Below are 72,089 nucleotides of genomic sequence, written 5' to 3'. Positions count from 1 at the left end.
AACCTGTTTGATCAAATTTATTTGATCAGTTGTAGGGTGTAACCCCTACCGACTAGGAGCCTTCTATATTTATAGAGCTGAAAGTAGCACATGTATGGCCACACGAGCAGATGCCCTTACTAGCATCTTTTTGTTTTAGAAGCCAAAATTCTTCTAGTTGTTGGGCCAGGAGGTCGGACCTCTAGAGTAACCCACACACATACGGTTCTTAGTAGAGATACAAAGTTCGCCACAGGGGGGTTTTTGTGGGGACTGATTCTTGGCTACCCTAAAGAAGTGAGTGTCGAGGGTGGAGCCAGTGGGGTCAAGCATCTAAGTATCCACTCTGAATAGTGTAGCCTTAGGGGAAACCCCATGTGGGATCAATAACTATTGTCCCAGCCAACCATAAGAATTGTGCTTGTCTTATTTTGAACTATCACACATTCAAGACCAAACATCAAAACATTGTGTCTTTTGTGTCTTCAAGTGTATGCAAAACATTTTTACATCAAACAATACACTTTTCTTTGAGTCATTTTGATTCTAAACACTTGCAAACATTGAGTCCTCATCAACATTGTGTCATCTTGTCACAAAAAAAAGTCAAAAAATTCAAATTTGGTCACAACAAACAACTTCACAAATTGGAAAACTTTATAGGCCAACAAACAAGAGCAATCAGTTTCATAATTCTTGAGCTTCCTAGGTTATTTCTCTAGGTTTTCATCTAGCATTCAACCTATCTTTGGGTCTCACAAAGTCTATCATTGCTTTACATCTTGCATTACATTCACATTTGTCTAAACTTGAGTCAAAAGGTCACTTGCTTGTCCTCATCTTGCTTTGTCAACATACTACATACAACAATATTTTGCTAAGTGGTCCCTCATCAAGGTCTATCACATTTGGGTCTCATTTGGTCTTACTTAGACTCAAGGTAAACTTACCTCATCAAGAGAATTTATCATCTCTTTGGAAGCCACAAATACTCTACTACATACATACTTAGTCTTACACTTTGGACATTGCAAGTACACCTCAAATTCATTTACATTCCATCCAACTCTTGGTCTTCCATACTCTTTCCATCTTCATATAATCTCACACATCTTGGTCAAGACCTAGTTCATGGTTGAAACCCGTTCCCAAAGATCTAGGAGAGAAGCTAAAGAGGCTCAAGAGTCCGCAAACATGAGTGCCTATGAGTATGACAATGTCTTTTTCAATTCTGATCATACTACATTACCTGACATGGATGCCTATAGAAACACTCCAAATGTTGAGAACATGGACATTACAAATAACAATGATACACACAATGACAATATGGACAACTTTTCCGTACATTCAAAAGAAGTGGAAGACTCCATTATGGATCCACGTTTTAATCGATTGGTTAAGGAAATAATGAGGAGAGATAGACAATATTTTCTACAAGTGATGGCACAAAGTGGAGCCAAGATCCCTCATGATTTTGACATGTCTCAAATAATGGAACATCGACCTTTGCAACAACCTCACCTCAACATGGATCAAAGGAGGCCTAATAGTGGAGGAAATAGAGGACCACATATGGTGCCTGAATCACCATCATCTTTGTTTGAAAAACCTAAGGTCTCACATACATATGGTCAGGCATATGATACTCACCTTTGCAGACCATTATGGAAGTCTTATGCAGAAAAATATACTCAATCACATACCACTGCTAAGGACCAACCACCAAAGCAATTGGATATCCAAAGGCATGTTCAAATTTTGGACACAAGGAAACCCCGCATCAAATTTGGGGGCAACACACTAGAACAAACTCATGACATGCCTGTAGAGTATGGTATACATGGACAAAATAGATATTCCATTCCTCATCATGACTCTATACCAAGTGGTCCATATATGCAGCATCATTATAGACCTCCTCCATATGAACATGTGTATGATCAATATCATCCATATATGCAACATGCTTCTCCTCCACCCGGTGCTTTAGGCATGGGGTATGGTCCAAGAAGTCGATCTCCACCTAACAACAATTTCTAACAGCAAATTAAGGACTTGCAAAAGAAAATGGAGGACATAAATACATTGAAGCGAACTTACACAATGAGAGACATATGTCCCTATCCATTTGACAAAATCATTCCAATGCCTCCATTTCCTACACACTTTATGACACCTATGTTTGATAAGTACAGAGGAAAAGGGGATCCTAAGACACATATAAGACAGTTTTTCACAACTTGCATTGAGGTAGCAGCAGAAGAGACATATTTGATGAGATTATTCCCAAAGAGCTTTGGTGATCAAGCTATGGAATGGTTCTCCCAACTTCCACTCGGAATTAAGTCACGGGTTGACTTAGCAGAGGCACTTATCCAACATTTCTCATAAAACATAGAGATAGATATATCAGTCACTACTTTGTGCAACACCAAGCAAAAGGATGGAGAGTCTTTTTGATCATTTTTACAAAGATGGAGGAATCTAGCTAGCAGATGCTCTTGTGAAATTCCACAAAAACAAATGGTAGAGATGTTCACCCAGAATGTCAACAAAGACATTGGTTATGACTTAAGAAAAGCTTGTTTGTCCACCTTCAAGGACGTCATTGAAAAAGGATTAGCAATAGAGAGGGTCCTAATTGAACAAGGAGTCATCAAAATATTCAAAGAAAATAAAGAGGACTATAAAGGAAAAGACATGCCAAGATTTTGGAATAAAAACAAGAACACAGTCAATGATGGTGTTGTGGATGCCAATACAGTGTGACCCAAAATCATTTTTTCTAGATCAAGCTCTACAAACAATCATGTGAATACTCAAACAACTTCCAAGTCACGAAGAAAGTACACTCCATTGGGAGAACCACTAGAATCAGTTTTCAAGAAGCTAGTGACAAACAAAATAATAACAATTCCAGATTCTCCTCCATATGAGCCAAAGGTTAAACTAAATTGGTGGAATGATGATGAGTATTGTGAATTTCATAAGAACAAGGGCCATAAAACAGGAAATTGTCATCGACTGAAGAACATCATACAAGATCTCATTGATAGAGGTGACATTGAGATTGAAGGGAATTCATCCAATCAATAACATGAGATGTTTAAAGAACCATTCCCAAAACATGAAAAGGGAAAAGCCAAATCCACAGATGAGCAGACCAACTATACCAAAGCATCCTATAACTATGATTCAACTGTTAATCACATTTCAATGGACAATTATGTCTCTACCATTATCATCAAGGACAAAACACCTAAGAATTCTACCCAAAGACCCAAGGTTGTCCTGAAAGGCATTGGATCTTCTTCTGAACCTACCTCTGAATGTAATGTTGCAACTTATCAAGGTAAATTCACCTTGCAAGGTGCTCCAGTTAAAAACACCGCTTCCTCATCAACTAAGCCTGAGTATGACCTTGTAGAATAGTTAGGGAAAACACCTACGCTTATCTCAATCCTTGAGCTCTTACACATATCCCCCACACATAAAGCCATTCTTGACAAAATCTTGAGAGACACTTATGTCCCTACTAATCTGAACATGGAATAGTTTCAAGCCATGGTGGGATACCTTTCTGTTCCACACTCCCTTACATTCACAGAAGTTTACAACGCCTACGTGAGCTAACCACATAATGCACCTTTACACATTGAAGCCTTCCTACACAAACATCAAATAAAATGAGTCCTAATAGATGGAGGAGTTGGTCTTAACATATGTACTTTGAACACAATAATACAATTGGGATATTTTGATAAAGTTGTGAATGCTACAAACAAAATTACCATCAAGGCATATGATGATGAAGAGCATTTATCCAAAGGCATAGTCACCTTACCTCTCAGAGTTGGGCCAGTTACAAAGGATGTGGTTTGTCAAATCCTAGACCTAGATCTCACATACAACATATTGCTAGGACGTCCTTGGATTCATGAAATGAGGGCAGTCCCATCTACATACCACCAATGCATTAAGTTTCCTCACAATGGAGTTGAAGTGAGCGTCAAAGATGACACAAATCCATTCATATATTGCAACAATATGCAACCTAGATCAGAAATAACAATTCCATTCAATCGAGAAGTTGTTCCTTCATCAGCCTATGTTGATCCTTAATCATTGAAAGTGTCTACATCAAAACAACTAGATATCAAAGAAAAATTCAAGGCTAAAGACATGGGATGTGGTGAGTATATCTTTTATGTTGATCAACTCCTACTATCTCTGAAGAAATTTAGTTGACAAGAACAACCTACAAACAATTTTCAATGCCAAGGAATTAGGTGTGAACCACCTAGTGTTATGGCTACTAAGTCTGAATGCAAATCTCCTCTAGTGGTGTAAGAAACTCTTGATATCAATAATCCTAAGAGTGGTTCGAACAAAGAATCTATTGAGCGTATCATGAGCCTTCTTGAGACCTCACATAGGTTTACCATTTCATCCACTCCTTCCATTTTCACTCCACTTCTAGACTTGGATCAATAAGAATTACAAAAGCCCTTACTCATTGGGGATCAAAAATCAAGCTTTGAAAAGAAAGATCTAAAAGTCAAAAATAAAGAAAAGTCCTTTAGTCCAAATCAAAATCAAAAGCTATTGGACTCTGAAAAAATCAAGGTCAAGGATAAAAATTCTATGAAAGAAAAAGAGAAAGAGTTAATCTCCCCTAATATCAAAATAACTAGGGGCAAAAGTTCTAAAATTTCAAGTCAAAAAGAATACTTGTTGATCCTAAGTCGCCATCATGCTATCCTACTTTCACTTCTTTTCCCAGTCATAAACCTTCATTCCTCATCCACTTGTTCCGCACATCCATTCCCTTTTGGAAATACATCATGGACCTTTAATGGAGCTTCCTTGAAGGACTTTGTTATCAGGGATGCCCAAACTTCTTTAGGTGACACACATATGGGCCTGTGTAGTCCACACACTAGTAATTCTATCTCAGTTCCTCTCTCAAGGAAGACAGTCACTCAAGCTACACATCATTCAGTCAAGGAATGTTGCAGTTATAGTCATAAGGTTAAGCCTCACACATTTGAGGTGGGTGACTTAGTTCTCAAGGGAAATCCTAAAAATCAACAAGACAGAGAGAAGAAGGGCAAGTTTGAACTAAATTGGCTTGGTCCTTACATCATTATAGTAGCCTATGGATCCGGTGCATATCAAATTTAACTTTGGTGGATCCTATCAATAGCATGCACCTTCGCAGGTTTTACACATAGCTCTTCAGAGTATCCTAATTCAAAAATACAAAAAAAATAAAAAATACAAAAAATACAAAAAAAATAAAAAAAAGTAACCAATAAAAAATTGAAAAATAAAAAAAGTAAAGAAAAACATTTCATCCAATGGTGAAAACCACTTCGGTGGCACTCTAGGCAAGTACCATGGTGAAACCTGGGTCACCAACATCATGCATAGAGACATTGCTCCTTGCTCCTTCAGGATTCACTTTCATCCTTCACTTTGCACACACTCACAACCTATCCATCCATAATAAACTTACCCATTCCCAGCATGGCTTGTTATTGATCTACCCAAGATTGGTTAGCCATTCATAATAACATTCCTTTTGACCCTTTCTATTCATAATAAATCAGCTCCTATCTATGGCTAAGGCAAATCCTACATCTAGTGATGGGTGTGGAACTGAGAACACCACATGTTTCGAGGAGTACAGTTTCTTCCAGTTTTCTTCAGTCTATCCATGCACAATCCACAATAAAGAAACACTTTCATCACCAATCCACAATAAGGTTTCGTCTTCTCTGCAATAAAGTATTAGTTTCATGGATTCAGTCAGTTTCAGATGAGACACAGTAGCAACAATGGGCTTCGACAAATCAAATCTTTCAACGGACTCATACAACATTATGGTTCAGTGCTATCTATCCTTTTGTGAAAGTAAACATTGTGACCACAATCAAATAAGACTTATACAAGTGACAAGAGACACTAAACTTGAGGACTACAATGGATGTTGGTATCGAGTCTTGGTTTTCTTTTGATTTTATCTTTCTGGTGACATGTCTTTTAGCTTTTCCAGGATGTCTCTGACTAGAGATTTTATCTCCAAGATGTCTTTGACTAGAAAGGCAAGGATGGGGTATCGTCACCTATTTTTCTTTGATGTCTACGGATGATCTCTTAGTAATGCTACGACTTGTCCAAGGATATGAGGACATTGTGAGTCTAGTATGAACTGGGTATTCCTTGTTTGCGACTATCTTATCTCCATGCAAACAGGTACAATGACTCTCTGGGTCGAACATATACCTCAATTGTCATAACCTATTTGCCATAATAAAGCTCAATGATGATAACGCACAAGAAGCTCTTTCACTTCCATATCTTCTATCTTCCATCCCCCTTTCTTGATTGACATCCATCATCCTTCCCAAGTCCGTGTAGCCTGTTATCACATGACTGAGTATAATGACACACCAAAAATGTTTGCATTTCATGTAGTTGCACATGCATTACCACATGTTAGCATATCATACATACATATAGATATCACAATTGCATCACATCCTGCACACAACATAGGTTAGCACATTTAATATTTTTATCATGTAAATAGTTATTTGCATTATCATATTCATTTGCATTTCATACATCCACAATTGCATTTGCATAAACATATAAAACATAAAAGAACAAAAATATGGCATTTCATCATGTACATATTTGCATCCATATCATAAGCATCACATAAAAGCATACATCATATAGGTACACATGCATATAGCTACCGCAAGGATGAATCATCTCATATATATCAAAATCATCAGTGTCATGATACAATGATGTCAACCTCATATGGCTACAATCATCCGAAGTTGTCATCATACAAAATGGTACAAAACTGATACATAGGGAGCCCTCTAGGCTATGACGAACTCCCTCCCTCAGACATGGCTGGCCTCGATGGAGTTTGAGCCCTAGAAGGACCCACCCTAGGATCATCTCTCCTATCCCCTCTCTTTGGTGGTGGTGAAGGACCCATGACCCCACCGCTCGATGCCTGTCTCCTGTCCCTCCCTCAGGTGGTCATCGTTGTCCGTGATGGTCTCCAGAAGCTCCTAGCCCACTACTCTGGTGGCAATGCTCCATAGTATAGGTCTCTCTAGTAGCTTATCTCCTCCCTGACTCGTAGAACATAGGCATAGCCAGCTCCTATGTCCTCTATTGCTTTTCTCCCTGCCCTTAGTGCTATCTCAGCCTCTATATAACACTGGATAGTCTGATCCCTCTCCTGCTCAGTATCCCTCAGCTGTCTCCTGAGCCTATCCCTCTCCTGCTCAATATCCTTGATCTCATCTGCCTGTCCCTATCAGATCTCCCTCAAAGCTAGTAACTTATCCTCCTCCTCTCCACCCTTACCGTGTCCCTATACTTGTGGCTTCTCTTGTGGCTGCCCCTATCCCTATCCATGTCCATGTCCCTATCCCTATCTGGGAACTTGTGCTACTGGCACCTGTAAAGGAAATCCACCTCTGCCCCTCACCATGTGAGCCTATCGAGCCCGCCTGTCCTCTCCACCCTCTATTCGCAGAGCCACTCTCCTCTCTCCTACTGCACCCTACCTCCTCCGTTGGCCTCTACCTCCGCCATCTCCATCTATCGACTCCCCTGGATTTGTTAGCCATGGACATGGATGATCTTCCCAATATGCAGTATACTTTGCATCCATCTTTGCATCCTCTATCTCTGGCCACATATCTTAAGGCAAGGGAATCATCTCTACTAGCTGCGTCACTACCAGATCATAAGACAATGGCTCGAAATGTGCCTGATCTCTCATTGTTCGAGCATACATCCTGGAACCCCGTGGTATCCACTATATCCTATTGAACTTCCTGCCCACCCTGTCCACCAACTACCTCTCAAGAACATATGGCATCCGCCCAATCAGATAGCTGCTCCTAAACACATATGGTAGCTCCACTGTGTCATCCTCCCACTCCTCACACTCTTAGTACAGCCTCCATACTACAGTGTCGATCTCATCAATGACCCTGCACCAGTGCTCTAATCTCCCAATTTGTGGCTGAGATGTAATCGTATCATACAGATGTACAAAATTGCGCCCATGGCCCCTACCTCTGAAATGAATTGGTCGTGTCACTGATAGATGCTCATATGCCCACATCTGCAACAATGTAACTCCACAGCCCAATCCTGCTAATCCATGGTATACAAACTAATGTAACTCATAATACAAGTGTGCCAGCAGACACGGTCCCCATGCAAACTTAGTGTGCTCTGTCACCAATGTCTCTAGTGTACTCCCCCATCCCACAGCCAATCCTCATGTCGCCCTATCCAAACAGAGGAACCCATTGATCACTCCTACCAATACTGCTGGTAGTGCTAATCCTATCCATGTCATGGTATCCCAAGCCACATGTCCAACCCTCATCTCCAGTCCTGGATCCTGGAACACTCGTCTTAGTGCATCCCTGTCTCTGTCTCGATCGTAAGGAACTAACTCCCCATCGATCGGTATCCTTAGAATCCTATAAACATTCTCTAAGGTGACTGTCATCTCACCCATCGACAAATGAAAACTGCAAGTCCCTGAGTGCCATCTCTCAGCTAGTGCAGTCAGCAACCCCATGTTCACCCAAAACTCAGGCACATACAAAATATGTCACAGGTCCATAGCCTAAACCGCTGCTCTCTCCTTAACTGTCAGCCTTTCTTGCAAACTCTAAGTCAACGGGAATCTCTCTCGTGACTCCAAGCAAATCAACTATGTCAATCATAGTGGCATTCCTTGTTCATCACAAAGTGTTGCTTTTTATCCTAGTGGTACTCCCTGTTCATCACAAAGTACTAAGTTTTTACACTCCCTATTCATCACAAAGTGCTGCTCTTTTTAGTACTCCCTATTCATCACAAAGTACTATGTTTTGGCATTCCCTGTTCATCACAAAGTGCCTCGATCTATCCTATCCTAGGGCCTCTGCTTGAGTATATCCTCTTGAGTAGTTTCCTGATTGGCAATGTATGTTCTATCACATAATTGTCAATCCTAGCCCTATCTTCTATCCTAGTCTTCCCTAGAGGACTTGCTTGAGTGTATCCTCTTAGCAACTTATCCAATCGATAGCGTATGTTCATCTCAGAGCTATCGATTCGACCTAGAAGACATAAACACAACTTTATGACATAAACGCACTTACATACTGCACATAGCGATTGAATCTATGAACCAATGCCATCGTTGTTGACTGTTGACTACTCTATTCTCTCTCTACACTCTAATCTCTTAGATGTGTGGATGACAATGAGGATGTTTTCCCCTCGTGGTCTATCTTATAGACTACCCTAGCCCTAGCCCTAGCCCTAGCTCGAGCCCTATTCTCTCGTGTCAGTCTTCTTTACCCCATGACTCTGTCACTTCATCGGGTTAGTCCTTTCTAGCCTTTCTTTCTTATCAAGAAATTGTCTGTGATCCAATCTCTCGAGGGGGCATATCATTCCCATCTTGGGGCAACTTTGTATCAGTTCATCTTATCTTCTTTGAAACAATGCAACAAGCTGCATTGTCTCAAAGAGGGGCAAAATTTAGACACCTAAAATTGTCCTGTCTAATTAAATAAATATCTTTTTTTATTTAATTACTTTAGCCTAATTCTTCTATTAATTGAATAAATCTTTATTTATTTAATTAATTCATTTATCCTCTTCAAGCCTTATTTCTCATTTAAATAAATACCTTTATTTATTTAAATTGTTATTCTCCTAAATTAAATAAATATCTTGCTTATTTAATTGATCCCGTTTCCTCTATTAATTAAATAAATCTTTATTTATTTAATTAATTCATTATCCTTTTCTACCCATGACACATGTCATTCATCTCTTAATTCCTACACTACCTACCCTCTCATTATTTTATTATTTCATCTACCTACCCTCTAATCATAGCTGACTATTTATCTTTTACACCTCTCAATCTTATCTCTCCATTTCTTATAGTGTCTTCTATATAAGGTGATGCTTCCTTCATTATCAAACCCAACACGATGACTCTAGCATTTGAACTTTCATATGCAATCAAGCCTACTTGCAACCACATTTCCATTCTTTGTTGAGCTCTTGTGCACACATAAAATCCGAGAGCAAATATATCAAGCAAGATCAATGGAGATAGGAAGAATGGAGATCCAAACCCTATTGGACATGTGATGGTATAATCTTTGCGATTTCATTTGATTTGCATTGTTTTAGGTAATCTTCATATGTTATGGTGGATCTTTGTTGTTGTTAGACTAGGGTTTTGTGGTTGAATTCATTTAGTCTTTCAGTATTGTTGTTATCCATTTTCACCATATACAGTAAACTTGTGATAAATTATAATCTTATAATGTTTTCATACAGGAAATGTCCATAGTTTCTTCATCAATGGCGAGCCCTCCTCCGTGCACTGGAAAAGCATCTCAGGATCCGATACACTTTTGCTTGATATATTACATTAATATTTTTAACCTACAATACTGAACATAGTGAAAATAGAGAAATGAAGCGTTTGCATTAACTACAATAGTGAACTTAAAGATTCTAAAACATTATTGCAATTCACAAAAGAAATCAAACACTGAATGGAAACCAGAAAATAGACTTCTCTTTTTATTCAAGAAAACAGATGCATTCTTCGTGGAAAGTTATTACATTCAACAACAACCACAACAACCCCTTTATATATGCTCATTGGGTCTTTTATATATTCCTCCCTCTGTAATGAACTCCTCCTATTAGACAAGATTGATTTTGTTACCAATGGTTTCCAGCGGAAACTGTCGGATAGGTTCTATCAGGTCATCAGACTAGCATCAAAACACTCACTCCAATGGCCGATGGTGCGCTCCCAATAGAATGCTTCTTATTAGGTTATGTTTTGTTGATGACCGATGATGCACTCCAAACCATATGATTTCTGATTGGGTTATCGAGCGGCCCAAAAACTAGATATGCTGATAACTGATGGCTCCACTTTGACTCGCTCTGCTCGTTGCCTTCTCGCTCGGTCCCACCATAGTCGCCAAGTCGCGGGAGATAAACCTCAGGCAACTTTCCATAGCGGTATAGTGACCAATGTTGATCCTCCCAAGACATTCTCACCCATTAGCTATCGGTCTCTGCTCACTGACTTCTTGTTGGGTCCCACCATGCTCACCAAGTCGCGTAAAATAAACATTGTGCAACTTGCCCCAATGGTATGGTGACAATCGTCCGATCATCCCGAACTTGCTCACTTGTTAACCGAATAGGAAGAAGGTTCCATCGGGAAGACTACAAACATGTTAACCTAATGGCCAGTGAAAACTTAGTGTGGGAGTTGGTCTCATTAGGTTATTGGTGTAGGGTGAAACCCCTCTTGCCGATCTCTGATACTCCATACATTGAACACGCTCCAATCCAATGCTTTCTCATCAGGACGTCGGGGTAGCTTGAACCAGTTCCTTCCAATAACCAATGACTCACCAACAATCAACCCATCAGAATAAGCTATCCCGATGCACTGATTAGATGCCATTTCAAATTGAGAAAACACACATTTAAACCTAATCACACCAAAATTCTTGAAAACTTTGAAAATGCAACCAAAATTGGGTGTTCCTGCACCATACTCCCACAATGAGAAATAAGTCAAGTGACTCCTTGAGGCAACACAGAGGAGGGAATTCTAAGTTTAAAAAAGTTTGCCTCAGAGACCCAAATGGCCTCAGAATCTGGAAGATGCTGCCATTTAACTAAATGCTCCATATAGGTGGTATGCCTGGTCTTCTTGAAGACTCATGAATCCAACACCTTTTCGGCTTGTGGCCTAGTTTTTGGCAGTAAGGGTAGGTCTAAAAGTGTCTCTGAGACCCCTGAAAATCTCTAAAAATCTTTTGGAAGTGTACCCTTATAGGGTACCAAGCCTGCAACATTGAAAATAGGAGATAAAGCCATGTCTCCAGGTAGGTCAAGTTTGTAGGCATTGTTTCCATACTTGGCCAAGATCTTACAAGGTCCAATTCTCCTCATTTGAAGTTTTCTAGGGACACCTTTTTGAAGCCTTTCTTTGTTCAAGTGAACCATTACCAAGTCTCCAACAAGAAATTGTACATCTCTTCTCTTTTCATCTACTTTGTCCTTGATTTTCTGGGAGGTATCTAGGAAAGCTTGCCTAGCTTGCTCATGAATCTCCTTCATAGAATGAGACATGTCAACAACATGTCTGCTCTATTGTCCCATCTTGTCAATATCTCTGAGCTCCAAAACACCTCTGAGATGAAGGCCATAAACTACTTCAAAAGGAATCTTGCTGGTTGATCTATTCACACTGTCATTGTAAGCAAATTTAGCTTGATGAATGTTCTGATCCCAAGCTTTCCCATAATCCTTTGTCAAACATTTGAGAAGGTTTCCCAATTTTCTATTGACCACCTCTGTTTGGCTATCCATTTGGGGATGGCATGTCAAGCTGAAAGACAAGTTAGTTCCCAATTTCTACCATAAAGTTATCTAGAAATGTCCAATGAATTTGGTATCTCTATCTGACACTATACTGATGGGTAAACCATGAATCCTAATGACCTCTTTAAAAAAAAAAAGAGCAATATGACTGGCATCATGAGTCACCTTACAAGGTATAAAATGGGCCATTTTACTGAATCTATCTATGACAACATAGATGCTATCAAACCTAGATTTGGTATTGGGTAAACCAACCATGAAATCCATACTTACACACTCCCATGGCCTATTTGGGATAGGTAAAGGCTAATATAGTCTAGCATTAGAAGATGTCCCTTTAGCTCTTTGACAAATTACACATTGCTCCAAATATCTCTTGATATCCCTTTGCATCTTTGGCCAATAGTAGAATATTTGAACAAGTTCCAAAGTCTTATTCAAACCAAAATGGCCACTCAAGCATCCATTGTTCTTTTCTTGCATCAAATTTTCTCTCATAGACCCTCTAGGTACACAAAGCTATCCTTTGAAAAAAAGTCCATCCTGCATAGTGAAATATGCATATTCACTATGAAAATGATTCCTAAACTCTTGGCAAACCTTGTAGGCAGCAAAAAAATCTTCATCTTCTTCATACAAATACTTGAAACTATCCACTCCAATGATTTTGAGATGCACTTCTTGCACTTTTAGTAACCTCCTACTCAATGCATCAACTACCTTGTTACATTGTCCTTTCTTGTGTTTGATGGTAAAAGTATATGACTGCAAATACTCTACCCATTTGATATGCCTATGGTTTAACTTTTCTTGAGAATTAAGAAAGCTAAGAGCTTGATTATTAGTGTAAACCACAAATTCCTTAGGTAGAAAATAATGCCTCCATTTCCTAAGGGTCTGGACAAGTGCATACAATTCCAAATCATAGGAAGAATATCTTTTATTTGCATCATTGAGTTTCTCATTGAAAAATGCAACTGGTATATTGTCTTGACTCAAAACTACTCCAACCGCTATGTTGCTGGCATCACATTCAATTGTGAAAAGTTTGTCAAATTTTATTAGGATTAGTATCGGTTGAGTAGCCACCTTTGTCTTCAAGAGATCAAAACCTTTATGTGCTTCCTTTTTCCATACAAACTTGGTTCTCACACCTCCCTTGATTGTCTCTAGCATAGGTGCACATATCTCACCGAACCCTCTGATGAACTTCCTGTAAAACTGAACTAAATCGTGAAAACTCCTTACTTCATTTTTGTTTAAGGAGTAGGGCAATTGATTATTGCTTCCACCTTTCAAGTGTCCATTTTCAAATCACCACTTGAGATTACAAACCCAAGATACACTAATTCCTATTTCATAAACTCACATTTTTCCAAATTGATGGTAGTTGTTCATCATATAGTTTTCTCAATACAATTTCTATATGCTTAAGATTCTCTTCTTTAAACTTACTAAAAATTAAGATGTCATCTAGGTAAACAACAACAAATTTACCAATGTGGTCCTTGAGTACTTCATTCATGAGTCTCATGAATATGCTAGGGGCATTTATGAGTCCAAATGGCATAACAAGCCATTCATAAAGTCCTTTTGTGGTCTTGAAGGTTGTCTTCCATTCATCTCCCTCCTTGATCTGGATTTGGTGGTAACCACTCTCGAGGTCTATCTTAGTAAAATACTTAGCACCCCCTAAACAATCCATCAAATATTCAATTCTCGGAATAGGAAATTTATACCTGATTGTAATCTGGTTGATGGCTCTTGAATCATTGCACAATCTCCAAGTACCTCCCTTCTTTGGTGCTAACACAGTGGGCATGCCACATGGGCTGATGCTTTTCCTTATCAGACCATTATCCAAAAGATCTTGTATTTGTTTAGCTATCTCCTCATTCTTCTCTGGTGTCATCTTATAGGCTGCCTTATTAGGAAAACAAGCTCTAGGTATGAAGTCAATTTGGTGACTGATGGTATGTTGAGGAGGCAACGTTTCAGGTGTGCCATCACTAATAATCTCCTTGAATTGTTTTAGTATCTGTTGCATTTCATTGGGAATGCATACTTTCTTTTCCTTGATTTCTTCTTTAGGTTTCACTACAAGTGCAAACCCCACTCCTTCTCCTTCCTTGAGGGTGTTAATGAACTCCTCCTCACCAACTAGCAGCACATTAGAACCCTTAGGTTTGCTTCCTTCTTCATCTTTTAAGGACTGAATTTTGTAAGTAACTCCATCTTTTTGGAAAGTATAAGAATTCTTTTCTCCATGGTGTACTACTTTCCTGTCAAATTGTTAGGGTCTACCTAAGAGTAGGTGGCATGCATCCATTGGCAAGATATCAAACAAAATCTTGTCTTTGTAACTTCCTATAGTGAACTCCACCCAAGTTTGTTCATTCACTAGAACATGTTAATCCTTATTGAGCCAAGTAACCCTATCAGGATCACTATGTGGAATTCTTTGCAGGTTAAGTTTACTTATTGCTTCTTCTGACACAATATTATCAATGGAACCTGAATCTACACCACTTTGAACACTTTACCCATAATCTTGCATTTTATCCTAAACAAGGATCTTCTTTGGCTAGGTTCCTCCTTAACCGATTCTTTGATCAAGACTCTTCTCATCAGGATATTCTCTCCACTCTCAAGATATAAACTCACTTCTGATGTGTTCCCATTTGCTTCATCTTCTTGAATATAATTTACTTCTTTCACCTCCTTGGGATGAAGAAGACTTCTTAGAACATCTATAAGTTGGGTGTCAAAGCTGATAGCAGTTGTAGCACTTCATTATGGCAAAATAGGACCCTCTTCCTAATCCACTAGACCTTCCTCTATTAGAGTTGCTAGATCCCCTTCCTCTATAGCTGCTCTTGCTATTGGAATCCCCACTTTTCTCTACCAACTTGGATTCCTCTTGGATATTTGGTCTACACCTCTACCACTATAGCTACCTCTACGACCTCTACCATCTCTTCCTCTACCTCTGCCTCTGTTGCTTTGTTCTTGTTTCTTCTTGATCTTTTCCTCCACCTTCAATGCCAATTGATAGAACTTTTTCATGATGTTAGGAGTTAACAGACTCAACTCCTCTTGAATATTCCATCTCATGCCATTCAAGTATCTCACTACCTTGATGCTCTCATCTTCTACCACCTTGGATCTTAGACACAACTTCTAAAATTCCTCAGTGTAGCTGCTCACATCCAAGTCTCTTTGCCTCAATTTTTGTCTCTTCTTATGCAATTGGATTTCATAGTCTTCAGGGATATAGGCTTCCCTCACCTTGGCTAACATGCCCTTCCTAGTAGCTATGGGGTTCTTACCCTCTTTTTTTCTCTCTTCTTGGATTAATTTCCACCACGTTAAGGCTGCTCCTCTCAATCTAGACTTAGCTACCTTCACCTTTTGGGCTTCACTGATTCCATCACACTCAAACTGATTCTCCATTCCTTAAATCCATTCCATAACTACTTCAGGCTCCATTTTCCCATGAAAAAGTGGTACTCCTTCTAAATATTTTCCACCTAAGGCTTTAATTTCTTTAAGGAAAGGTTCTTCCAGTAGAATAGGGTCTGGTTTAGGTATCCTATCCTCTTCTACTGATTCTTTCCCCTTCCCTTCATTGACCTTGATTGTCACTTTCTCAGTTTTGTCTTCCACTATGTCTAGTTTGTTTTGCAATTGTAGTAATATTTATTCTAGGAGTCTATTCTCTTTCTCCTGATCTTCTACCTTCTTGGCTAACTCTGTATTTGTCACCATTCCAAGACTATTTTTTCCTATGGATTCAATACCTGACATCAACAAGTTTCTTTCCAAGTCTTAACTTGCTCTGAAACCACTTTGATAGGGAGAGTCCTAATTTCCCACCAACTGGAGTTCTCAATGGTGTAATCCTATTCTCTATTAGGGCTCATAATCTTCTCCTATGTACTGCCCTACCAATAGTTTACATTCCTTGTTTCACCTTCCTTAAGCTCACAAGGTAAGCTTTCTCACAATATCCTTGCAAGGGTGCAGGACTGACAACACTTGCTCTCTCTCTTTGTAAAACCTCCCTTCATGTTTGGCTTGGAAAACTCTCTCCTTTTGGTTATAAAATGACTAAGTTCCAGGGCTCATAGCCTTCTGGATCTTCTTCCAATTCTCAATAGATTCCTCCCTTGCAAGTTATCTCCTTTACACTACTAACACCTACCCGGATTATCACCAATCTCGCCTAGGGCCAATTGACAGGAATAGCTAGTGCCATCTCCTGGACTTCCACAAATGAAAACCTAGTGTACATGATTGGCTCTGCCTGACAACCTCCAATGGTCATTTGGAGTTTCAAGCTAGAGCCTTGTTGGTATTTACAAACAAAGAACCAAAACTGAAAATGGAAAAATTATTTATAGATTTTGAGCTTATTCTCGAGTTCAACCCAGTAACTCACAAAATAGAGAAATGAAGCATTTGCATTAACTGCAATAGTGAACTTAAAGATTCTAAAACATTATTGCAATTCACAATAGAAATCAAACACAAAGGAAATCAAAAAATAGACTTCTCTTTTTATTTAGGAAAATAGATGCATTCTCCATGGAAAGTTATTACATTCAACAACAACCCCTTTATAGATGCCCATTGGGTCTTTTATACATTCCTCCCTCTGTCATGAACTCCTCCTATTGGAAAGGATTGATTTCGTTACCAATGGTTTCCAGCGGCAATTGTCGGACAGGTTCTATCGGGTCATCGGAGTAGCATCAAAACACTCACTCCGATGGCCGATGGTGTGCTCCCAATAGAATTCTTCTTATCCGGTTATGTTCTACTGATGGTCGATGATGCGCTCCAAACCGTATGATTTCCCATCAGGTTATCGAGCGGCCCAAAAACTAGTTATGCCGATACCCGATGGCTCCACTTTGACTCGCTTCACTCGCTACCTTCTCGCTGGGTCCCACCATGGTCGCCAAGTCACGGGAGATAAACCTTGGGCAACTTTCCATAGCAGTATAGCAACCGACGTTGATCCTCCCAAGACTTGCTCACCCGTTAGCTGGCAGTCTCCGCTCACTAACTTCTCGCTGGGTCCGACCATGGTCACCAAGTCGCATAAGATAAACATCATGCAACTTGCCCCAGTAGTATGGTGACAATTGTCTGATCGTCCCAGACTTGCTCGCTTGTAAACCGAACAAGAAGAAGGTTCCATCGGGAAGACTGCAAACATTTTAACCTGATGGCCAATGACAACTTAGCACAGGAGTCGGTCTCATCGGGTTATCAGTGTAGGGAGAAACCAATCTTGCCGATCTCCGATACTTCATTCATCAACGCACTCCAATCCAATGGTTTCTCATCGGGATGTCAGGGTAGCTTGAACCGGCTCCTTCCGATACTCGATGACTCACCAACAATCAACCCATCAGAATAAGTTATCCCGATGCACTGATGAGATGCCATTTCAAACTGAGAAAACACACATTTAAACCTAATCACACTAAAATTGTTGAAAACTTTGAAAATGCAACCAAAAATGGGTGCTACTGCACCATGAGGTAATCTAAATATCAATTGCAAAAAAATTATAGTTAAATGCATAGTTATGTTGTTACTTATGAACTATTTTCTACAAAAGAATTTTAACTTGGCTTTTGAATTATGGTTTTGCAGCCATCTACAGAGCCGCATACTACATTGAAGAAGCTTGATTTTGATGATCCACCAAAAGTTTATGATCATATAGTGTTAGTTGTGGTCATAAAATGATCACTACATGTAGATATATTCTACATTTTTATTGTATATCGATTTGGAAATGGCATATGCCAAATTTTGTAATACTTGTATTGACTTGGCAAACATGTTTATATATATATATATATATAAATGTTGATATTTGATCCAATAAATGTGTACTGAGTTCATTATTGTGTATTCGTTGTATTTCATGGCTGCCCTTTTATAAAGTCAATTGATCATTTTCCTATGTTATCAACAATATGAATATAAACAACAAAAATATCTGATATAAAACATTACAATCATCGAATATGATTTGATAAAAAATTTAAAATATTGAATTAACCCTACAAACTCTTTGTATTCTGGTCATTATTGTGTATTCGATGTATTTGGTGGATGCCCTTTTATAAATTTAAATGAATATTTGCCTATGTAATCAACAATATGAATATAAACAACAATACGTGTGTGGTGCGAGAGAACCCTCATGCTCAAAATGGTCAAATTTTTGTTCTCCTGTTTGGGGTCATTTGGACCGAAGATGTAAAAGGTTTTCAATTATTGTCAAAGATGTCAAAGTTTGGATTCATTTAGATAAAAGATGTAAAAGTTGCTTAGTTGTCAAAATTGTCAAAGTTGCAAGATAGGCTAGAATTGATTTCATTTGTCATGTGCACAAATTGACATTATGAGCACATCAAGGTAGGCAGGTTTACATTAGACATGATCCTCTCATGCATCACAAAGCACAAGAACATCGAGAGTGATACCCTACCAACACGATCTATCAAGTGCCCTGAGTCCAAAAAATTGTCAAAATTTGACAGACTATTTCTTCCAGTCTAGGACACATATGATTGATCCATTTGGAACTATGGTGTTGCGTGAGGCTCCTCTATAATGGTCTATCTTTGTTTCTAATGACTCAGAGCCATTTTCAATTGGTAGCATTTTTTTTCGCTTGCTGCAAAAACCATCAGTTGCATGCAATGCAAAGTTGCAAGATAGGATAGAATTGATTTGGTTTGTCTTGTGCACAAACCAACATCATAAATACATTTGGGTGGGTAGATTTATGCTAGGAATTCTCCTCTCATTCATCCCAAAGCACCGGATCGCCAAGAGTCATACCCTACGGGTGCGATCTCTCAAGTGCCCTGAGTCCAAAAAATTATCAAACTTTGACGGATTGTTTCTTCCAATCCAAGACACATATGATCAATCTATTTGAACTTGCAAGGTTGTATGAAGCTCCTCTACAATGGCCTATCTCGGTTTCTGACGACCCAGAGCCATTTTCAATTGGTAGCATTTTTTTGTGTGCAACAAAAACCATCAGTTGCATGATAGGCTAGAATTGATTTCGTTCATCCCATGCATAAATTGACATCATGAATGTGTCTTGGAGGGTATTTTTATGCTAGGAATGCTCCTCTCATGCATCCCAAAGTGTCAGAAGGTCGAGAGCCTTACCCTACCGGTGTGACCTCTCAACTGCCTTGAGTCTAAAAAATTATCAAACTTTGATGGACTATTTCTTCCTATCCAAGACACATATGATCAATCTATTTGAACTTGTGGGGTTGTGTGAGGCTCCTCTACAATTGCCTATCTTAGTTTCTCATGAATCTGAGCCATTGCCAATTGGTAGCATTTTTTGCTTGCTGCAAAAATCGTCAGTTGCATGCAATGCAAAGTTGCAAGATAGGATAGATTTGATTTGGTTCATCCTGTGCACAAACCGACATCATGAACACATTCAGGTGGGAAATTTTATGCTAGGCATTCTCCTCTCGTACATCCCAAAGTGTCATAATGTCGAGAGTCATACCATACTTGCATGATCTCTCAAGTGGCCTGAGTCCAAATAATTGTCAAACTTTGACAAACTATTTCTTCCAATCCATGACACATTTGATCGATTCATTTGAACTTGTAGGCTCACGTGAGGCTTCTCTACAATGGCCTATCTTATTTTCTAACGAATTGGAGCCATTTTCAATTGATAGCATTTTTTCGCTTGCTGCAAAAACCGTCAGTTGCATGCAATGCAAAGTTGCAAGATAGGCTAGAATTGATTCTATTCATCCTATGCATGAACCAACATCACAAATGCATATGGGTGGGTAGGTTTACACTAGGAATTTTACTCTCATGCATCCCAAAGCACGGGAACGTCAAGAGCCATACCCTATCAGCGCGATCTCTCAAGTGCCCTAAGTAAAAAAAAATGTTAAACTTTGACAAACTATTTCTTCCAATCCAGAACACATATGATCGATTCATTTGAACTAGTGGGGTTGTGTGAGGCTCCTCTAAAATTTTGTATCTCAGTTTTTGATGACTCGGAGCCATTTTCAATTGGTAGCATTTTTTCGCTTGCTGCAAAAACCGTCAGTTGCATGCAATGCAAAGTTGTAAGATAGGCTAGAATTGATTCGATTTGTCCTGTGCACAAACCAATGTCAAGAATGCATTAGAGTGGTTAGGTTTATGCTAGGCATTCTCCTCTTATGTATCCCAAAGCGTCAAAATGTTGAGAGCCATACCCTACTGACGAGATGTACAAGTTGCATGACAATTGTTTTGACAACTTTTTTAACAATAATGACAATATTTGCTCAAATTGTGTTGAGACTCAATATATGACTCCTATGACCTGATAATGAATCAAATAACTCTCCATGATTCTACAAGAATCAAGAATTTTCTTGATTGACCTTATCAATACTGGTCATGATTGACCTTATCACATCACATAAACTCAAAACATAGTCACAAAACATAGACACAAAAAATAGTCACAAAACATTGTCACATATTATTCAAAATTTTCCTCTAAATATGGTCATATCATCTCTTGGCTATTTGAATATAGGAAAAAATTTCTTACAAATCATCTCATGGGCTTTTATACAAAATTTGGCATTACGATATATGCGATTCGGCTCATCACCATTTTAATATACAAAATTTTGCATCTAAATATGTACAAATCAGCTCATTGCCATTTAAATATACAAAATTATGGCCCTAAAAATGTACAAATCAGCTCATGTGAAATTATATATACAAAAAATGAATATAGAACAATTCGTCGATGATATATACAAATTTCTCAAAATCATTCTACTCTGAACCATAGAATCAATCAAGTGAGCCTTCAGGATCGAGTCTTACCCGTATTGTGTCAAGTATTACCTTGCGGTTAGATTCACGAACTTTCCATAAAATCTTGTTATGAGGTCTACCACAATACTTCATCAAATGAATATTTTTTGCAACAACAAGGTTAGAGAAATGAAGAATATGTTTGTGTTTCGAAGTCCTCAAACAACCAAACATCAGAATTCTTGATAGGGTATCTCCTAAGCCATGTTCTTGTCATGACAACAAACCCTATTGGGTACTCAATACCCTCTCTATCAATGATAGTGGTTGTCAATTTTCTTTTAGGCTCAACACAACAACACAAATAGTAATTCGTTCCTTCTTCATTGTTCTCTTCTGCAACAACTGCATACACATGACTTGGATTTTATAAAGTGATAATTAATACAAAAAATAAAGTGTGATGTAAAACAAAATGAACCAAAAAGAATACTTGCAAAAAAATTAACTCAAAATATACCTGAATCCACTAGGTCGGATACATGGTCAAAATCCACTGATATCTCCATCTGGCTCAATTGTAGTGCTTTGAGAATTTGATATGTATCAATGGGAACCAATAGTCTACAAGACCATTGGTCAACCCACTCTTGTGATTCACATTCTTCCCACAAACAATACATTCATGAAGAGAAAAAACATACCATTTGTAACATACCATTTGTCTTGTATAAATTACTAGTGAACTTGCATTTGAACTTGTAAATGAGTGCATGCCACTTGATCCTGCAACTATACAACAATATAGATAGTTTTCAATGTTAGATTAAATGATCAACCAAAAATATATATGAACCATTGATGTACCTGGATTATCTGGACCCATTGTAGAGTTACACCATTGCACAATTGTTTCTGCATCTATCAACTCAATACCACCTTCGTACTTCAATTCTTCTCTAGTTAGGGCTCTTTTTACACATGCTCCTGCACCATCGTGCTCTCCCTTACCATGTACAGCCTCAATGAAATTTCAAAAATGTTGTACACCGCTTGTCATATGCATCCTTGTCAACCAATAAAACATCCTTGCATTCTGGAATTGTGCGGTGCAATTATCTGGCCTTATCAAGTGTCGGTTGTATTGTATGTTTCTTTCCTTTAAATTATCATAGAAAACTTTAAAGCATCCTTGTACAAACTCTGATTAATGAGTACGATCATCACTTATGTAGAAGTGATACTCTCTTACAACCTTTCTATCCTCCTATGTGCTATCATCTACATGCATGAATGCTATGTGTACAAAAATAGAAACTTGTGTAGAATGATAATACATAGATTGCACTTCATTTTGAGGTTGTAGTGTATAATTTTCAGAAAAATCAACAACAGAGACAATGGTGCCAAGAGGAAATGTATCGTTACATAACTTGAATTTCTCATCTAACCATCGAGCTCTATGTGTATGCATTATGTACTCATAAACTAGTTTCTCTTGAAACATTTTCATAAATTCAGCTACACATATTATTTTTCACTAACTCACATCTCTTCAAAACTTTTCCATCTTTAACTCCATATGTGACTATCTTGTATTTTCCAAAAGAAACTAGTTTCCTACCAATTTCATGTGTGCTCTCCAAATGTGCACATCTTGGTAAACATTGCAAACCACCACATATAGCACAAGAACCTTGCAAACAAGGCATCTTACAATAAATGCAACCATCATGTCTATTACATAGCACAATTGAAATAAATTCTCTTACTGACTTAGGAGCTGCTTGTACATATTGCATTCCTGCAAAACATCATTAGTGTGAAAAGTAGAAAAAATATGACAAAAATATCATAGTGCATGGAAAATTCAATATGCATCCTACAACAACACGTTGTGCGTACATGATTAATATCAATATAAAAAGGTTTTTCCATTTCAAAAAATATTTGAGAAATTCTTATTTGAGAAATTTTTTCAAAGAATCTTTCATAAAATTTTGTTTGAGTCATATCCAAATAGTGTTTGACATGTGTCTCACTATTTGTAGACCCAATTCACCTTCTAACAACATCTCTTTGGTTGGGCAAAACTCTTGTGTTGTCATGCCAAAAATTTTCATTTAATGTTCTTAGTGCATCAACAACAACCTTGTCTTTGTGTGGTTGTCTACCTAAGAATGCCCAACGAGAATTATTGTTACGTTACTCTATTTTTTCCCATCTCTGTAATGCTTTACTTAATGTTGTTCTACTAACGTTTAATGACTTACTTGTTTTGCTTATCAAATGATCTTTTTTTTATTTTCTTGCTAATTATGGTTGATGTAATGACATGTCAAGTAACATTAGAATCTTTAGTATACTATTTTGAACCAATAGCTTGATATGCATCAAATAGATTTCTCACAATAGTTTTTTTGTTGTTACTTTTAGATGATCTTAGGCCTAGAATTTTTATTCTCTCTCTAAAATTCAAATTTTTAATCATTTTGAAAAATTAATTGACATCTTGCAATTTGATTTAAGTTTCCAAAATAGTTTTTCCATATTCTTTTAACCATTCTCTTACAAGTTCATTCATTCATTTTATTAGACATTGACTTCAATATATTCTCATCAATGTCAATTAGATAATCCGGTTTCCTATGAATGATTCTAGGAGGTGTTAATATCGATGCATTGTGTACATTCAATTCATCAAATAGAGCAGGTGTATGTTCATCATATAATTTATTATTCACTGTGGTCTCTTCTTCACTTGCATTAGGTTCATACAATAAATCAAATGTCTCTTCTTCAATTGCATTAGGTGCATTATGTTCGTTTGGTAAATCAAATTGAGATGTTGAGGATGACATACCTTCTTGTCCCATTGTTCTTATGTCACGTAACTTCTTCATACAATACCTTTGTCTTTTCTTTTTAGCCTCTCATTGTTCCACCATTCCTCACTTGTTCTTTCCCATGGTTGATATCGGTTGTCCTAAATAGAATCATATTACGTATATATGTAAACAAAAGTTCATAAACAATCAAATAACCATAAATATGCATCTTAACATTATTTTTTTTAATCAGAACTATTAAACAATCACAATAATATCGACAAAACTAATAAGAACAACAATTCAAACATTTAAAATCATGCAAAAACAAAAAATTCACTTACATCTATGTATTAAACAGTGACAGGAGTGCAAGCACAGTTGCACTAGGACCTTCAACGACCTCAAAAACTTATTTTGAGGCCATTGAGGCTCTTGGGCAACTAAAAATATGTCTAAGTATCGTGTACGTGGTCTATTAATAACTGTGTACGTGTTGTTAGTGCCTAAAATGTTTGAAATCCCAACAATATGTTTTTTGCACCTTGTACGCGCTCCTAGGCCTTAAAAATGTTATGGTAGGGCAGAGAACTAATAGGCTCAATAGCCTGTACATGCTATTTGTAGTAATAAAAAAGTGAAGGAAAAGGGAGGGAGGGAGATGGAGAGGGAGATGGAGAGGGGGAAGGAGTGGGAGGGAGAGAGAGAGAGAGGGAGATAAATAGAGGGAGAGGGAGGGAGAGAGAGAGAGAGAGAGAGGGAGAGAGGGAGGGAGAGGGAGGGGGAGAGAGGGAGGGAGAGGGAGGGGGAGAGAGAGAAGAAGAGAGAGAGGGAGAGAGGCAGGGAGAGGGAGGGGGAGAGAGGGAGAGAGAAAGAGTGGGGAGGGAGAGAAGAAGAGAGAGAGGGATGGGGTATGGAGGAAGGGATAAGGGAGAAGGGAGAAGTGGAGAGAGAGAGAGAGAGAGAGAGAGAGAGAGAGAGAGAGAGAGAGAGAGAGAGAGAGATCAATTAAATTGTATCCTATAAAATCAATCTTATTGTATAAGCTAATAAGATAGTTAAATGCAATGGAATTTATTTCCTTGGTATGACTATAAATTGCTACCTAGACCATGAGTTTGGAAACCACTTCATATTCTAAGAATCCCAAGGGAGCAAATTAGGAAGAAAAAATGTTCATTACCAAAGATTTCCCAAAGCCCACAATAGGAGGTGTGTGGTGGATGGATGATGCACAATGGATTTTTTACACTGAGTCAAATGCTAAGTCTATCAAGGAAAGAATAGCCTCTCGAGCTCAAACTGTGGACCTTGAGATTATTAGGTCTAGTGCTAATCCAAATGGTGACCACTACATGGTAGACCTAATTGAAATACAACAATATAAAGTAAGGGAGATAAATGGGGTAGGGAGAGAGAAAGAGTGGGGAGGGAGAGAAGAACAGATAGAGGGATGGGGTATGTATATATATGTACATATATACATGTATACACATATACATATGTATATATATATGTATATATGTATATATATATATATATGTATATATGTATATATGTATATATATATATATGTATATGTATATATGTATATATATGTGTATATGTATATATATATGTATATATATATATATACATAATATATATATATATACATATACATATATATATACATATATACATATACATACATATATACATATATATATATATGTATATATATATATTATATATTATATGTATATACATATAACATATTATATATAATATCATATTATACATATTATACACACACCGAAATTTTAAACAAAAGTAGTGCGTATGCGCTTCTTATACCATAGGTACCTTGTACACGCTTTTGATTGTTTAGGCTTGGAAATAGGCCTAGATGACAAAGCTATGGGTTGGAAGTTTGATTTCCCTCCATTTCCCTCCTTTTTGATGTGTTTTATTTTATCAACTTGGTTTCTCGACTTTGTCATCGTCAAGTGGGTATTTGTAAAATTGCCACCATATTTTCACCCATGTTCTGAGCTTTCTAACCATATAGTTCTTTTTAAATTTGAACAACAATAACATATTATTATTGAATTTATTTTACCTATGTCTCCATAGTTCTCACAGACATACTTATCCAAATTTTAAAAACTTTATATATTATTGTAGTGCACTTGATTCTTTACAATTTAAAAAAATAAATTTGTAGTTTCAATTTTTTTACTGCAAGTTATGCTTTGCGCATGAACAGGTACCTAATTTTTAGGATGTGCTCGATTGGAAAAATCATAAAAAAAAAAAACTTGACAAAAAAATAAAAAACTTCTAGTGCTCACTCTAAACTATCTTTCTGCGAAAGGATTTGTCAAAATACTAAATCTAACTATGGCTTTTTGGGTGCACACGCCAGACACTATGTTATGTTTTTCAGAAAAAAATAGGGTTTGTTTTTCATGCGTGAAGGATTTGACCCCGTTAATCTTATCCAATTTTGAAAACATTTAGTAGTTTGGAAACTAGATTCATAGTACTACAACATTTGTTGTTTGATTATCTTCATATCTTTAGTGGATGACTTTCAAAGTTTGCCTCCAAGTTCAGGTTCACCTGATTTTAGAAAAAAAAAGTGTCCACTTATACCCCCCTTTTTGACCACCATCTTTGTACACTTACCCTATCAAGGTCAATGTCCATGGCATCAAACAATTGGTATACTTTAACTTATTGGTGATAGTAAATGGAAATTTTCATTCCTTTAATGCAATAATGGGATTAAGGTGGTTTGTTGATGAAAACGAAGTAATTGATGTCCAGAAGGAAGAGATTTCATTTGTAGATAACTAGAGGATTGTGCACATTTCCATAGGAAAGAGTCCAAAATAAAATTATGTGGAGGAAGTTAATGCAACAAACTATGAGCATAATTACAAGGATATTAATAACATAGCAAAGTTGTTTGCTATTGAAAGAAAAGAAGAACCCAATTTGGAAGGATTAAATGAGATACAAGAGACAATATTGTAATCTCATGTGATGATTGTCAATCCCATAGGTTTTTTCCTTTAGGGTATTGAGTCATTTCAGACCATTTTGGGGCTTCTTGTGGGACCTAGTAAATTGGGAAAGTGTCGTATCTCCTTTCCTTAGTGTATATATTTACTCAGGACAATGTATGTAGGAGAATCAAGGAGGTCCTAATACTTCTCACTACCTTCTCCTATGTTTATTGGTGGTGTCTACTGACCAAAATAAATGAATGTCGGTGTGAATGTAGTTTTCTCCTACTCACATAACTTAATTTTACCTAGTCCTAGGTGGCATTCTAGATTATCTTTATAATGGGTCCATATCTCATTTTTACATTTTAGTCACTTAGCATTTGATATTGTGTATAGTGCATTTAATATTTGTTGTAGGTAGTTAGCTCATACCTCATCACACCTTGCTTATTTATACAAAGTGTTGTACATTTTATATACCTCATATCTCATTTTACTTTTGGTCATTTGTGAAATAGAATCTTCCTATTTCTTCTCTTTACATTTTGAAGGTTACTGTTTTTGTAGGTTGTTGTTCTTGGGTGACACCAACATGGTATTAGAACTATCAATATTTACCCTTTTCTTGCTAGGAGATTTCAATAATAATAAGTTCTGAGGTCCAGGTGGTTTAATAGGCTACACGTTTATCTCACTACTTGACACATATGTTTTTAGATTTTGGTTTATAATTATTGGTACCAATACCCAACAAACAACATGTTTTATCAATGTAGTTTGAGAGGCTCAATTTGCTATTGGAAAATCACATTGCTATTTAGTAGGCCCATGTGATGTTGATAGGTTTGAGATTGTTCATAGTCAAACTACTCCTTTTGTTCAGAGTGTTTTTTGATGGCAAATCTTCGCCTTTTTGGCGATTTCTGCGATTCCTTTTTCCTGGAATTGGCAAATAGTATTGGACAACACGGTGGCCAAATTGTCCAGAATTTTAGCGTTAACACTCCAATCTATTTCAGATTCGCCATTGACCACATACCATTTCATGTGGATGCCCTTTATAATTGCCTGGAATCACTCGGACGTGGGTATTAGATCACCTACCTTATTCACTAGAAATAATAACATGACATTGTACCCAAGACCTATTTCACCAACGGTTAATTAAATCTTCATTGCATGCATCGGCCCATTTTGCCAGTTATTAAATTTTACGTTAAGCATAATGAGACCCAATTCACCAATAATAAATAAAACATTATAAGCATTCGAGGACCCATTTTGTCAAATTCCAATGCATATAGAGTATGACACCTACATACAAATTGGATGACCAATAAAACATTATAAGCATTTGAGGACCCATTTCACCAAATTAAAAATATTCAATGCATATAGAGTATGACACCTACATACAAATCGGAGGGCCAATAAGATGCATTTTACAAATCCTGCAGAATTCACCAAAAGTGGAATCATGGATTGATATAAATACAATTGAAAGTTTGAAATAGTCTTCCTTAAAATTTGTTCGTGTCTGATTAGTAAATTTGGGAGCTCTCAAATCGCATTGCGCAATTTGAGTTGGAACCTTGAAGTTGATTATAGGGCGGAGGGCTAGAGTTGCAATCCTGCAACATAGGCCCAAGCATTCCTGATTCCTAATTCAGAGAATTGAGAAAGCATAAAGGTGAGTAATTATTTCTTCATACTTCATAGTATTAGTTTTAATTCATAGTGAGAGGTCAAGATGTCAGACAATGGTGAGACTCCTCAGGGTGGTGAAGGTATTGAGATGTCAAATAAGGGTGAGACTCCTCAGGGCAGTGAAGGGATTGGGAGGCTAGACAAGGGTAAGAATCCTCAGGGAAGTGAAGGGATTGGGAGGTCAGATAAGGGTAAGACTCCTCAGTGCGGTGAAGGGATTGGGAGGCCATAAAAATTCCCAAAACTTAGAGATACTACCATAAAGTCTTACTTTGGAATTGGCAAAGTTTCTGGTCCATCAACTTCTGTAGTTGTAGAAGCCATTCACGGTAGCTCGCCACCACCAAAAGGTGGGATTGTCATTGAGTTAAATGTGTCAAATGAGGATGACAATACCGACATGTGAGAATATGTTGTAAGGGATACCCACAATGAGATAATTCACTTGGATGAGAATGCTAGCACTGAAGATGATATTGGTAGGAAGAAAAGAAAAAGAAAAGTAAAAATGGGGTGGGAGTGGGAAATGACAAGGAGATTTAAGCTTGATTGGGTAGAAAAGTACCCATTCATTGAACAAGTCCCAAATAATGATGAACAACCAACAGAATGCAGGTGTAAGATTTGTAGCTTGAAAACTAAAAGAGACAAGAAGTTGCAGCTAAATCTTGACACCATAGAAAAGCATATTGGTAAGGTTTATGAAAAATAGACTAGAGACAAAAAGGAAACACCAGTAGTAAGATGGAAATAAAAGCAAGAATGTATTTATGTTAAGTATGTCATGGAATATGAAGAGCATAACCATAAAATAAAACTGATTGGTAATAGTGGAAATACAATCAAGGTTGGGCTTGAACATGCAGGGAAAGATGAAAACCTAGAAAAGATTATTCAGATGAGTGTTATTTTTCATATTCTATTGAGAGGGCATCCTATGAAACATTTCCCAAAATATAATAACTTATTATCTTTTTTTAATGTTCCTCACTATCCTATGTCACATTGGTCAATAAACGTTAGATGGGAAATGGCAAACTATCTCGATGAGGTGGAAAAGAAAATTTTATAGGAGAGTGTAAAAGAGTCAAAATTCATTTCATTATCCATAGATGAAGTTACTACGGTAGATAAAACTATTTGGGTCTATATGCATGTGTATACAATAAAATAACATGTCCCTCAAGCTCATCTACTCTGTGTTCATAAAATGAGGGGCAATTCAACAAGAAAAAATTTATATGTGGAAGTTAAGAAAGCTTTGAATGAAATTGTTGGTATTGATGACTTGACAATTGCCAAGAAGTTGGTGTGTGTTACAGTTGATGGAGCTGCAGTAATTCAAGGTCAAAGGACCGGTCTTTGCACAAGATTACAGACTAGTATTGCACCATACATGCTTGGCATTCACTGCATGGCCCATCTAATGAATTTAACATATTGAATTGTAAGCAATTTCCTTACGGTGTCAAAAGTTGAAAATGTGCTCCACGAGCTCCACTCATACTTCTGCCGAAGTTCTAAATGTTTTGCATAATTTCAGATTTTTGCTAAGGGAGTAACAATAGGAAACAAGCTTCTCAGGGATTTTGAACCAGATGGATCTCCTTGCATGGACCAACGGAATGAGTTCTAATAGAATATCAATCCTTGATCGGACTAATGTACGAGCAACGCCTCATAGTAGACAAAGCTCCTGATCTCTTACATGAGTTAAGTGATATAGAGACTGTTAACTTTAGCTACTCTTCTCCCCATACTAGATTCAATGAACAAACTTGTTCAGAAAGCCCAAGAAAGAACTATGTATATCAATGAGTATAGCACTCTACATAAAATGACATGCTTGGCCCTGGATGGTCTATATTCAGATCTAACAGGGCGAAGCCCAAATTTTTTTAGGTAGCAGATAATTATATATTTGGATCATGTTAAAAAAATTTTACATTTCAATGCAAAAAATGAGTTACGTGTCTTTGTAAAAATATTTAAGATACCAATGCACCAATCTAAGATGGGAAAGCAAGGTAGAGCACTACCAGTTAAAAAGGAAGATTTTGACAGGATTGTTAAATCTGATAGTGATAATTTGAAGTCTATTGCATATGAACTTTCAACTGAGATTCATGAAAGATTCCCTCGAGAAGAAATACTTGAAGCCATGGGTTGTGTGTATCCTCAATTTTGGCATTCATTTGGAGATAATCCAAATGATGCAAAGGTGTTTCATAAAAAAATAGAGGAATTGATATCGACATTTTCAAAAGATGCATATTGCAATGGACAACCAATAGAAGGGATTTTAAATTCAGATCATATTAAAAACCAATTTAAATGCTTTGCATTGTGTATGAAACAACATTTGAAAGACTTCGAGAATCCATTTGAACCTGGATCAATAACAAGGCTTTGGAAAAGGATAGATCAGAGTGAAGTATTGCATACTTCAATACCAGAATATTTCAAACTTGTTGATTTATGTCAAACAATGATATTGGGGTTGATGGAAGATGAGAGAGTTTTCAGTGCATTAGGGCTTTTGAAATCAAAGATCAGAAACAAACTAGACAAAAAATTGGAAACTTGCTTGAGGTTGTTTGTAACTCAGTATAATGCTAGTTATTTTTCTTATGATACGGCACTGGCAATCTAGAATTCAATGCACGAAAGATGAGGGCTGTGCAACACTTCAAAAGATGGTGGTGCTACTTCTAGTGTGAGACAAATGATGGATCTCAGAGTTAGCATGAAATTGAAGATGAAGAAATTTTTGAATACTCGACTCAGAATGAAGATGGACCCATTAATACTAGTTAGGTTTAGGATCTTGAGTCTATTTCAGATGTAGAAGCCTTAGAGTCCCTCATTCTAGACTGAGTCACTGAAGTGAATTAGAAATCAATTTTTTAGGTATTTATACTAAACTTCTTGAGTCATATTAGTTATTACAATTTACAAGTAACAAAGCTATAGTTGTTGTTGATGATTTTTTATATTGGATTCCTTGAAATTGTCAATCAGAATGGATACTTATTTCATATTTTTAATTGTAAATTTAAATTATTACTAAACAATTAGAATATAGTTTCTAATAGTTATTTGTAACTGCATGTTGACTGATACTATATATTTTAGTTCTAGTTTAAGAAATTTAGAGTCTTCACTCTTAGAGCTAAGAGATTATATTTAGTTCTGAATGAAGTTTGATTCTTGAATATATATTATCTTTGGTAAATTGGTTCCACATTATGCTTAACATGAAATGCAACAATTTATTTCACAAGATCTATAAAACTATTTATACTGCATAACTGTTAGAACCTTTCTACATTAAATGCTTAACATGATGTTAGAACAATATTTATTTCATTTTTCCAAAATGCCAACTCCAAGGCTCAAAATGTCCTCTATGATCATAATCTTCATCTTAAAATATGATATATTCCCTTCTTCAAATTGTCCAAATTCAAAAATCCCCAATATCATTCATATCGAGAAGAGCAGACAAAGTTTGTTTGACTTCAAGGGTCACACCTGTTAGGACTACAATTTTTCTGGTTAAGTCATGTCAAGCTTTGATTCATGTCGTGGGTTTGTCCTCTAGTTTTATGGAAGTGTCTTTTCCTGAGTTCTGGTCATGTTCATGGGCATTAGGTTTTTGTCTTTGTTTTTTGCATTTGTTGGCTAGTTGTCATGCGTTGAAAATATGAGTTGTCCTCTCTTTATTTGTCCATGTCAATGTCAAGGGTGGTGAAATGGCTGGTCAGACATATTTTATGTTTCATCTCTAACTCACAGATCAATTTCATGTTTAACATTTTAAGTGGCAAGTTAGCGAGCATTGGTTTGGGTTTGAATCGCGAGGTCTCTAGCTTTTTGGGTGTTAGCATTTTATGTTGGTGAGCTGGATATTGTTAATGAAATTACTTTGGTCGTGAGGTCTCCAGTTGGTCTGATGTCATGCATTATAGCCGCGAGAGTTAGTGAGTAAGTCATTTCTTACAGTTGTCACTAGCTCTCATGTTGTTTAATGTTAGCATTTTTAGGTCACGAACTAGCAACTAGACAGTTTGTGGTTAATTTTTATGGTTATCGCCAGCTTGTGAGGTTAAATATTTGAAGAGGTGATCAAGCTGCGAGCTAGTGACAACTTGGTTTGGGTTTACATCACAAGGTCTCTAGCTTTTTGGGTGTTAGTGTTTTATGTTAGCGAGCTGGAGATTGTTAATGAAATTTCTTTGGTCGCGAGGTCTTGAGTTGGTCTGATGTCATGCATTATAGCCATGAGGGTTAGCGAGTAACTCATTTCATATAGTTGTCGCTAGCTCTCATGTTTGTTTAATGTTAGCATTTTTAGGTCGCGAGCTAGTGACTAGACAATTGGTGGTTAAGTTTTATGGTTATCGACAGCTTGCGAGGTTAAATATTTGAAGACGTGATCAAGCTATGAGCTTTCAAGTGAAGTTCTACCGGTTAAGAGATAAGTAGTTTTATGTTGGCAAGTATGCGACAAGGGTTAAAGTTACCACTATCTCCAGGTCGCTGCAGTGACGAGGACTTAACATTTTCAGGTCGAGAATTGGCAAGTGGCGTTTCAATTGCCCTCAATTGCTATCTCTTGAGGTTATGAAGGCTTAGTATTTTCATCTTGCATGCTGGAGATAGAGTCGTAAGGGATTTTCGCTAGGTCACAAGATTTTCTAATGGGAAGTCTTTCAGGCAGAGGGCTGATGACTGTGTGCCACGTGTTTGAATGACTTGATGGGGACTATTGAGGTGTATGGAAACAAAGGGTCGGGACAAATGATGAATTGACATGTGGATTGTTTTGGTGCCTTTTGCTGAGTAAATACTAAAGTGAAATTTCATTCTAAGATAGTTTCTAAATTTTGCATAAAACTCATTACGACGTTATTGTTTTTACAGCTAGTAGCCTAGTTTGCAATTTTAAAATTTTAATGACTGAATGCATGAGCATTAATGGCCGAGATGATGGCCAATTCTTTCAAGGCCAAAAAATTATAAAGGGAGGATTGTGTTAAGGATTTTGCACAGTCGCAATGATTTATGAGCCTTGGTCTAAGTGTTGACGGTGTTAGTGGTAGCTTTCTCTCTGCAACTACAAGTTGTAGGCCCTAGGGTTATGAAGGTGTCCAATTCTCTGGTATAGCTATAATTGTGTAGAATTTGAAGCGGTGTTCTTTAAGAAGATGAGTAAAGCAATGAGTAGCAGCAATTATCAGGCGTTAGGGAGGAAATAAACCGAAGAGATGAAGTATTCAAAAGAATTTATTGAATTTGTGCCAGGGACATCTAATGGGTTGTCCATTAATGAGTATGCCTGGAAAGACACATGCAACCAATGTAAAAACCTGGAGACCCCTAATATTTTTGGTTCTTATCTATTTTTGTACTTCCAGAACAACAGGGTAAAGGGAGTGCCCATGGCTAATCCTTGGGACTTGAACATGGCTAAACTGGTTGTGCCTGATGTATACATGGATGTGGACCTAGTCAGTTTATTGAAGGTTTTTAGATATCTGGTGCAACGTGCACGGTTAAAGACCTGGATAGAGAAAATCAGAATTACGAGAATCATAATAATGTTCTGAAGAAGCATGCAATTCCCTGATACATGCCTAGGTCTGGCAGCCGATCTCTGATTCCAATTCCTAACAATGTGGAGGAGCCATTTGATTTGAGTACTTTCCATTTCTATATGAAGTGCACAATTTATGGATTATGTAAGGTGTTGGGGATGGATGGGAGCAGTACAGTGCCAATTGAGCTTCTAATGATGGCAATGAACATCCAACACCCAGAAGTTAATACAGATTATGATTATGTGGGATATTTGGTGCAACACATCCATGATGCCTTGGTGGACATACAAAAGAATGCTTATGTCATTAATTTCAAACATCATTCCATATTGATGCACCTAATATTGTACTACAATGCAGACAAGATGGACAAAGAATTGGTACTGGAAAGAGTGGAGTTTAGCATGCCTATGCCAATACAAAAGTAGACACAAGTGTGGAATAGTAGCACTTACGATTACTCTTTTCTTTATTTTCAAAATTGGATTATTTTACCTATCACAGATATGTTAGGAACAAAGAAAGAAAGACATCCTAGGTGTGAGGAGGATTTTGAGGGGATTTTTATTTCTTTGATAATTTTACTATCATGAGGGTGTATGGGTGTCCTCAACCCCCACACAGTTTACCAAAATTTGTTCCAATGAGATTAGTCATAATTGAATTCATTTGGCAACTCACTTTAGTTGATTAAGAATATTTATTAACTCAGAGAAAGGGCACTTTTCTACCTAGGTGGTGGGTAGTTCCTAACTTTATCATTGGCAAAAGAGCCTTAGATGAGATTAATAATTGGTTAAAACAATACATAATGGTAATTGCTTATTCTAGGTTTTGTGACCCTGAGAAGTTTATGAAACTTTCACTAAAGAGAATGACACCTTGGGCACAAGTGAAACATCATGAGCCTCTTGACGAAGAGGATGTAGACAAGAATTTGACGAAAAGGATTGTTGTGCAAGAGAGAAGAAGGAAATGGGAAAATTTGATGAAGTTAGAACAAGAATTCAAAGAGAGTGACCCCACTTTCATTGGTTTTTATCATCAAGAGGGTTATTTGGAAAGAATGGAGAAGATGCTCAATGCTTATGAGGACTTAATGGCTCAAACGCTAGGATAAAAGGAGCCACAAGAACCAGAGGATGAATTGTCCTCTCAAGGCAATACACCTATTGGTCAGCTAATAATGGATGTTAACATTGTTGAGAGTGGTGATGAGGTGGAATCTATGAGGGAATCACCTACGAAAAGACAAAAGGTTGAGCAACGAGGAGCATTGGTAAGGAAGGACCCTACTAAGACAATGGTTGTTGAGAAAGGTAAATACTTTCAAGCTATTAGATAGAGGCTTAGGAAGAAGCCAACTGAAGAAGAAGTGGGAGAAGTGGATTTACCTCTGGCTACTCACATGGATGAAAGGATTATGCTATCAAACTATTTTATGGAAGATGGTTCTTTCATTAAAACAAATGAGTTCAAAAGTTTCATAATCAAACTTAAGCATAATGAATTGAGAAAAGATTTGGATTTGGGAGAGGGATGTAAAGAGAAAAATGAACAAATTGTTTAAGCCCTCCAGGTGTATGATCCTAATAGTGAGGATTTAATGGTGGAACAAGCAAGATTCCTTGTAGAAATAAGTGGAATGTTGTTTTTCCTTGGGTGGGACATTCACTCCACCTTCATTATTGATCAAATCAAAAGGCAACCAGATCCTATTTTCAGATCAGAGGTTGATGTAGGAGATTGTGTAAGAGGATCAGGATTTGATCCCAAATCCAAGAGACTTGCAATTTGGTCACTTGCCCCATCTCATGAATATTCAAGGGGAGAGAAGGGGACACAGATTAATTTGGAATCTGAAAGACACTGGGGATAATGATATTACAGATTTAATGACACATGTCTCCTATATGAATAAAGCTAAAACAATGGACTTCCAGAAAAGAAATGTTGAAACATATAAGGAGGTAGTTGTAATTGCAAAGAAGTATGAAGAAGAGATAATGAAGAGTGCAACAATGGAGGATCAAATCAAGGAGCTGATTGAAAAATTGGACAATATGTAGAGTACATCCTATGGCCATATTGTAGAGATGGTGGATACTGCCACCAATGTACTTGAGGAGTTTGTTTCTGTTTCTACTGAGGTTGCATTTCCTGACGAGATCAAGATTCAGCTTGAGGAGTATGTTGGGAGGATAGAGATGTTGGAGGAAACCATGAATGAGAAAGGGGTGTTTTCTCTATTGGAGGTTCTCCAACATAGAATTGATATGTTAAAAGGTCAAATTAAAGATGTTCATAACTTTCACATTTCTTTGAAGGAAGCTAGTGATGTGTGTTTTTCTACCATCTCATTTTTGGAACCATTATTCAATATGTGGTCAGGAAGGAATAGATTAATGAATAAATTAGAAGTTTCTATTATAGGGATGACCTTCCAAAGAAAATAACTAACACCAACGAGATTGTAGGCACTGTGAACTCTTTGTTTTCATTTTTCAAGGGCAAGGACCGCCTAATAAAGGGAAAACTGTAGAAATTCGTTGATGGCTATAGTGTTATTTTTCTTGTCATTTATGACAAAGAGGGAAATCTAAAGCAATTAGATGTTTAGAAATATGAATTGGAGATGGTAGTAGAAAATACAAAGACTTTACTCCACCTAGGCAATGACATAGATATTCCTGGTTTTAATGAAGTGTTGGATGCACTATACAAGGCTGAGGTGGATTTTTTAAAGTTTGTTGCTGATGCACAGGCTGTAACTGATACTCGGTGGAATGAGGTCATTGGATAGTTAGAGGAGGTTAAGAAGTTTTCCCGACATACAGATAAGGAAGTATCCAGATGGGAAATAATTATGAAGAAGGGCAAAAGGGCCCAAACTGAAATTTGAATGATTATTTTGTTTTTGTCTATTCTGAGGAGTAGAATGACCTGGCACCTGATCGATGCTAACAGGGAGGATAAGTTTTTTAAAAGGAATCTTGATTTCATTGTGACAACTATGGATGAACTTTATGAGTTAAATATGTTATCCTGAATACCCATAGATAAAGGTGCCAAGTCAGAGTTTTAGTTGTTGCTCCGTTTTCCAGTTTCCTAAGTGATCGGTAGCTTTTTTACATTCCTTGGTTATAAAAGGAATACCATGATCACTTAGGAAGGGGTTGAGAAATTTTGTAAAGTCCAAGTTTATTGAGTCATAGGTCTCAGTCATTGATAGGAAAGAATCGATACATGGTAACATGAGTATTCTGTAACTATTTATAATTTTATAGAGAAATATAGAAGTTTGAATAGTGCTCTTTGAGTCTTTGAGTATCAATTTTGAATCTCTGAACAATGCATAATGGAAGTGATTATATAATATCAACACAAATATGATTTGCATCTTATTTATCTCCTTTGTGCCAAATCAATGAGTTGTCAATAAGTACAACCTCCATAAGTAATAAAAATAGGGAGATGTGACAATAGAAGTGTTCCTTCAATTGATATAATAGTTGATTCATTGTGGACGAGAATGTTTGCTTGTTTATATGACCATTGTCTTAATAGGAGATCACATATATAGTCTATTATACCATGATACTTGCATCAATATGGAGATGTCACAAAAGAAGTGACCTTCCAATTACAATTGTTGATTCATTGTGGGTGAATATGTTTTCTTATTTTTCTTTGATTATGAAAGTAAGATTTTTTAGAGATCTGATTTTATGATTGCATTCTTTTTATATTAGATTTTATTAGAGTTTGGATCTACCCTCATTTGTGTTTCATTATTGCATCTTGTTTAGGGTTTGGGATTTCATTGTGTTGTATATATTTGATCTCACCTACCCAACCTTAGACCGTGTTCTTACTTCTTTGTCTATAAAATCTATCATGGAATTAGATCCTCAAAAGATATTCCATTTAATTGAGTTGCATGCATGTTTTACTAATTATATTGTATTCATATCTATTGTGGTGTTTGATCCTTTCATTCTTAATACTCTTATGATTTTATACGTTATGGATGTTTATGTAATAAATATGGAGGTGTTCTATCATGTACATGTTTTCCCTCCTCCATAAAGATGGCATTTCCTCATATCTATAATCAACATGTATCTCAACCTTTGTATCCTTGCCATTATATGTGTATATATGAATACAAATTTTATACATACATATATATATACATACATATATATATATACATATATACATATATACATACATATATATATATACATATATACATACATATATACATATATATATATACATATATACATATATATATATATATATACATATATATATATATACATATATATATATATATATATACATATATATATATATATATATATGTATGTATGTATTTTTATATATATTCCTCTATGAAAATTCAAGATTTCCTGTATCTTATCCATCGGTATGTTCGACAAGTTTTTTGGGACCTCAAAACCCTCTTCCCTTAAGTAATTCGCCCACCAGTTACAATGAGGTGCATCCTTAATATAATTCCAGACTAACATAAATTCTGCATTCTTGGGCATAATAGGAAGCCACTCTGCAAATTTAACTTCATCTTTAACCTCTAGAATGGGCCTCTTTCGCACATTTTCTCCCTTATCACCATAATCTTCCAGGTGTGGAATCATTATGGTATCATCCACACTACCTATTACTATTTTGAAAAGCCTTAAAAATTCCTCTGTAAATAAAAACTAGCCCAACAAAATCACATGACTTTTTCCAATTCCTATCCTAAGCAATATGGCCGAGAATATAGTTGGGATATCACAATTTACCAAATAGATAAATAGTTGATTCATTGTGGATGAGAATGTTTTCTTTTTTATATGATCATTGTCTCAATAAGAGATCACATATATAGTCTATTATACCATGATACTTGCATCAATATGGAGATGTCACAAAAGAAGTAACCTTCCAATTGTTGGTTCCCAAATGGGTTTACACTGTAAGAGGAAGAAACCAAGCTAATTCTTCAAATATCTATGGAGAAGCCAACTCGAACTATTAAAATCCTCAAGAACTTGGACCAATTGACAAGGATTCTGCAAATCATTCTACACTTTGGGCTCTACACTACCTGGGAAGGTGATCCGTTTAGCAAATTTTATGATCTCTGCACCACACTCAAATATTCACTAAAACAAGGCAAATGACCTCATATACAGGCTCAACAATAGGGAGAATTCTCAAGGATCGCAAGTTGCCCAGTGATCCTCAACCTAATCAGAGCATGAGACAGGTAGAATAGACAATAACAGACATAAAAAGAAATGTATTATGATATTCAACAAATTATAGTGATTTGTCAGTGAAATTGAAAACAAAACTCATATTTAAAGATAGTTATAAGTTGTGATCAGTGCCTTACTCCATTGGGTACCTGAAGTTACAAGATGTAAAGTGAAAATGTGATAGAATTTTATCTAATAGTATAAGATCTAAGACAATATTGCCTTACAATATATCTCATCTGCAATCCCAACCTGAAGTACTTATCTAAATCCCTACCACTCTATAATTCCACTCAAGCATTTAATCGACCCCTTAGACCAAAGTATGAAATGAAAAATTACATACACCTTAACAATGCAACAAATAAAAAAACTCTTGATTCTGTTCATTTGAAAGATTGTAGAATTATACACTGGAGAGAAATAGATCAGAATTTTATTTCTATTGAATAAAATACTACTTCTGTCACAAAATAAATTGACATATAAATCCTTCAATAACCTGCACAAAGCTTGACACTAAATGCTTTTCATTTTCTCTATAACTGACTATACAACTTGCTCCCTTCACCTAGACTGACTATTGGAACCAGAAAAGCAACCCCAAAGGCACCAAAATTTTGGAACTCTCAAGAGACCCCCCAAAAAGGAACCCTTCTATTGGCCTTGATTTCCCTTTTCATAGAAGAAAAGGGAGCAACAAGCTTTAGGCCAAGAGACACATGTTAATAGAACATTTACTCTCAGCAATTAGACCTAAAAGGCCATATGTAATTCTATTACAAAAATATTCTTTATCCATGCGCTAGTACCCGTGAATCAAACTTTTGAACTAAATATTGGTAGAAGCATAACTACTTGAGTCGTGCCATTATCACCGTGATGCCTTCAGATGGAGTGTGAGATGTTACGTTATGTCCAACAGAGCATTTCCCTTCTTGGAAGGGATACTGGGTCCTAGAAAGAAGTAAAGTCACCCCTAAAATAGAGGAGGAGCTTCAACCTTCATACCCAGGATCAGAGAAAGTGGAAAGAGGAGCTCGAGCCTTCATGTCGAGGATCAGAGAAAGTGGAAAGAGGAGCTTTAGGGTAAACATAATATGTAGGGGAGTCATCGCAGCTTCCATGTCATCATAAAGATGACTGGTTGCCACTCCCCACCCAAACAAATCCTTATTGCATTCCTCTGCTGGCTCCTTCTTCGAACCCCCTGCCATCCAATGGCAGAGTAGAAGTAGAGGATGTGCCATGCATGGCCTTTCTTGATAAGAAAAGGCTTTAATGCCCCCTCTGGCAATCTTTCTCACTTTCACAACCCCTCTGACAATAAACAAACCTCACATAGGAGAAAGAAAAAAACACCCATCCGGTATCACAGAGAACAGATCAACTCCATGCACGATCATGCTCAAACATCATCTTCCTTTCTAAGGAAAAAAACACTCTCAGAAAATGAAAAAGGTTTCTTTTCTCTTCTACCAATAAAGTCACCATCCCATTGTATTTATAAATTTTTCACACTTCATCTAGTGATTCTCATTCACGTGAAAAATCATCATTTCGATGATTTTCAACTCACCCTACCAGCTATGGACTCTAGAAGTCATGCCTATCAAATACACTACATGCTACTAAGGCTCATCTTATGTGAATGATTTTGTTCTGATTTTATTCCTCCTTGATTGTACAAATTCTACTTCAGAATCCCTTACAACAAGAAACCTTTGATTTCTCAGAGAAATCCGTGATCTCCCATCTCTAACTTAGAAGCTATCCAATCCTTTTATGCCTCTGAAACCGTCAACCTTGCTTGTCTAATTAACCTCGACATATTAGCTTGCCACCACAATTGTCGCTAGCTCTCATGTTTGTTTAATGTTAGCATTTTTTAGGTCATGTGCTAGTGACTACACAGTTTGTGGTTAAGTTTTATGGTTATCGCTAGCTCGCGAGGTTAAATGTTTGAAGACGTGATCAAGCCGCGAGATGGCGACAAGTTGGTTGGGTTTAAAGCTTGAGGTATCTATATTTTTGGGTGTTAGCATTTTATGTTAGCGAGATAGATATTGTTAATAAAATTGCTTTGGTCGCGAGGTCTCGAGTTGGTTTGATGTCATGCATTATAGCCGCGAGAGTTAGCGAGAAAGTCATTTCATATAGTTTTTGCTAGCTCTCATGTTTGTTTAATCTTAGCATTTTTAGGTCATGAGCTAGCGACTAGATAGTTTGTGGTTAAGTGTTATGGTTATCTCCATCTTGGGAGGTTAAATTTCTAAAGAGGTGATCAAGCCACGAGCTGGCGACAAGTTGGTTTTGGTTTACATTGCGAGGTCTTTAGCTTTTTGGGTGTTAGTGTTTTATGTTAGCAAGCTGGAGATTGTTAATGAAATTGCTTTGGTCATGAGGTCTCGAGTTGGTCTGATGTCATGCATTAAAGTTGTGAGAGTTAGCAAGTAACTCATTTCATATAGTTGTTGCTAGATCTCATGTTTGTTTAATGTTAGCATTTTTAGGTCGTGAGCTAGCAACTAGACAGTTTGTGGTTATCGCCAGCTCACGAGGTTAAATGTCCGAAGACATGATCAAGACGTGAGCTTGCCAGTGAAGTGCTACTGTTTAAGAGATAATTTTCTTTATGTTGGTGACTACACGACAAGGGTTAAATTTACCATTATCTCCATGTCGCTACGGTGATGAGGACTTAACATTTTAGGCCGAGAATTGGTGAGTGGCGGTTCAGTTGCCCTCAGTCGCTAGCTCTCGAGGTTATGAAGGCTTAGCATTTTCAGCTTGCGAGCTGGAGATAGAGTCGTAAGGGCTTGTCGCTAGGTCATGAGATTTTCTAATGGGCAGTCTTTCAAGTAGAGGGCTGATGACTGTGTGCCACATGTTTTAATATCTTTATGGGGACTGTTGAGGTGGCAATATATTTTTTTTACGTTTTGGAAAAATGTTGAAATCGCCAATATATTTTTTTTATGGTTTGAAAATAGGTTGAAATCGCCAATTTTATTTTTTTATGGTTTGAAAATAGGTTGAAATTGCCAATCTATTTTTTTATGGTTTGAAAATAGGTTGAAATCGCCAATATATTTTTTTTATGGTTTGAAAATAGGTTGAAATCACCAATGCAAATATTTTTTTTGGTTTTAAAAATATTACAATTCACCCATGCAAACATTTTTTGGGTTTTAAAAACATTATAATTTGCTAAGATTTTTCACAAACTTGGAGTGATCATGAATGATTCGCAAATGGAGATTATTATTTTTTCTTCGTAAATTGCAAAATTTTGCTAGTAAAATTAATATTTTCCTCAGCAATTATAGACCTTTGCCAGGTTTTTACACCTTGTCCGAGGGGGGGGGGTTTCTTAAAGTTTTCCCTTCTTTTGTTAGTTGGCATTGGGTGTTTATCAAGTTCCTAAAATATCTATTATAAGCTTGATCTCTAGTTTATTTGATTGGGTTGCTTCATTGTGATCTCTTCTTAGGGGTTTTTATATTCTTTCCATCCTATGCTTCTATTTGGCACTTAGATCAAACTTATTATCTTTGGCATCGCAAAATATTTTTTACTTTTATTGAGCCTCTATTTATCCATTGGTGGATTATTTTCTTACTGTGTGAAACATTTCTGTTTGGTGGTCATCCATTTCTATTTACAATTGGATCATTAAATTTCTTATCGGTTGCTAATAATAGAGCCTTGCATTGTTATTTGTTTGGTATTAACAAGTTTATTTCTTGGTCCAAAAGCCATTTTATTGTCTTTGGACTTAGTCACAACTCAATGTGGTTTCCATCCTCTATAGATTTAGCATTATTGTATTTGTTGTTTGGGGCCCAATTCAATAGGCACAAGGATTATTTATGAGATTGTTATTTCACTAGTGAACTTGCCTTCCATATCATAGGCTTTTCACATAATTGGCAAATTCAGGAGCTTATGTAGACTTTCACTAGTATCACATTTTCTTCTCCATCCTTAGTGTTTGAAATATTATCTAGGTTAGCTTCAAAGATTTCAGTAAAAGTGCATTTGATCAGCTGCCTATTCAAGGCAAGTTGCATTATCAAGGGCTCATTCTCGTCCAGGTTGTGGCTGTTGATCTTCTTTTGGAGAGGATTTCCAACATTTATGCCTATTTTATTTCCCCAAAGTTTATGCAAAATATTCTATTTATTTTCCTCAATATGCAACTTTAGGGTTTCCCATACACAAAGGAGTTTGTAGAGGTAGGCCCATAGAAGTGATATGGCTTTGGAGATTTAAATTCCACATTTTTTACATGAAAACATTTTTATATTCATAAACTTGAGTTCTCTCTTCTTATGTTGTGACTTGGCTTATGAGAACTCACCATTTTTTATGGCATATAAGGGATATAGGTGGTGCAGGAATCCCACCACCATTTCATCTATTCCGATTCTCTCACACCCAATGGGGCTTTTTTTTCTCTTGCATGTCCTCAAGCTCATACATGGAGAGCCAAGTGTCACCCTTGTCTTAGCCCCCAGGAGCTTATGTTGGACCCTATGGCCCTCTCAAGGGGGTATTTTTATTTTTCTCATAACTTGGGAAAATGGAGGCATTCTTTTGAGAAAAAAGATATTGCTAGAAAGATGATTTCATCAGCTTTTCAATAATTGTGATGGTTTCTTAGTTTTTGTCTATTGGTACATTTTGTAACCTACTAATGTTCAAAGTGCATTTTGGGCTCCCAAGCTCGTAAATTTTGACTAGTTTCTCAATTTTTTATGATTCTTGCAAAATTGGAAAGTTCAAAAACAACACTTTTAGTCTATCCACACACTTTTTTCATATTTTTTCCTAGGTACAATTAATTCAAGATTTTATATTTTTAAAAGTTTAGTTAATTACTTGTGGGATATAGATGGCATAGGCAACCTGTTGCCATTTTTGTCTATTGAGATTCTCTCACACCTAATAGAGCTCTTTTTTTATCTTACATGTTCTAGAGGTCATATGGAAGACCAAGGGTCGGCCTTGTCTTAGCCCCCTAGAGCATATGTTGGCTCCCTTTGTGCCTCTCAAGAGGGATAATTTTATTTTTCTCATAACTTAAGCAAATGGAGGCATTTGTTTGAGAAATAGATATTGATAGAAAGATGGTTTCATCATCTTTTCAATAATGGTGATGGTTTCACAATTTTTTTCTATTGGTGCATTTTGTAGTCTATCAAATTTCAAAGTGTGTTTCGGGCTAATCATCTCATAAATTTTGACTAGTTTCTTCATTTTTATGATTCTTGTGGCTTTGGAAAGGTCTTTTAGAGAACTTTCAGTCTACCATACACATTTTTTCAAATTTTGCCCTAAGTACAATTATTTCCATATTTTAAATTTTTAACACTTTGGTTAAAGACTTGGTTGTTAATTTTGACAATTGAAAATTTTTTGTTTGCATGGGTTGGCTTCATATGTATATGTACTATTTGTGTCCTTATGGACACTTTGAGCATCTTTTCTAACCACTTTCTTTTGTAGACACATTACGGTATTTTTTCACAATTTTTTTGCCATATCATTGTACTTTTACTATAAAGTTTCATGAAGTGTTGTTCAATGCCTTTTTTATTTTCCAATTACAAATTTTTAAAGTGAATGTTCTTCGATGACAACAATGGATCTTAGTGATTTTTACCTCATGTTTGTGCACCTTGTTGTTATTGGCAATTAACACTCATTGGATTCATATGTTGTCGTTTATGGCAATAAGATTTTGTAGAAGGCATATACCAGAAGATACCGGAGTTGGAGGCATACACTGGTAGATACTGACATTGGAGTTATCAGGGTCATCACTGGCACTAGCATCGACATCCAACACTTCAGTGAAGCTGACATTAATTTGGGATCTGAAAGGTTTTATTTGTAAAATCATTTTGTAATTATTGTATAGAGCCGACATTGAATATCTTTTGTAATGTATTGTAAGCCGACATAAGGAATATTGTTTGTAAAGGGTATATAAGTCAGTTTATTAGGTGATTTTGATATAGGTGAAAAAAGTAGAATTGTGTGATGCGATGGATATGTATGTAGATCATTTGTATGTAAAAGTTATATTATGCCATGATTAGTGGATGGTTTGTAAATCATTCTTGGAGGAAAGGAGATACCAGTAAAAGGGTTTAGGGTTTTATGAACTGGTACAAAACAGAGCTATAAACAAAACTCTTTTTGGCATTACAGATGTATTTTGTGAGTTCACCATTATTGTTTTATCTCAGCAAAAGCTTGTAGTCAGTGAGACTCTTTTGTGTTGAGCAGTGTGCTCTAGGAAGTGTGCCTTCCTGCATGTGCAGACCCCCATGATATGTAATATCTTTCAAATGGCTAGTGAATTGATATTGTGGGCCACAAATCCCATCGTGGTTTTTCGTCTTTGAGGTTTTCCACGTATAAATTCAATGTGTTATGGTGTTCATTCATGTGGCTGGTTTATTTACTTCATGTTATATATTTCTTCATTTACTGGTTTATATGTGTATGTTGTAATAAGGTAAAATATTATATTACTGGAAGAACACTGATTCACCCTCCCCCCCCCCTTCTCACTGTTCTTGGATTCATAGTATTCCAATAATTGGTATCAGAGCTTGGTGCCTCGAAGGAAGATTAACAGATTGAGGAAGATCTTGAAACAACCAATACGTAGGATTCATCAGACCAAAGGAAACTGGTAAGGCAATCTAATGCTTATAAATTTAATGGTAGATGCTCTATTTGTAATAAATTTGGGCATATGGCTAAACAATGTAGAAATAGAGAAAATCACAACTACAATTCAGTTCTCAGTCAATGCACAAATTGCAAGAAATATGGTCATAAGTCAAACGATTGCAGAATGAATGTTAAGTGTCATGCACGTGGAATGTTTGGACATTTGGCTAATCAATGTAGGTGAAGGAATGACATCGGATATGTCAAAGCAATTCAAAATAATAATGTTACATGTTATGCATGCAACAAAATAGGTCATATTGCTAAGTATTGTAGAAGCAAGACTAAACCAGTTAGTAATGACAGAGCAAATGAGAAAAGAAAGATGAAGGTATATGAATTACAACAAGATAATACCAAGAGATGGGTTAGAAAGTCTGAAGAACCAAGTGGAGATGAAAATACATCGGTAACTGCACCAGTAACTCCACTGGTAGAACAAAGCATTCCTGCACCGATAGGAAATTCAACTGGTAACTGAGGCATGTGCCTTAGGGGTTGGCAAATTCATTGCAAATTTTTCTTATTCCCCAAAAAAGATCCAGAAAGAGATATGGAGAGTGGTATTGATCATTGGTGGAGGTTTATCCGACATGAAATTGTGAAACCGACTTCCGGTAGGGTGCACTGCTAAGCATTTATGACAGTGATGAATTAGGGTTTACTTGCTGATAAAAAGGGAAAATGGACTCATTTTCACTCACCCAGCACTCGAGAAAACCAGAGCGAAGAAAAGGCGAATCATAGGTGACCAAGAGCGAGCAAATGCATTCTAAAGGATTTCTAGAGGTTATCTGAGAAGTAATCAAGATCTTTCAACCGTCGATTGTTATCAAGGTATTTATTTAAAATGGCATCCGGATCATCATCTGCTCCTACTTTCATTGTGAATCCCACTGTTGTTGAGGTTAAGGATAGGCTTAGACATGTTTTCAAGTAAGTTCCTCAAATTGCAATGACGGAAGACTCTAATGGCACATTCTCAAGGGTTCCCAATGGCGTAGTTTATGTGGAAGATGTCAGGGCTTATATTCACTACATTTTGGAGGATTTAGGCACTGAGGAAATCAAGGGAATGTATCAATCTGTGATACTAGGCAACTCTAAAACAATCAAGCCAAAATATCAAATCATTGAAGACCTAGGGTTAACTCGAATCATCCATGTTGTTGCCAAGATAGATCTTAAGATTTGAGGTCTTGGTTATGACCTATTCTATATTTTGAGCATGTTTAGTAGGCTTTTGAGCCAGTTTCTATAACCCGATTGTTACCAGTTGATTGTAATCAATTTTCATGATATAATTCAATCTGTTATGCATTGCCTCCATCATTTCCTTGTTTTTATGTTGTGTTTACTCTTGTTGACTGGTCTGGACTAATCTCTTTGAGGTCCCTCTTAGCTAGTGACTGCACCAGTTGTAACCTTCCAAATTTTGGGGAGGTCCTCACTGTTATCCCCACTCCGCAACCTCAAAACCCCTTCATTGTACTTGAAAAATATTTTAAATTTATCCTTATAGGATCCTTTTGACTTCTTTGAAAAATGTATTCCCTCCTACAGTAAACCAATGGTAGTAGTGATCATGTCCAGTGAGATTTTGGAAGAAACTCCCCCAATTTTCACCTCATCCTTCTCCCATGATTGAGCAAATTTTTTAGATAGTTCAAGATCAAATCCTTGCATGCCTTCCACATAGCTTGCAAGGTTACCCTTGACCACTTTTTGTCACAATTGGACATTATTTTTCAAGTCATCACAACTATTTGGGTCAATTTGTATGAGGTCACCTCCCATCATTATCATAGTGAGTTTAGAAGTAAAAAATATATTGGGAGAAAAAAAACTACTATTACATAAACAAGACAATACTTACAAGTGTTGAGGAAAGTGACATTGTTGTTTGAGAGAGACGTCTACCACCAATACAATAAAGGACTACCAAAAAGGGCGGCAAAAGTAATAAAAAAAGGTAATCCTTGGATTATACTCCATCATGAGTCTTTATGTCCTCAAAGATAGCAACGCAAACCATATCCAAGATATTATAAATGCCCATCCATATTTTTAAATAATTGAAAAACAAGCCCAAAGAAGCAAGCCTATCCACAACTTTATTTCCTTTCCTCCTCATCTGAAAAAGATGTACATGACTCATATTGTGAATAAGGTCTCAGCACTTGGCAACAAGGTGTTCATACTTATAACTAGTTTGGCTTCATTTCTAAGCATTAAGATAGTGTTTTTTTTAATCACTTGAACTATGATGATTTGATTACACCTTCTATCATTTGCAATAACTAAGCCATAATGGATCGCTACCACCTCCACAACACTTGAAGTTTGCATTCCCAAATTGGTCACATAGGCAATGATTAGAGTACCATTGTGGTCACAAATGACCCTAACCCCACCTGCCCGACCTGGATTTCCTTTAAAAAATTTGCATAGTAGTGTTGTGCATAGTAGCTCTAGTGTGTTGTATGTGTCGTGCTTAATTATTTCAAAACAACAATTGTATGTTTACTTAGCTAAAGTTTCATGTGGTCTTGGGCAAAGGAGTATACAAGTTCTTTGTGATCAACATTTTTCATATTATATTAATGTCAAAGTTTGATTATGTTTCAATTGTTCTTTTATTTTCACCCAATGGATTTAGAGTTGTAGATGTGTAATTTGTAGTTTAGTTGTTCATCTTGATTTTAATAGAAATATAATCTAGCTATTTAAGAACGGCTATAACATGTAAGATTTATTTTTAAGGAAAATATACATTCCTTTAGAAGAGTTAATTTTTATACTCTTCAAAATTATTTAACAACATCTATCATCATCAATTAACATCCAATAAATTAAATAAATTTGTTTATTTTAATATAATTTCCACGTACATTTATTAACACATTTAATTAATATACATATCCTAATTGGTATTCGTAGAATTATTTATACTGGTTTATTATCTAGTTTACCATTTAAAAAATAAAAAATAAAAAATTACAATTTACTTAAATATTGGTTTCGTATGCAACTCAATTCTTGAATGCTATATTACTGGATGTGAAACATAACTTCATAAATTGAGTTGCATACGGAACCGATATTTAATGTCCGCAAACAAAAATTCAATTTTGAAACAATTTGACATGCAAATGGCAGGTAAATGCATCCCTCGCCACTTGTTAATTATATGAAACCGTTAGATGATAGTGGAAGAGTGCCATAATATTTAAAAGGGAACAAACAATTATTATCCATAGCAATCTTGTACTACTAATATTGTTGTAATATCCTTCTATTATAGGATATCTCTCTGCCATAATTTACCTATATTTTTTAAAAATAGATATATTAATTTTTATTTTCAATTGTGTTATTATTTTTACCCAAGGGTTTTAGAGTTGTAGACGTGTAATTTGTAGTTTAGTTGTTCATCTTGATTTTAATAAAAATAAACATATTTATTTAATTTATTTGATGTTAGTTGATGATGATAGATATTGTTAAATAATTTTCAAGAATATAAAAAATTAACTCTTCTAAAAGAATGTATATTTTCCTTGAAAATAAATCTTACACATTATAGCCATTCTTAAATAATTAGATTATCTTTTTATTACAATCAAGATGAACAACTAAACTAAATATTACACATCTACAACTCTAAATCCCTCGGGTGAAAATAAAAACACACTTGAAAAATAAAAATTACAATTTACTTAAATATTGGTTTGGTATGCAACTCAATTTACTAAGTTATGTTTCATATCCGCTAAAATAGCATTGAAGGCACCGAACCAGTTATCAGGATGACGTAGTCACAGTGAACATTATCAAATTACACTGAAATTTGATGCCCAGTTCGATGGCTGGGATATCTTTACAGGTGAATGCGACACTGCATACATGTGATCAACAACAAATTTGCTATCTTGAGTAAGAATTTAATTTGAGCCATTCCGACCGTCTTTTCTCTGTAAAGATCGCCGAATAAATTTGGTGTTTAGTCCTACCGAGTTTAATGAAAACTTTGAAAAACTGGCATTCCTTTCAACTCTAATATTTAATGCCCATTAAAAAAAGATCAGAAAATATCAGTGGAGGCTATATATATCAACCTTTGTTAAAGAATACATTCAAAAGCATAGATAGATTTGGTTGAGAAAAGATTTTGTTTCATGGATCTCAGAGTGAAAACGTCGTTGGTACACGGTAATGGCTGCGAGGTAGTCAGTCCCTTCAGTCAGACATTTGGTACTTCCTTACTTTCATTATGCGTTCAGGCGATATTTGAGCTGGAAGAACCCATCGACATCTGTACAATGAAGCAAGCCATAAAGAATCTTCTTCTGCCACGCAACCCCCGGTTTTGCTTTAAGATGGTCTGTAGCTTCTTTCTATGTTGTTACGTAACATTTCTGTGATGATTTAGCTCATTTTTTTTTGATAAATAATAAAATATCATCAGATTTATTTATTTATTTTTATTTTTTTATGATTCTGGTGTTATGGCAGACTGAGAATAGACATGGAGTTCTGCATTGGGTGGAAACTGAAGTAAACGTGGATGATCATGTAATTGTTCCAGAGTTTCCTCCGGGTCGCACAGAATATGATGAGTTTGTGAAAGACTATATCAGTAATATACACCTAACCCCTCTTCCCAAGTGTAAGCCCTTGTGGGCGTTTCACTTTCTCAATTACAGTACAAGCAAGGCCAGAGCCACATTAGTTATAAACATGCACCATTCCTTAGGTGATGGTACTTCCCTCATGTCCTTACTACTCTGCTGTGTCACCAGAGCAGACAATCCCAATCTCCCTGTCACTTTTCCTTCATTTAAATCTCCACCTCACAAAACTATTCCATATTATTCATGGGTTTCTACTGAATTTATGTATTACATGTTTCAGAGGCTATTCATGCCTGTGCTTGTACTGTGGTACACTGTTTCTGATCTCATTAGCAGCTTCCTTAGAATTGTATTGATGGGGGATAGCAAGTTGCACTTTCGCGGGCCTCCTGGTGTTGAGATGCTGCCGAAAGTCATATCCTCTGTCACGTTCCTCATGGAAGACGTCAAAAAAATAAAGAATTCCATCGGAGGAGTAATTTCTTCATCTCACTTTCATTTTCTATCATATTTATTGTTTCCAAACATGTTCATTATGGTAGGCTTATTTGGTGATATACTTTTGCAGACTGTAAACGATGTGGTAATGGGCGTAATATTCTGTGGTTTTCAACGATACCTGGAGACTACTCTTTCTCAAGGTGAGAGAAATAAATATTCATAATTTCAATTTTAGTTCTGACTCATTATAGCTCTTGGTATAATGACTCCAGGTATCTATAACGATTAATTATACATATTTTTGCAGGAGAAACGTCAGGAGTGAGGAAGGAAATGGCGAGGTCAAGAGTAACAGGGATTTTATTTATGAACACGAGAGCATTATCGGGATTGAATGTACCACACAATCTCTCTCTACCTTTTTAGAGAAGAAATTTGTACAAGAGATTTTTAGCATGATTTTTTGGTCTGCATGAATGCACAGTAATCGAGCACAACGGATAAACCAGAATGTCCATTAAGAGTTTAAACCTTGATGATAAATAGGCGTTTTATGACATAATATTACTTCAACATCTAGGATGATATTTAGAGCTCCCTCTATTTCTGTGGCCATTACAAAAAATTCTAATTTTATTGTGGATTTCTGCAGGATATAAAATATATGCTGAAACTTAACAGTCGAGCACCATGGGGAAACCGCATTGGGATGTTACAAATCCCTATGCCCGTAGCTAATGCAGAGAGTCCATTAGATTTCGTACGAAGAGCAAAGCAAATCATAGACAGGAAGAAAATGTCACTTGAGGTCTTCCTTACTAGAAGACTACTCAGCTATCTAGGCCGACGGGTAAGCCATTTATGATGAGCGGAATTTCATTACTTTTATATTGCAAAAGGTATTAGTTTGCAATTAAAGCTTGTATTATTGAGTATTGCAGGCATCTGCTAGAGGTATGTATAACACTCTGGCAAACACAACATTAGCATTATCGAATATGATCGGCCCGACAGACAAGATAGCGATGAATCAAATTCCGGTTAAGAGCATCTCATTCTCAGTATCTGGGATTCCTCAGGCAAGTAATTTGGTAGCTACAAGGAAAAAACATTAACTAACTGAAACCTGTTTCCCAAATACCTATAATATAGATGTCTACCACCTTTATCGTGATTATTAGTGTAAGAATATCTATCTGCTACTTTTAGTTCCAGCTTCACGTTACGAATATATTGATTTTAAACTCTTTTTTTTTGTTGGTTTTGCACTTGCAGACGCTTCTTTTGACGGTAGTGAGCTACATGGGAAGTGTGAGGTTGGAAGTGATTGGCACCAAAGGTTATGTAAATTCTGATACTCTGGCCAAGTGTTTTACCGAGTGCTTTGAGGAGATGAAGGAGGCCACAAAGGGATCTTGAAGATAACGTAATTGGTGCCTGATTCAAAGCTTGATTCTACTCTACCTTCGTCTTCTTTCTTTTAAATAAGAGCTTATCCCTAAGCTTGGGTGTATGTATCTCAAATTTAGTACTGATACAAATGGTATATCTTACCTTAGGGCTCAAACGCTTTGGCTAAGCTTTTTTAGAATTAAATGTTAGAATGCGTAAGTGTTAATACTCGGACTTGATTTAATGTAATAGGTATGGTAAGTAGTACCTGTAGCTTCCCAATTATTCAACGTTGGTGTTTCATAGGAGTAGTGATATGTAGATTATAGAAGTCAGTGCATTCAGATATGGAGTAGGATTAGTCTCTCTTTGTTTATTTTCATAGTGTAATTTTATCATTTGTTTCAATCTCTTATGTAATAAGTGGTATCATAGTAAGTGGAATAACAATGGAAGGATTATAAATAGAATTTAAACGTTTCTTTTTGTAAAGATGGTTGACATTAATCTTGTAATTTTAAATTTGTATTTTATATGTTATAAGTATTTTATTTGATTTCAAGAATAATAGAGGAATAATTTTTATGTCTTATATGAGAAGTAACATTTTTTAATTAAATATTATTTTTGTAACATTTGTAATATTGTATGAATGGTTGTATTGAATTGGGAAGCTTAAATAGGTCAATGACAATACATTCATGTCTGACATGAAGTAGAAGAGAGTTTGACCATTTATAGTGGTGTAAGAAGAATTCATGAGTGTAAAATGTGTAAGAAAGCATCTTTGCCTATGCATGAAAAGTGGGTCGTCTTTTTTGGGACATGAGGAATTGTAAATTTGTTTTCTACTAGATTATTTTTTTCTTTTTTTTTTTTTGTGAAAATAGATGACCAAGCTCATGTAAAAAGTCTTGAAACTTCTAAAATGATGTTCGTAACTCCTGACACATGTCATGAGGTATCTTTTACATGTAGACCACTTCAACCAATGTTTTTGTTTGTGGTACTAAAAATCATTTGTAGTTTCTTATATATCTTTTGGCTATATATTGGAGTTGGAGTAAGAGGAAAATAAGTTGTTTTCCAATTTGAAGAACTAGCAAAGTGTTAGTAGAAGTTCAGAGAGATGTTTGTATTGATGTAATTATATCGAAGGATTAATTCAAGCTTTGGATCTATTTGGGTATGGATTTTTTTTGCACAATAATTTCTCCATGTATCTCTTATGTAATGATTTTGCATTTCTTGTTTGGTTATTGTTGTTTCCATATATAATTTATCACTATTTTGTACTTGGAAGCCTTTGATTTTGCAACATACTTTCACTTATAAATTATATAATGTTTCTATGTAGAATTTCTTCAACTGCATGTTTTATAAGATTTTTTACATTTAAGATTTGTTTTCCTTCGCTCATATTTTTTGAGTGTATCTTTATATGAAATGTATGGTTTAAGAAAATTCATGGGGGATTGAATTGGTTATGTGGTGTAATTTGGAATTGAGAACAATTAAGTTAATAAAACCACTAATAATCCAAACTAACCAAAACAATGTAGAAAGAGGGGTGAACCTAATAGATCTAGCCTCAATCCAAATAAGGAAAGTGTTGAAAGTTTAATTAGATTCTCCTTAGGTTAGGGTTTCCTCTTTCCAAGTGGTTGAATTGAATTGAATGGTTGTAAATTAGAGCAAAATGATGAATAAATGAAGTCAAATATCGCAAAAAGATGTCTACACATAGAGACACCAACTAATATCTAGGCAAAAGAATATGTGTAGAACCTATCCCAAAAGTTCTGCCTGATTTTTTTAGACCAAGTAGTACAAATCCGCCCTAGTCCTCTGGATTTTCCACCATAAAAAAATTGGACATGTTCATCACTATTGGTTGTACCGTGATTCTCGAGTATGGCTCTTGCACTTATTCCTTACTCATAGAATGAGAGGAAGAATGTTGAGGAATAGGGCTTTACCCTAGGTTAAAACCCTAGTTTTGGAATTAACCATGAAATTGAATTGATAAATATAATGAAAGATTGTAATAAAATACTTTTCTTTTCAAGGAAAGGTTGGATCTAAGATGTAATGCTTGAAACAATAATGTATACCTTTATGAATTTTTGTTTAACCTTCACATAAAGCTTTTAGGGTTTCATATATAATATCTTCATAAAACATTAATCATGGATGTCATCTTCAATACTTGAACTTGACTTCACTTATTCTCTAATGCTTGATGAATGACTAATTACTTGCTCACTTAAAATGAATTTAGGATCTCAATTTTGCTTCCTTGAAAATATTATTAGGTTTCAAATGAGAGGGGTGGACCTCCTTTTATACTTGACTGGCCAAAATCAAATTAAATTTCTGGAGTAGGTCGACATGGGATCTAATTTCCTACTCATTTGAAATGACTTTTTTGAGAGCCAAAATGGGCCCTAATTGAGAGGACCAGGGCGCCTAGCAATCAAGACTCGGTCTTGGAGGGAAGGCAAAGAAGGTGGTGAAAAAGAAGGATTACAAGTGGTGTGAGTAGGATTAACATTTCTATTAGGCCTCAAAAATCAAAGCACCAAAGTGAGGTCTAGGTGAGGACAAAATTATATGCGAGTACAATTTAGGATGTTACATGTAGCATTGAAAAGGATAATTTCTCAGTAAGATACTTGTGGGTAGCCAAATTGGATGTCTCTTCTAAACTCATAGATGATTAAAAACCACATGGTGATATATGTGATAGTACAAGTAATGGGTTACACTTAACTAGGAGACTCTAAGTGATGACCGTGATTAGGTGGTTGATGTGGGGCCTAACTGTAATTTGTCCTATCACTATGTGGTATTAATTGATGTCATTTGGTGGATGATAGTGGGGCTATCCCACATTAATGGTTCCCACTTTTGCCAACGAAGGAAATTGGAGAAAGTGGAGAATTTTTTTTGAGAGGGGTTCGAGCAAAGTGAGGTGTTCGAACGGACTACCCTTTGGGGTTCGAGCGAAGCCTCCACTTCGCTTGAACCCTCTCTTTCGAGTGAAGGACCTTTAATGCTTGTTTATATCATTTTTCAATTATATTGGGGAGTTCGATCGAACCCCTCCTCATTCAAACCCCCCTAAAAATGGGGGGTTCGCTCGAACCCCCATTCATTCGAACCCCTTTTTTAACACTTCTCTGAAGCTTTCTACATTTTTTTGCATATTTTTGGCCTTCAAACCTCTGGTTGAAGGCTCAAATGGAATGATCTTGACAACCCAAAATGTATTATTGTAGTGCTCGAAGCAAGCTTTGTCTCATTGTGGGTAGGTTTTCATAGTGGTTTTATCTTTTAGGACATCATAGAACCTTTTGTTGAGAAGTCTCAAGTTCAATAGCATGCACTCACAAGATGAAAGAAAGAACAACGTTACATGTGTTAATTTGCAAAATTGGCCTATTGCAGGCTTACATAATTCATGAATGAAAATAGGGACTTCTTGTTTTTTAGAAAAATGTGTAATGAATTAAATGGGCTAAATAAATATGGATGATCCACCATGCACAATACCAATTTTTCAATCTCTTCGCTAGTAACCCCTCCCATGGGACTGACAATTTTAAAAAAGGCTAGCAGAAAATTGAAAGAAGAGTTGGAATGAAGTTTCCAACTGAATTTGTACAGACCCACCATTTGCAAGCTCGCTGTGCTCTTTCCCTCTTTGTGTTTCTTTAATTGCAACATTCTCATGTTTACTAACTATTGTTAAGAAAAACTATATTTTCCCCTTTCCTGCATATACTTCATTTGGAAATAACATCCCCCATCATGAAACATAATTTGTTTCTTAGCTTGTCTCAGCCTATAATAAAATAGAATGTATGTATATGCAAACAAATTATCAAAAATCAAAATTGTTCTTCTAGACTTTGGCAGGAACTTCACTACCTGCAGCTCTTGTTAGTGTAAGAATTGTTGGAAGACATTAATTTTTCCCACCATGCAGTGGTTGAAACTGAGCTAAGACTATTGTCCATGCATGCACAGTAGTAGTTAAAAAATATCCATCTACAAGAAATAAGGAGGATCATTCCATACTTGTTGTTAGCATGAAATAAACTCATGTTAATATTTTCCACGTTAGCTAATCTTTAGTTACACTTTTCAAGAATAGTTTATTTGTTGTCCACATCAGTTATGAACCCTTAGTATTTTGTAATCGCAACTAGTCTTCTTTGTTGGAAACTCTCTATAATGAGTCTATGTAATTGGTTTTGACATCAATAAAAATCAGCATTTTGTTTCTGATGTAGCAGAATATTTTTGTGTTTTATTTCTTTCCTCTTTTTTCATATCGGTATCAGAGCAAGGGTAATCAAATCAGGTCTGGGTCTAACTCACTCATGGGAGGGCCAAGAATCATGAGAGAAAGCATTGGATGTTAACCGATGTAGCAGTCAGAAGGAGCCCACTACTTGCAAAGAGATTAAGAGAAATTTGATGCTGAAGTAGAAGACCCAAATCAGACTTTTGGGTAATGTGAGGAAACTGTCATAGCAAAGTTTTTTCTTTCAAAAAATGTGTATTGTAATTTTATTTCTCCATCATGTTAAGTTTGTGATCATTTGAAACCACTCATGTGTGAAGTTTGTGGTCATCTGAAACCACATGTATTTGAGATTTGTGGTTGGTTAGAAATCACTTAGTGTGATGGTTCATGGTAAGCCAAAACCACCTTAGATTTGTATTGGTTAGAGATAAGTCACAAAATACCAAGGTGGTCTAGAGAAGAGAAGTCACTCAATTTAACCAAAGCTACAATTGTAGAAGCATAAATCATATTGTCAAAAGTTGAGGAGATCGTTAGCAAAATATTCAAGAAATGAAGGTTTGAATGTTCAAGTCAAAGGAAAATATTATCTAGCAAGACATCTACAAATAGTGAGTTTGCAAGAAATTTCAAATTTAAGTTTTGAAGGTTTGATGGTTTGTCATAAATGTGTATTGTAATTTTCTTTCTCCATCATGTTAAGTTTGTGGTCATTTGAAACCACTCATGTGTGAAGTTTGCGGTCATCTGAAACCACGTGTATGTGAGATTTGTAGTCAGTTAGAAATCACTTAGTGTGATGGTTCATGGTAAGCCAAAACCACCTTAGATTTGTATTGGTTAGAGATAAGTCACAAAATCCCAAGGTGGTCTAGAGAAGAGAAGTCACCCAATGTAACCAAAGATACAATTGTAGAAGCATAAATCATATTGTCAAAAGTTGAAGAGATCGCTAGCAAAATATTCAAGAAATGAAGGTTTGAATGTTCAAGTCAAAGGAAAATATTATCTAGCAAGACATCTACAAATAGTGAGTTTGCATGAAATTTCAAATTGAAGTTTTGAAGGTTTGATGGTTTGTCATAGCAGCTGGAGGAAACCAAAAGAAAGGAAAGATATAAAGATCAAGAGATGGTTAGAAGTTATCAAGCAAACAAAATATTAGAGAAAGTCTAAAGAATTGGTTATGGATATCAGAAAGAGACAAAAGAAAATAATCTAGTCACTACCAAGAGAATTTGAATATGATAAAGCATTCATGGTAAAAATTGAAGGGGAGTGTTGGAAGACGTTAATTTCTCCTTCTCCCACCATGCAATAGTTGAAATTGAGCTAGGACTATTGTCCACACATGCACAGTAGCAATTAAAAAATATCCATCTGTAAGAAATAAGGAGGATCATTCCATACTTGTTGTTAGCATGAAATAAACTCATGTTAATATTTTCCATGTTTTCTAATCTTTAGTTACACTTTTTAAGGAGCATTTTATTTGTTGTCCACAATAGTAATGAGCCCTTAGGGAAAGTCCCCATGCAGTTGCTTATCTTATTTTGGTTAGCAGCAACTGCTGAACTTTTTGTGCAACTATTTGTGGAGTTGGCGACCCCATGGATATCAAATTTTCTTCTTGCTTTTAAGCAGTCTTCTTAAATAATTTTTTAAAATAAATTTTTAATAATATTTCTTGCAAATGAAATCTAGATGCAAAATTTAAGGCAAATAAATAGGAGAGAAAAAAATAGAAAGAAGCCACGTGTCATTTTTTAAATTCAATAAGTAGCAGTTGCTTATTTCCAGCCCCTCCCTTTTTCTTCAGCTTATTTTCAATTCTTAAGCAGCAGCTGCTCCACAAAATTAGGAAAAGATTCTAAATTTTCTTTTTCCTATAATTAAAAAATTTCATGGGGACACTTTCATTGCTTAAAAATAAGTAGAAAATAGACTTGAGCAGTTGCATGGGGAGATGGGGTAAGTATTTTGTAATCGCATGTAAGGACCCACTAGTCCTAACCTTAGACTAACTATCATTAACTACATCATATTAAATTTAACATACATTAATTAAGAATACCAAACATCTGTATCATAAATTTAAGACTAGCATACAAACATAAGGAATATAAAGATGAAGTAAATATAAACTAGATGTTGCATGCATGTAAAACTAAGAAAATAACCTAAAAATTGTATGATTATTGCATTCCATGGTTAGTGAGCGTAGGAATAAAGTAAATTTTAAAAAAAAACTTGAACATAACCAATTATCCTACACATTCATGAAATGAAATGGATGGAAAACTAATCAAAAGAAAGACACAAGCAAATGAGTCATACAGATGAATGACACATGTTAGTAGGTTGTGAGTTAGTAGTGTTTCCTTACTTTATATTAGTTTCATCTTAAATAGCAACCTCCTATCACATTTACAAAATTAGAACTCATAGGTCATTTAAATAGCTTACAAAGCTTACTCATTAGACCTCATTGAAATAATAATATAATATATTGGCAACAACAATGAAGGAAAACTAAGAGTGGGGGGGGGGGTGAATTAGTTTTCACTAGATCTAACAATTTAAGCACAACTTCATATCTGATCAATTCCAACAAGAATAAACATAAGCATAATAACATCAATACACATAACACCATTATTTTTACGTGGAAAAACCGATTAAGGGAAAAGCCATGGTGGGAACCTACCCACAATAAGATGATACTGTACAGTAGTATGTGAAAATATTACAATGAGGAATCCACATGCATTCAGGAACACTACCTAGAGCTCACTGCTCAAAAATAAGAAGGGCTACAACCCTAAGGAAGGCTCCCTACCTTACAAAGATTGAACTACAATCCGATTTAGATGAACTAATAGAATAGAATCTCCAAATGCTTGATGACGATTCCGATTAAGCACATTTATCTGTAGTGCAACACTATCTGCTTTACACTTCTCATCGAAAGATAATTTCACTTGTTCGCACATACACCACTCTCTTTTAATATAGACACAACACTGATCTTCAAATTACATAAATATGTCACCTATTTATACAAATCATCAACCTTGACTACAAGGTCAGCTCAACAACCTAGAATTACAGTATTACATCACATGATACATAGATCAACCACCGGACCAATACAATATCATTGCTGACATAGCACAGACCAAAATCAAATCCATGAACATGCAATATCATCAGAAATCTCGCCAAGATCATTCACAACATGCTATACCACCGAAAATGTCGCATAACATGAAGAACATCATCAGACCCATAAGATCCTGAATAAAGCGCACAATGATCAATGTTGAGAAGAAAAACAAAAAAATAGGACATGATTAGGAAACACCAACAAGCATGTTAGAACCATCCGCAATAGTTGCACCAACACCACTTAATCAAATATTAATCGATCAACACACACTAAAGAACACTCAAGAACAACAACTGGGACTAGAAAGATAACTTGTGGAGTTATATATTAGAGCTTAGACTAAGATATAAATAATTTGTTTTGCAAAGTGAGGAAGTAACAAAGTGATGTGAAAGTTCAGAGGGAGAAGTTGTATTGATGCAACTCTATTGACAAATTAATTTAAGCTTTGGATCTCTTTGGATATAAATTTTTTTCCCATAAGGGTTTCTCCATTAATATCTTGTATAATAGTTTGCATCTATTGTTTTCCTATTTTCATCTTCATCTATGATTTTTCACTATTTTTTACTTGAATGATTTTGAGTTTGCAACATACTTTCATTTCTAAAATATATTATGTTTCTCCACCCCTTGATTTCTTCAAATGCATGATTTAACATTTTTTTTTAGATTTTATTATTTTACTTTCTTCATATTTTTTTAGGATATATTTATATGAAATATATGGATTAAAAAAATCTATGGGGCAATGAAATGGCCTTTGTCATTCAAAAGTGTATGTTTTCAATATTAGCAATAAACTATTATTTGAGATGGTTGCTTCTAAATAGGCAACTTGGATGCCACTTCTCAATAGGTTGGCAATTAAAAACCATATGGTGTTATATGTGATAGTGAAGTATAATGTATGGATAAATGAGAATTTATGCTTTCTATTGAAGTTATATATAGTTTAATCTCAACTTGCATTTAATGGAGTAAAACTGGCTAGTTATATAAATTTTAAGATTTTGATTTCTTCATTGTTGATCCTTTCTTCATACCTGAATAATTATACCATAACTTTGTATCAAATCCTAACCATCAGCACAACATTAACATAAAATAGTTTTTGCCAAATAATGTACTTCCTACATTTGTATAGTGAATCTAATAGAACTAGTCGTAATGATGAAAAATATTCTCTCCTTTATAGCCACATGGAAAAGATAACTTGTTTGTTACATTATTTTTATAGTTTTCTTAAGACTTTGTGTTGAGGGATTTGTGAGAAAGATAAGGACCAAAAAAAGAGCTAGCTTAGGCTATTGAATATGGCCTATGGTATATAAATAGACCTCTAGGTTGATTTGTAGGGTAATATCCCAACTTGGGAAGTGCATATAATGTCATTGTATTTGATATCGAGAAGTAGTAGAATGATACATGAGATGATAAATATCATAGAAGAGATATAGAATGATAGAGGCGACTCGGAACATGTTATGTACTTCAAGATTGATACTATAATATGAGGATGATATTGCTGGTCCAAATATCTAAGTTATGATTATGATTGCTATGATATTGAGGTATGTATTTTATATTGCTCTGATTTATTTTTCGTATATGTTGATTTTCCTTGTTGGGTCCTCTATGGTATAAATACAATATTAAGATCTATTAGGGGTGCAAATATCCATACTGTAGAACTTCCCCATAATTCTTGCTAACATTTTGGTTCCATTGTTAGGACCCTAGAGTGAGAAGTTAAATTTTTTAAGTAGATTAGGAGTAAAACTGGCTAGAAATTGATCTGTGCTAGACCCTAAGGGTTGACCTCTATGAGTGGGGGGTAGGAAATCAGGGGATGGTGAATTGAAAGAGGGGGCAAGATCTGAAAGGACCCTTAAAAAAGGTACAATTGTTCGAGTTCCAAAAAGTTGAAAGGTACATAAATGAAGACATGAAGGAGATTAGAACAAGATACTATGAAAAGAGGAAATAATAAGAACAATAGAGAGACCATAGAACTGATCATGGAAGAAATAGGCATGAATGTACCAAAAAAAAAGATAGAAAAGAAAGATTGAGAAAGAGAGGAAAGACATCATAGGAGATTAAACAAGATGGAAAAGAGATACAAAGAAATATTTGACATGCTAGAGGAAGGAAATTTTAAAGGGAAAAGTAAGTGAACCAAAGAGGATGCAACTAAACACGTTGACATGGGTGTAGCCAAGGATAGAAAAGGGAAAGAAAAGATATTGGAAGCAACCATTATTATGGAATACGAGAAGAAAATTGTTGATGAATAACATGAAGTTGTGAAAGAAAATAACCCTGATGCTAAGAAAATACTAGAAGCATATGAACTGGTGCCAACCAGCATTCAATCATTATCTCTAGAGATCAACCGATACCTTGAATAGTTGCCACCCCTAGATCAGGAGTCATCTCCTATCCCAATTACAATAGATATAAGTACAATAAACTACAAAGAATCTAGTAGAAGTGAATACAGACATGATTTATGGATAATATATATAGCATATTGGGATAATATGAAAGGCAATAATCAGGTGATTGCATGGGGTTCTAATCCACAAGGTAACATACCTACAAATTCAAATCATTATGGAAGCCTAGGAAGAAACACCTCCAATATAGAAGACACCATGGATAGCATGTGGATGATGTCAATCTTTGGGAAGGATACAAATAATGTTCAAAACATATTTTTTTATTGGATACAATGTGGAAGGCCCAGATTGAAACTTGGGATAACATCAAACTATTTGTTTTTTTGGATCATTTAGGGATGAATCGATGAAGTGGTATCATAGAGCATATTCACTGAATGACAAATAATCAAAAAAGGTGAAGCAAGCCTTTTTGGAAAATATTGATAGTCTAGAACTCGCAATAGGAGGATTAACCAAATTCTAGGGATTATCTCAATGGGAGGATGAGTCAATTATTGAATTTCATGGAAGATTCAATGAAGTCATAAGAAGACTAGAGGAACCTCTTAATGATAAACAAAATATGGAATGGTTCATTTTGGCACTAACACTGAAACTATAGATGACCCTATAAGGTAGGTACTTTTCTACATATTTTGAATTGGTAACACTATCTTGGAGGATAGAAAGCCGACCATGGCACAAAGTATAAAAAGAGAGAGAAAGCCGAAAGATAAAATATTTACAATTAGAAGTAGAACAATTATGGTTATGGCAAGAGATCATAAAGCAGGAGATAGATCCTCAAAGGGCAAACAACAAGTGTTCATATTATAGTATAGAAGGCCATGTGTTGAATGAGTTCCATAAGGGAGATTAGGGAGAAGATGACAAATGTACTAAAGGTTTATTTATGAATGGTATAAGCCTAATATAATAGACTATGGTACATGTGGACAATGGGATGATCATGAGAAAATAGATTTCCCTTCCCTCAAATTCTAGGTGAAGGAAGAATCTAATTATGATAGATTTTTGGCATATGCAAAGTGAGTGGCAAAAATAAAGTCATTTGTGCAGGAGTTTGGATACATAATACCACCATGGAAGCACAACCAGAGGAATGTCAATGCAATTCAAAATATGAAACCTTTCAAAAATAGATCCTATCGAGGAGGAAGATGACATTGGTCCAATGCTACTTGTTTCAATTGTGGAAAGATATTTCATTGTATAGTTGAATGTTGGGGAGAGAAGAGGAATGCATATATATTTTATGGTTAGGATGACCATGGTCAATTTAATTGTGAGAAGGAAATGCAAAATTATAAAGATCTAATATCAAGAACACAAAATAATGATTCATAGAGCTCAAATACAATTGGAGGGTCAAGAATCCTATTAAAAAACACCAACAAAACATTAAGGAGAAACAAGGAGATACCACATGGTTGAGAGTAGTGTTGGATATATATTTGATGAAAAAAACATTGATGAATCCTACGAAGACTCATTCACTAGACAAGGGACCAACATTAGAAAGCAGTTGGTAGCCATGATTGAGGAGGAGAGTTTAGAAGAGGAAGAACAATTCTAATTGACTAAAAATTATTTGTTGCCAAAATTTACCCTTGAGGTCCAATTTTGTCTCACACAAGGATTTTGGTCTAAATGGTATTTAGAGATTTGAGAAAAAATGATTCTAAAATGTTGAATGAGAAAAAGAAATATTTCACTTGTAAATATTCTAAGGTTTATTTTAAATTGCCAAATGAATAACTAAAGACAATTAATTTATGCTGACAACAATGCAGCAAACTGCGGGGGGTGAATCAGTTTGCTCAAAAATTTACTCCAACATAAACCACAAATCAGATCTGATAATTAATAGTTAACGCATGAAACAACACCACATCAATAACACACTTAACACCAATATTTTTTATGTGAAAAACCCGGTTAAGGGAAAAACCATAATGGGAACCTACCCACAATGAGATAATACCATGTTAGGAGTAAATGAAATATTACAATGGGGAATGCACATGCATTCATGCACATTGCCTAGAGCTCACTGCTCAAAACAAGAAACCTAGAAAGGCTACAACTTTTAGGAAAGGATCACTACCTTACAGGAAGTCTCACTGACTTACAAAGACATTTGAATTACATCCGGTGAATCATGAACTAATGAAATAGCATCTCCACATGCTTGAGTACAGTTTTGATTAAGATCAATATCAAATATTCTCTGCAACACAATTCTTCTCATAACTTTGCATAACTTCCTTGCTACTAAATGGTTAATACAATATTCACACATAGCATGATACATCTCAATGTTTATTACTTTCATTTACACAAGATATCAATCTCTATTTCAAGGTCGGCTCAACACACGCTACACATTACAAAATATAATCTCACACTCTACAATAATGTATGTGGGTCAAAATGATGTTAGCTAAGACATAGTATAGACTTAAACAACAACTACAAATATGAAACACCTCCAAGAATTATTCCTCGATCATCTGCAACATGCTACATCATCATGAATGTCGCATAACATGAAGAACATCACCAGATTAATAAAATCTTCAATAAGGTGCACAATGATCAATGTGGACCACCAATACGCATAGCACATGATCTAGAAACATTCAAAAGCAACATGAATTACACCACAACAACAACAACAACTTGGATTACTAGAATCATCATTATCTCTCTATTGGACCTCAAGAACACTCACAAAAATGACTATCAACCTGTAAGATTTTCTTTTGGACTTCCATATCATGAACCAATCAAATTGAGGATACACATCAATGTCTAAAATACATCCCACACATCCACAACTAATGATATTACAATTTCAGAGCAATATACATGGATTTACCAAAACCTATCAACACTGAATAATTGAAATATCAACCACAATACCGGACCTTATAAATTGATCAATTATTCATGCGGACCTCTGAAACTTCCACTGAATCAACTAGAGATAAGTATCTCAAACCCCATTAATCCGCATCAACTCATCTGCAACACATAGGATAAACCAACTTACTCAATCTGACTACAACATTGAACACAGAGAACATATTCCTCTATCCAACAATCCTCAATATGTTAATCTCCACATATGTGTACCAACCATTATTTCATATATTGACATCAATGACAACATATCAACAATCTCCCCCTTTGGCACTGATGGCAACATGTGAATGTGAAAAAAAAATGCAAGGAAAAAAATCAACTCACAACAATCTCCCTCAAAATCACAAATATCAGCTCCCCCTTTGATAAACAACTCAAATCATAAATCTATGAATCTCTACCCCAAAATGTTTCAAGGTTTTTCACATGCTATTCTCCTCCTTTGACATCAATGACAAAGGCTCAGGAATCTGGATTCCAGATCACAAGATATCTTTGTGAATTTCACCTGATTGATACAAATCCATGCATCTTAGTTCTCATCAAGAGGGGAAATTACCCCTAACTTCTCTCTGAGATACTCAAATGTATCTTTAGGCAAGGGCTTTGTAAATATGTCTACAATTTGTTTGTTTGTAGATACATACTCCAATCTGAATTCTTTCTCATTCGCCTTCTCTCTCAAGAAATGAAAATTGATTGATATATGCTTTGTCTTTGAATGCAATACCAGATTCTTTGAAATATTGATAGCACTTGAATTATCACACTATATAGAAATAGGCTCATCATAAATAACTCCTATATCTTTCAACATCTGCTTCATACAATTTACTTGAGTACTAATGCTAGCAGTAGCAATCTATTCAAACTTTATAGTAGATAAAGAGATATAATTATGCTTCTTACTTTCCCAAGAGATCAACTTATCACCCAAAAAGAATGCACCACCAGTAGTGCTTTTCTGGTCATCAACATCACCTTCCCAATCAGCATCTATAAGGGAACTCAAAGTAAACTCGTCGTTCTTAGGATACGACAAACCAAAATCAACTGTCCATTTCAAATATTTGAATATTCTCTTCATAGCAATAACATGAGATTCCTTAGGATCACCTTGATATTTAGAAACATGACATGCAACATTCATGATATCAAATCTATCTGAGTCAAATACAACAATGCACCAATCATAGATCTATATATGGTCTAATTTTCTTTCAGGGAATCATCATCCTTTATCAACTTACATCCGCTCACCATAGGTGTACTAACTAGTTTAGAGTCATCGAAAATAAATTTCTCCAACAATTCCTTCACATACTTGTACCAAGAAATAAAAATTCCTTTATCCAATTGAGTAATTTGCAATCCCAGAAAAAATTTTATTTCACCAATCATAGACATTTCAAATGCATTCTGCATTTTTGCAGCAAATTTCTTACATAGACAATCATTTTGTCAAAAGACAATGTCATCAAAAAAAACTTCAACAATCAAAATGTTATCCTGATCAATTTTGAAATAAAAATTATAGTCAGCAGTACCTTTATTGAGTCCAAGCTTCATCAAATACTTATCCAATCTGGGATACCAGGCTCTAAGGGCTTTCTTCAATCCATACAATGCTTTCTTCAACCGCCAAAACATGTCTTTTTCATCTGTCAACCGAAATCCATCTGGTTTCTCAATGTAGACTTCTTCTTCCAATTCACCATTAAGAAAGGCTGATTTGACATGCATCTAATAAACCTTAAAATATTTGTGAGCAACATAGGCAATAAATAATCTAACCACTTCAATTCTAGATACCAGAGAAAAAGTCTCCTCATAATCAGTTCCTTCCATCTGTGAATATCCCTTACAAATAAGTCTAGCTTTATTTCTAACAACTTCACCATGTTCATTCAACTTATTCTAGAATACCCATTTAGTTCCAATTAAATTTTTATCCTTAGGTCTAGGAACAAGAATCCATGTATCATTTTTTTCAATCTGATTCAATTCTTCTTCCATAGCTTTAATCCAATTTTAATCTTTACATGCTTCATCAAAATCTTTAGGTTCAATCTTAGAAATGAAGCAAATTTCTTCAGCAAGTCTTCTCCTAGTCATCACACCTTTATTCTTATCACCAATAATTTGATTCTCTGAATGATTCAATCTCACATACCTCAGAGTTTTAGGATTGTTTTGAAGTTCAAGTTGTTGAACTCTTTCTTTTGCGTTAGCATTTGCACCTTCTTCATTCTTTGACTTTTTTGGATCAATCTGAACTTGGCTCTAGATCTTCACTTGCTTTCCTTTATCTGAACTAGTATCTTGATCATCTAACTCATATTCACATTGAGATCTAATTCAGCTTACATTACCTTCATCAACCTTCACATTATTACTTTCAACTATCTTTCTCAATATTTTTTTATAACACTGATAGGCCTTACTTCTAGTAGAATAACCAAAATAAATTCCTTCATCACATCTAGCATCAAAATTTCTAAGATCTTCATCTCTTTTGATATAGCATTACTATCAAAATTTTTAAAATATCTAACAGTAGAAGCATGACAAAACCATAACTCATAAGGAGTCTTACCAGTATCACTTTTGATATTTACCCAGTTAAGAGTGTATACTGCAGTACTCACGGCTACTCTCCAATAGACATGCAAAACATTTCCTTCAATCATCATGGTTCTAGCAGTTTCTTGAATTGTTCTCTTCTTCCTCTCCACAACTCCATTATGTTGTGGTGTTCTAGGAGTAAATAACTGTCTCTTAACTCCATGCTCTTCACAATATGCATTAAACTCATTGGAAGTGAATTATCCACCTCTGTCAGATCTCAAACACTTCAGCTTCAATCCAGCCTCAGTCTCTACCATAGCTTTGAAAATATTGAACTTCTCAAGTTCTTCAGACTTCTCCCTTAAGAAAGTAACCTACATCATATGTGAAAAATCATCAATCAGAAACATGAAATACCTGTCACCCTGCAAGCTTCTCATTCTAGAATGACTACACAAATTAGTATGCACAAGATCCAATATTTCATTAGAATTATACTATTTTATCTTATAAGTAACTCTTATTTGCTTCCCTAATTGGCATTCCTTACGTACCGAATTAGAAGTATTTATCAACTTAGGTAGATCTCTCACTGCTTGAGTAGAACTTATCTTAGCCATGCAATTAAAATTTACATGACACAATCTTCTATGCCATAACTAACATTCATCAATTTGAGCAATCAAACAACTTTTGCCGCTAGCATTTTGGCAAAAGATATTACCTTTAGTCTTTGTACCTGAAGTAATCTTAGTTCTGGAGCTACTCATAATCTTGAATTTTCCATTCTTGAATTGCAAGTTATATCCCTTATCAACCATTTGAGAAACACTCAAAAGATTATACTTTAAACCTTCAACATATAAGACATCATCAATATTATGCTTACCATCAAGAGAAATAGAACCTCTACCACAGATCACACAAGATTTGTTATCACCAAATCTCACTATACCACCATCATACTTTTCCATATTCAAAAATTTACTCTTATCACCTATCATATGATGAGAGAAACCACTGTCAATTATCCATTCATCTTTTTCCTCAACTTTAGCAGCTAGAGATTTCTCCTCATTAATGTAGCTTGTAGAATCCGTAGTAACCGGATCATCTTCCTTGATAGAAATGAACACAAAATCATTTCCTCAATTTCCCTTATCAGACTCATCATCTGTCACAACTTCATGAGCAACATAATAACACTTCTTCTGATATTTAGACTTATAAGGCTTAAATGGCTTCTTAGGATTTCTATCTCTTTCCAGACACCTTGATGCAAAATGTCCTATCTTATTACATGAAAAACATTTAAGAGGTAACTTTCCTTGATACTTACTGACACCTTTAGGTAGTCTTCTGGAAATAAGTGCTTCAAGCTCCTCAAGTTCTCTTTCTTCATCTTCCATCTCCTTCATCTCTTTCTCATATCTAGATACTCTTGTAGAATTTTCTCCCATACCATATCTCTGCTTCTGAAAAATAGTAGCTCTAAAGGAAGATTCAGTCTTAGGAGGATAGTCAACAAACTCACTCAAATTAAAGGCAACAAGTTTACCAATTAGCATGTCTCTTGTCACATTTGTCACAGTTCAGATCTCAACAATAACAACGGCTTTATGTTTGTAATAATGATGCAAGGATCTCAATACCTTAGCAACAATCTTAGATTCTTCTAATACTCCACCGGCACATCTTATTCCACATACAATTTCATTCACTTTTTGTATAAAAGAATTAATGTTCTCATCTTCACTCATCTTCAATTTCTCATATTTACCCTTTAAGCTCTACAACTTAGCAATCTTCACATGACTATCACCTGCATGCAAGGTCTCTAACTTTATCTAGATCTCATGTGCAATCTCTAAGTCCATCACATTAGTCATTTTAGAATCTGTCAAGGTTCTTAGCAATGCTTCCTTATCTCTGATATTGAATTTATGCTTACTTTATTTCATCTAGAGTAGTAGGACCATTCTAAGGAACATTATATACATTCTTAGTTATCTTCCAGTACTCTTCTCCAATGCATCTCAAATGAAATTGCATCTAGATTTTCCAAAGAGTGTAGTCTGCTCCATCAAATCTCGGACTATGCTTATTGAAATAAAAGGTTGCCATCCCATATCTCCTCAAGTGGTCTAGCGTCTTTTGGAGGATCTAGCTCTGATACTAATTGTTGGCAACAATTCAGAAAACTAAGAGGTGGGGTGAATCAGTTTTCTCAAAAACTTACGGCAACTTAAACCACAAATCAGATCAGATAATTAACAGTTAAAGCATGAAACAACACCACATTAATAACACACATAACCCGGTTAAGGGAAAAACCATGATGAAAACCTACCCACAATGAGACAATACCCTCTTAGGAGTAAATAAAATTTTATAATGGGGAATGCACATACATTTAGGCACACTACTTAGATCTCACTTCTCATAACAAGAAACCTAGAAAGGCTACAACCTTTAGGGAAGGATCACTACCTTATAGGAAGTGTCACTAACTTACAAAAACATTTGGATTACATCCGAAGAATCATGAACTAATGAATTAGCATGTCCACATGCCTGAGTATAGTTCTGGATAAGATCACTATCAAATATTCTTTGGAACACACTTCTTCTCACAACTTTGCATAACTTCCCTACTACTGAATCATTAATACAATTTTCACACATAGCATGATACATCTCAATGATTATTACCTTCATTTATACAAGATATCAACCTCTATTTCAAGGTCAGCTAAACACACACTGTATATTACAAAATATAATCACACATGCTACAATAATGCATGTGGACCAAAATGATGTCGGCTAAGACATAGTCCGAACCTAACCAACCACCACAAATATGAATCACCTCCAAGAATTATGCCTCAATCATCCACAATACGCTACAACATCATGAATGTCACATGACATGAAGAACATCACTGGATTAATAAAATCTTTAATAACACACACAATGAATAATGCAGACCACCAATACGCATATCCCATGATCTAGAAACATTCACAAGAAACACGAATTTCATGACAACAACCACAACAACTTAGATTACTAGAATCATCATTATCCATCTACCGGACCTCAAGAACACTCGCAAAACTGACTGTCAACCTAAAAGATTCATTTGTGAACTTCCAAATCATGAACCAATTGAACTAAGGACACACATCAATGTCTAAAATAAAACCCACACATCTACAACTAAAGATATTATAATTTTGGAGCAATACACATAGATTTACCAAAACCTCTCAACACTGAATAACTGAAATATACAATACCGAACCTCATAACTTGATCAATTATTCATGTAGACCTTTGAAACTTCTGCTAACTCAAGTAGAGATAAGTATCTCATAACCCATTAATTTGCATCAACTCATCTGCAACACACAAGGTAAACCAACTTACTCAATTTGACTATAATAATAAAACATAGAGAACATATTCCTCTATCCAATAATCCCCAATATATTAATCTCCACATATGTATACCAACTAATATCTCATATGTTGACATCAATGACAACATATTAGCAATTTCTGACAATTTCTTTTCCTTTGTTAAAAAGAATCTTCAAAGAGGCCCCATGTCAAGTACCATTCTCACTTTGTAATAAATCTCAAAAAACTTAATTTCATTTTTAGATGAAATTGGAACTCCAAGAAAGGTGTCA

The 72,089-nt window shown here is 35.6% G+C and overlaps 1 protein-coding gene across 1 annotated transcript; it reads left to right on the top strand.

Annotated features, from left to right (window-relative positions):
• Window positions 1–36,548: 36,548 nt before the first annotated feature.
• LOC131859328 (wax ester synthase/diacylglycerol acyltransferase 2-like) lies at window positions 36,549–52,969 on the top strand. The gene is made up of 9 exons (XM_059212941.1): window positions 36,549–36,791; window positions 37,088–37,243; window positions 50,759–50,857; window positions 50,991–51,584; window positions 51,678–51,750; window positions 51,858–51,946; window positions 52,203–52,400; window positions 52,492–52,629; window positions 52,826–52,969. The coding sequence occupies exons 1-9, from the start codon at window positions 36,549–36,551 to the stop codon at window positions 52,967–52,969; spliced, it is 1,734 nt and encodes a 577-aa protein (XP_059068924.1).
• The last annotated feature ends 19,120 nt before the right edge of the window (window positions 52,970–72,089 follow it).

The sequence above is a fragment of the Cryptomeria japonica genome, chromosome 10 (assembly GCF_030272615.1).
Source record: "Cryptomeria japonica chromosome 10, Sugi_1.0, whole genome shotgun sequence".
Lineage (NCBI taxonomy): Eukaryota > Viridiplantae > Streptophyta > Pinopsida > Cupressales > Cupressaceae > Cryptomeria > Cryptomeria japonica.
Note: the sequence above shows the minus strand (reverse complement) of the source record. Positions and strands in the feature narration are given on the sequence as shown.

Excerpts from the sequence above, each read along its gene's own strand:
- LOC131859328 (XM_059212941.1), top strand. The coding sequence starts at position 36,549 with ATGGTGGATACTGCCACCAATGTACTTGAGGAGTTTGTTTCTGTTTCT. Across the intron at positions 50,858-50,990 it reads CCCGGTTTTGCTTTAAGATG|ACTGAGAATAGACATGGAGT; the intron begins GTCTGTAGCTTC and ends GTGTTATGGCAG. Across the intron at positions 52,401-52,491 it reads TCAGCTATCTAGGCCGACGG|GCATCTGCTAGAGGTATGTA; the intron begins GTAAGCCATTTA and ends TGAGTATTGCAG.